This window comes from Coturnix japonica, chromosome 25 (assembly GCF_054131305.1).
Source record: "Coturnix japonica strain WE chromosome 25, WE-NBRP24, whole genome shotgun sequence".
In the NCBI taxonomy this organism is placed as follows: Eukaryota; Metazoa; Chordata; class Aves; order Galliformes; family Phasianidae; genus Coturnix; species Coturnix japonica.
In genome coordinates this window covers 6,842,563-6,910,962 of record NC_140687.1, presented here as the reverse complement: position 1 = coordinate 6,910,962, position 68,400 = coordinate 6,842,563, and the positions used below count along the sequence as shown (strand labels likewise).

General features: G+C 46.2%; 4 protein-coding genes and 1 long non-coding RNA gene across 7 annotated transcripts in view; all 5 read right to left on the bottom strand.

Moving 5' to 3' along the window:
• Positions 1–1,364: 1,364 nt before the first annotated feature.
• LOC146756860 (uncharacterized) lies at positions 1,365–8,393 on the bottom strand. Its single transcript, XM_085523826.1, has 6 exons — positions 7,490–8,393; positions 5,888–5,916; positions 5,723–5,786; positions 5,599–5,634; positions 2,724–2,809; positions 1,365–1,472 (listed from the first exon to the last, which is right to left on the bottom strand). The coding sequence occupies exons 1-6, from the start codon at positions 7,608–7,610 to the stop codon at positions 1,365–1,367; spliced, it is 444 nt and encodes a 147-aa protein (XP_085379952.1). The 5' UTR covers positions 7,611–8,393.
• A 2,355-nt stretch (positions 8,394–10,748) lies between these two features.
• On the bottom strand, positions 10,749–26,427 carry LOC146756859 (uncharacterized). 3 transcript variants are annotated; one of them, XM_085523841.1, is made up of 13 exons: positions 26,022–26,109; positions 25,161–25,565; positions 24,662–24,721; positions 24,493–24,593; positions 23,511–23,604; positions 19,571–19,685; positions 19,136–19,309; positions 18,918–19,024; positions 18,355–18,492; positions 17,462–17,610; positions 14,602–14,652; positions 12,195–12,228; positions 11,983–12,114 (listed from the first exon to the last, which is right to left on the bottom strand). In XM_085523841.1, exons 2-13 carry the CDS (start codon positions 25,193–25,195, stop codon positions 12,012–12,014), a joined length of 1,161 nt encoding a protein of 386 aa, XP_085379967.1. In that variant the 5' UTR covers positions 25,196–25,565; positions 26,022–26,109; the 3' UTR covers positions 11,983–12,011. The 3 variants fall into 3 exon arrangements, with proteins under 3 accessions (XP_085379969.1, XP_085379967.1, XP_085379968.1); XM_085523843.1 differs by lacking the exons at positions 11,983–12,114; positions 14,602–14,652; positions 17,462–17,610; positions 18,355–18,492; positions 25,161–25,565 and adding an exon at positions 10,749–10,811 and having other exon boundaries at positions 26,022–26,427; XM_085523842.1 differs by lacking the exons at positions 14,602–14,652; positions 17,462–17,610; positions 18,355–18,492; positions 25,161–25,565 and having other exon boundaries at positions 12,045–12,114; positions 26,022–26,424.
• Positions 26,428–39,987: 13,560 nt separating this feature from the next.
• LOC146756858 (protein MANBAL-like) lies at positions 39,988–41,234 on the bottom strand. The gene is made up of 2 exons (XM_085523856.1): positions 40,784–41,234; positions 39,988–40,345 (listed from the first exon to the last, which is right to left on the bottom strand). The coding sequence occupies exons 1-2, from the start codon at positions 41,000–41,002 to the stop codon at positions 40,238–40,240; spliced, it is 327 nt and encodes a 108-aa protein (XP_085379982.1). The 5' UTR covers positions 41,003–41,234; the 3' UTR covers positions 39,988–40,237.
• Positions 41,235–42,041: 807 nt separating this feature from the next.
• Positions 42,042–43,659, bottom strand: LOC146756857 (uncharacterized). Its single transcript, XR_014937185.1, has 3 exons — positions 43,598–43,659; positions 42,218–42,316; positions 42,042–42,143 (listed from the first exon to the last, which is right to left on the bottom strand). It is a non-coding gene; the product is annotated as an uncharacterized LOC146756857 (long non-coding RNA).
• A 20,602-nt stretch (positions 43,660–64,261) lies between these two features.
• The window catches only part of LOC146756856 (uncharacterized), a 15,424-nt gene continuing 11,285 nt past the window's right edge, over positions 64,262–68,400 (bottom strand). Inside the window, exon 4 of the mRNA XM_085523825.1 lies at positions 64,262–64,773. Within this exon, the coding sequence (XP_085379951.1) occupies positions 64,262–64,773 (512 nt within the window). The remainder of the gene's footprint in view (positions 64,774–68,400) is intronic.

Sequence of the window (68,400 nt, the reverse complement as noted above, 5' to 3'; positions counted from 1 at the left end):
TACATCCTCTCAGGAGTGGAAGTAGCCTTGGGCTTGCTGAAATCAACCAAGCCCTCATAAAAGGGTTGGGAAAAGTACTTTGTGAAGGAAAATGATGTAGTTCTCAAAACCACCTGCTGCTGATGTTACCTAAAAGTGATGAGGGCTCACATTCCTTGTGTAAGGAAGTGCAAAATGGTGAGGAGTCAACTGGATTTTACACACTTCTCAAATAAACAGGATGGCTTACTTAAACACAGAAACAAATCAACAAAACATCCAAAAAACTCCTGAAAAGAGAGAGTATCTGACAGCACTGCAGCCAAACCAGCCTGTGACGGTCACTTCCACAACCAGACAATGCTGTGCTGGGAATTTTAACTCAACCAGGAAGGCAACTTATCAAATAGTAGCAGCTCAAAACAGAACAATTAAGGCAATAAACAACCACGTGGTTACAACAGCCTTGTTGAGTCCTTGTTAGAGCACTCCATGATACCTGCATTACATCAATGAATACATTCCTCCCTCTCTCTTCAGTAACGCAGACTGCGCTCACTGCCAGGGGACGCTCTCAGCAGCGCGTGCCCTTTGCAGAAGGCACCTGGGCTGTGCTTTACTGACCTGCTGCTGCTCGGCCGTGTTCTCAACGCGTGCTCCAGTCAGCCCACAGGCTGCCAGCTTCTCATCGTCTGTTCCAGAGCCCAGTGCCGGAGCTGCTGCAGATGCTGAACGTGCTCAGGGCCCGCAGCTGTGCGCTCAAGGCATCTGCAGCTGCCGGGACAGACTCAACAAAAGCCTTGCCAGGGGTTTGCACAGCCCCAGCTGAGCCATCAGGCAAGCGCTCAGCAAACAAAAGGTAACGCCATTTCAAGGGTCGCCAGAGGCACGTGTTGCCCGCAGGGTCCCCGAAGGGAAGCTGGGGGCTGCCGGGGAGGAGAAGCAGGGCGAGTGGAAATTCCCTCTTGGAGGCTTCACATTAAGACACTCCAAAGGAGGCTCCGCGGAGTTTAAAGCTTCCATCAATCCACGCGTGCAGAGCTGCAGAGCGAGGCCGTCTCGTGTCTCCCGTGGCCCAGAGGAAGAACTGCAGTCCCAGCTGCGCTGTGTTACAGAGATCCAACCGGGCAGCAGAGCACGCTGACCTCCTCTGCTCCCTTCCTCACTGTCCCAGCTCCCAGCCCGTTCCCGTGCCCCTCGGAGCCCAGCCCGGGCTGCATAAACTGCTGCCCTGGTTGCAGCCCGTCTGGGCCAGCAAACCTGCTGCGCTGAGCGGGAGCTGGAGCCGGGACCAGGGTCCCGCCTGGGGTACGGCAGTGCGGGTTCCGCCTGGGGAAGCTTTAGACTTAACTGCTTGTCAGCACTGTGGGATTCCTCATTTTCTGCTAGGGCTTCCTGATGAGAAATTTCTGATGAGAAATTTCTGCTTTGTCAGTCTGCTTTTCATGTGCTGTATTTTCTATCAAGTTGGTAGTTTCTAAAACATATTTATCCTTAAGTAAGCAGGTAAAGACAGAAAAATTACCAAGAAAAATGAAATTACCGTTAAGCCATATAATTTACATTGCAAACTCATCCCATCATACAACAACAACAAAACAAAGATACCTTATTTATTTTTTCCTCAAAACAGAAGGATCTAGTTTAGAAACATAAACCAATCAAACAGATCAAAACCAATCAGTAACAACAGAAAACACAACTGCCCAAATTTTCCCATACTCCATTACTTTCTACTGACTGTCCCTTTAAACCCCCTGCTGGTTAGCGTTCATAACAAGCGTGAGTGATCATAACAAGCTTTTTTACTAACCACAACAAGGGACTGGCTACATTACAATCACTTATGCTCCTCAGAGTCAGAATTATTAAATTCTATTCCAAGCTCCCAAGACAAATATTTACAAGGAATACCTGTTCATTCCTGCCCTCAGCCCAAAATCAAGAACTGAGACATCTATCCAAACGGTACCATGCCTCAAGCTCACTGACCAGCTCCTCTCTCCAGCCTTCTCACTATCTCTGACTTCACAGTCCCTGCAAAGTTGCCCTTGGTTTGTGTTCCCTTCTGAACAAGGTCTGCAGCCTTGGCATCCCAAGGAACCACAACTATTGTCCTTCTTACTCTGGTTATAGAGGCCCTTTTCTCCTTCCACATCGTAACTCCACAAAAGTCTTTCACAATGGAGAGCATCTCAGTCACCACCTGTCTCAGCCACTTCATTTCCAAGCTCCATTCACTTTGCACATCTGCTACCACCTTCCAATACTTAAGTTCCGCTCTCTACCTGCTGAAATGAATCACATCCCTCTTCCACAGTGCCTTGGATGTATGATGACATTACTTCCTCCACTTCCCTTGAGGTATTACAGAAGACTCCAGACACTCAATGAAGATCCCTATCCAGTCCTGTATGCTCAATACAAACAGGACGCCTAGCCTATATTCCTCTATAATGACCTTCAAAAAATATTTTCGAACACTTACTAACTTGATCAGATAAGGAGATATTTTGCAGAGGCAGAGAAAGCACTGACAGATCATATTTCAGGTTTTTATTTAATCTTTCTAATACACAGAGGAAAATCTGGCGTGTTTTGTCAAAGAAATAATCACATGATATAAAATTTTGCTCCCAAATGAGTATGTATTTTGCATAGGAAAAAACAAAAAACCCACCACATGACTGCACTGTTTCTCAGAATTGCATGCAAGGAAAAACACAATATTTGGTTTCACATACCTGCCTCCCAAAGTTTTCAGTGGCATCCTTGACCATCTCTTTTTTAGCTGATGACGACACATGAACGGTAGATTCTGAGCGCTCACCTACAGTGAAAAAATTACATCTTTATAACGAACATGACTTATTACAAATTAATTATACCTAGAGTACATCCTGAATCATTGCATTTGTGAGAAAATAGCACAAACTAACACAGCCTCTCAAGCGTATGATTATTTACGATTTGAACATAATATTACAAAACAGTTTGAAGATGCCTCTGTGCGAACTAATCCCTCTCAGGGCATTTTCCCTTTCATTCCTAAGGGAAATTTGATGAAAATCAGTCAGAAATACACCTTTAAGAATCTCAAATGGTTTACATGTAGAACTATATTTATACATACATGACACACTGTATGCTAGACAGCAATCGGCTAGATTCCTCTAGCTACTTTCATTTCTCCTTGTTTTGTGCCACAAAGGGTCTTGTTTAACCCTTTTAGAGTTAGAAATACTTGTACCATAGGAATTATAACACTCTGCAGAAGAAATACAGCTTGCTGAAACCCAAACATAGGAGTTTGAGACAAACTTTCACATATATTTCTTAATACCTGATCTTTGAGCAAATACATGGATTATAGAAAAAAAAACAGACTCGAGGAAGGATGAACAGAAAATACATGAAATGATGACATAAAATGAGCTATGAAAAGACTGTTTTTCCTATCTAACTTTGCCACGTCCCACACCATCACTGGACTACATTTCACATGACTACATAAAACAGACAAAACAAGAACTCACAGAATCACAGAAACACAAAGGATGGAAAAGACCTCCAAGATCATGGGTAAATTAGGTTGCTAAGTCACTATCCACCATATTTAAAGAGTTGTGGCAGTCAGGTAAAACCCTTAGTGACAGGAGAAAGGGAAACATCACACTTGTTTTTAAAGAGTTTAAGAAAGGAGGTACTTTCCAAGGCCCAGACAACCTTCTATTATGGAGTGACTAGAGTGGAGGATAAAGAAATAGCAACTGATGTTAGCTACCTAGAGAGCTCATCTCTCTAAATTGGAGAAATATCATGGATGGATTCTTTGGTAGACAGGGAAGTGCTGCCAAGTGGTGTATCTGATATGTTAGTGAAAAGAGATCGCATTCAGACAGATACTGACAGCCTACAGAAGCAGGTCTTATGATGTTCAGCAAGGCCAAGCGCAAGATCCTGCACCTGGGTTGGGAAGTCATCAGCTTCAGCACAGGCTGGACAATGAACAGACTGAGAGCAGTCCTGTGGAAAAGGACTTGGGGATAATGCTGGATGAGGAATTACATATAAGCTGAGAATGCATGCTTGCAGTCCAAAAAGCCAATTGCACCCTGGGCCACAAAAAAAGAAGCACTGCATGGCCAGCAGGCCAAGAGAGGTGGTGTCCCCTTCTACTCCACTCTTTCAAAACCCTACCAGGAGCACCGAGTTCATCTCCGGGGCCCCCAGCACAAAAAATCTCTGGCTAGAGCAGGTCCAGGGAAGGGTCTCAAAAAACAATTTGAGGACTGGAACACTTTTCCTATGAGGAAAGCTGACAGAGTTGGGGAATATAAGAGTTTGCAGAGACCGTATGATGGCCTTTCAATAATTAATGGGGGCTTACACGAAAGACTTTTAACTATGGCCTGTAGTGACAGAGCAAAGGGTAACAGTTTTAAACTAAAAGATCGTTCAGATTAGATATAAGGAATAAATTCTTGATGAGGGTGATGAGGCACTGCAACAGGTTACCCACAGCTGGGAAGTTTCAATTAGGTGATTTTTAAAGGTCCTTTCCAGCCCAATTCTATAATTCAATGATTCTAACCACCTTTTGTGCATCTTACAAAAACAATATCACTGCAGTAGAGAATCTCCTTTTCTTTATGCAAACACACGTACATTTTTTTTCTAGAAAGAAGCTTAACCTCTATTGTCATCAAAAGAAACAGTACCTTTTTTCCCAAGACATGGATTTCAAACAGCTTGAAGCAATTTCTGAACTCTTATCTAATCATCTACTTCATATGCTTGCTTATATAGGTTTTCACCTGATTTGTAATTTTCAGGGCTCGTTGTAGAAATTCTAAGACCTTAATAGGGAACTGTTTTGTATCTCGCTAACAAATACTTAAATTCACATATATCAGAATTAAGAAACTAAGAACCCATTGAGGTTAGATATACTCTCTCCCATGTATAAGAAATGATCTAGCTGCTTCACTTTTATTTATCTTTCCCAACCAAAAGGAATACCTGCCAACATACTTCCACTCACTACCTCCCACCTACACTCTCTTTCCCATGTCCTTCCACTAGCTCTAAACTCAGTGGCCAGTTTAAACAAAACACGAGAGGATGGCTTTGGAAGAGCATATGTAATACATGTTTTCATACAACTGCCAGAGAGGCAAAGAAAAAGCCAGGTAAATAATCAATCATGCTAATGAAGCATAAGCCTGTGAATCACCCATTCTGTCCCACCTGCAGCTCCTGGACAGCTCCACCTGCAGACCCTAGCCAGGAATCAGACACAGGACATGACCCCTATTGCTCCTCTGCAGATTGGTATATTTGGCAATGAGAAGGAAATGAGTAAATGTGGACTGCCTGACAAGGGGTGATGATAGCAGGTATGCTGGAGGAACCTTACACTGTAGAAGGATGTTTAGAAATGTTGAATGGAGCTGTAGTGGAGAAAACACCCAAAGATAGAGCCATATTTCATTAAATCTGCTGCTGAAATAACATCTTGCTAGCAAAACATTAATTTAATATGAAGAATTTACAACTACAATGTATCTGCCCACAAAGGGACATGACAAAAAAAAAACAACAACTATTTATAAATACCTTCAATATCATCTACACTCAATTTCTCCTGTGGATCTGCAAAACAAATGAATCAAATGCTTAATTAAATATGCTTATCAGAAAGATTTTGAAGCTAAAATCAGAATATAAAAGACATCATTACCTGATTTTTGCTTTTCTGTTTTTGAAGATGTTTCATTCATCTCTAAAACTGCAGAAACCTTTAACTATGAAAGACAAACCAATGAAAAATAAACACCCATACATTCAAAGTAACTACATATTCATTAATGAGCAGGACAAGTAGATTTCAATGAAAAGCATTTACCTGCAAATTACTGGGTTTCTCTGAAAAGCCTGGAGATGAAAAATGAAAGCGTTATTTTATTTAATTGAAGATATCTTTTATTCTTTACAACATTAGTAGGCTCTGTAATTGTTTCTTGCACAAATTACTTCATTGAGAGTGAAATAGCTAATATCCAATTATCTTATCACACAGAACTTGTAGTAGTATATAAGAAATACAGAGTAATTCCCATCATCCAACTTTTATTAAAAAAAAAGAATCAAATCACAGAATGACAACAATTCATGTGAAGCATTAAGTCATGTCTATTAAGAGAACAAGATTAAAATATTTTGTTCCTTTTGGAAGCTGAATTCTGCTTTCTGGAAAAATTAATTAGAGCAGATAGCTTTGGCTTCTTAATGACCAATCAAGAAAGAACCCAGCAGAACTATGACTACTTCTATTCTAGCAGTGCATAATGTTGAGGCTACTTTCTCATTAACAGCTTATGGAGAGCAAGGGTACAGACACAGCAACCTCATACAAACATCATTCAATGAGGTAAAAACAATCTGGTTCTCAACTGACCTCTCTGGATCAGTTTGCAAGGAAATAAATGATACAAACATTGCTTGGTTGTAATGCACAACATGTGCGTTATTCCAAATCTTTTTCAAGTTTAGTGTCAAATTTTATTTCCTAACTCACACAACCTACTGCCCTGTGCTGCAGTCATCTTATACTTTACGACTCCATTCATGAAACAAGCATACAAAATGCTTCTACGAATTGTTCCACAAAATAATTTTTAGATTTAAATAAATACTAAAAACAAATCATCAAGACTTGATTTTCGAACACTAGGTGGTCAAGTAACATGGAAATACATTAGAAAGACTACCACAGTCACCTCTTCACCCCTCCCACACTGATTTCAAGCTTAGAAGAATCATATGAAGCAGACATTAAAGACAATTGGTAAGTTGATTTATGGATTCCAGAAGCTTGCTAAGATTTGGTGTCTGCTTACAAAAATAAAATTGGACTTGCCTTTTAGGCTATGTCATTGAATCCATATTATAAGCCACATTGCCAAAGCACTCTCAAAAAGATAAAAGATTTATTCCAATAGCAAAACTTTCCAGCACACTTATGATCAATCAGGATGGTCATAAAGCAAATGCCATGAGCTGCAGGTGGAAACCCGCAGCAACATAACAAGAATTTGCCCACATATTTTAGTTTTAAAGAAAAACAGGAAACTAAAAAAAATTAAATAAACAAACAAAAAGATTAACCAAATGATATTTTTCTTCTGCTGATTATCCAGAAATATCCAAATCCTCAGACAGATAAATCTTAAACCAGATACCACTCTCACCACTTTAAGCAACCACCTAAAGCAAAGAAAAACACCCGAACAAACACATATCCAAAAAGTATACATAATGAACGCAAGAACCGCCTGGACTAATCAAGCAGGCTAGCAAGTTCAGTGTTCACTGCTGTTAATTAACATCAGCCAAGCACTTCATTGCTACAGCACATACTCACTGAACAACAGGACTAACAAGGAAAACAAAAGAAAAAGTTCACTTGTCTATAAACACAGACAAATCCAATCTATGAGATAGTTACCCTTGTTGTGCTCCCCTGAAACACTCTGCAAGCGTACTCCATGTTCAACTGCAGGTGGGAGAAACACAGGAGGAGATGCTTTCCTCGAACCTTCAGAACACGGCTGTATAATACAGTACATACGCGTAAGTATTTGTACAAAACAATTTTTTTAAAATAAAATCTAAGAAAGGCTTTTGCATTTTAAATAAAAGGGCAAAAAAATCCTCACAATTCATCTAAACTATTCCATAATGTTGATTAAGGCTGGCAAATCACAGAGCCACACAAGAAATTAACACAGGAAATCAAGATGTTGATTGTGAACAAGAAGCTGCAGCTCTGTGTTGATTGAACATTGGCATCAAATTTGCACCTGGCATTCAAATATCAGCCTACATTGCTGGGGCACATGTCCCACAATGTTGAGTGAGTGCATCACTACGTTGCAAAAGCAAGATTTGATTTGCTTAAAGGCCAAAAAGGCAAAGCTGATAGCGATTAAGCTATCTAGAAAGTCTTGTATTTTTAAGAAAGGAGTGGGGAATTAGTTTTTTTCCCAACAACAAAGGCTAGAGGGGAAGTAGTTATTCTGTTTCACTACTGTGCTAGAAAATCAACTCAAAAGCCTGCAACCAAAGGGCCGATACAAGAAGCTTAACCTAACTTTGTCCCAGTACTATCTCCACACAGAACCTACACTACAAGTATTTCGTTGACCCTCAGATACAGGACATAGAGCAGCAGCAATATGGGGTAAATAAGCCTCACCAGGGGCAGGGCTCAACGCAAAGGCAAGCTCTCACGTAGTTCTCATCTGGCTCTCCCACAGACCGGGGAGATGCACATATCACAGAAAGTACCTCAGAATCCCAAGGAGAATCAGACTCTTCCTTTTTCTCTGCTCCTACTGTGGGTTGGGCTTCTACAAAAAAAAAGGAGAAATACAGACACTGAGAAATATACTGCACTACACTTTTATACCCCATCAGTCAAATAAAGGATCTGAAAGACGAGCAGTAATTCTACAGCAAAGAACAAACCAAACAGTGAGTCCCACTCAAGGGTAACTTTACATCCAGTCACATCACAGTATTCTCTTCACTCCTCTTCATCTGTTTTCCAGCAGAAGATGCCCAAGCAGGACAGCTGACATGGCTACGTTCACCATGTTTGGACAATGTTCTGTGCAGCATCTGACCAATAGCTACACATGCTCTGAAGAAGTCTACTGCAACAAGCAGTGCTCTGGAGTCAGACAATGGAAATAGTATCTTCTGTTTTCACACCCTGAGGTCTATGCCAAATTACCCAACTCTCTCTGAGCTGGTCATGCTCTCAAGCCCACAAAGGTTTAGCAAAGGAGAGATCTCCTACATTCTACAACTGAACAAGTTGAGGTACTGGAAGAGTCTTCTCTGAGTTTGAATCAGGTCAGCTCTTGGCTGAAGCCCTGAAATACCACAGCTTTTCAATCTGACAGTACCCATTCGAAAGGGAATCAGCAGTGCCACACACAAGACACACTAGACTACCTACTTGTTTTGTTCAGATATAGGAGAATACAGCAACAAAATTAATAAAGAAACTTGCATCATACGTAATCATTAGGAATCCAGCACCACCATTTGTGACCGTTAGGTAAGAACGAAAAAAAACAAAAGCTGCAGACCTTCTCTACCACAGCAGGCTAGGGTTCACAGGTAACAGGAAAGTTTATCATCTTTGAGGATAATCATCATTTTACTTTATTTACTGAACATTAATACTTATAGAGGAGCAATCAGGATCATATTTAAACTCACTTCTCGCATAAGCTGTGTCTTCTGAAACTTTACGGACTTGATGTTTATTACTAGAAACAGAATGTTTCACATCCCCCAAAACTGTTGTTTGCAGCTTCCTTCTAGTATCTTCCTTCTCCTGTTCTTCTTTCCATTTAGGTGACTCCTTCTAAAACAGATTGACGAAAACAGCTGAAAAGCACAGAAATCAATATCTACTTCACCACCCATTAACAACTTGGAAAACGGTTTTCTTGGGTAAGACTTAAATGAAGCAAAGTGCAACATGGTTTCTAAAGGCCTACAATTTTTAGTGGGAATCTGCACAATTAAACTGCAGTGCCTCATGTTGTAAACCTCATCTCTGGCTTTGCAAAACCTCTGAGAAGCACTTCCTTGTGTCAATCTAAATGCAGTTTCATTGATATTTTTCAGAAAGTCTTCTTTCTGCCTACATATCTCACAATTTCACTAGTTTCCTGCCCTCAATTTCATTCAAAACTTCCTTTTGTTTCTTCATTTCCAGTCATTACCTGATGAATTCTACTAAATGGCTACAACTTCTAATGGATTATTATCCATTCCCTCAGTTTTACATAACAGAAAGTGCACAGATTCCAGAAAGAATGAAGTTTCCTGTCTTTCTCCTTCCAAAACTCTCCAATCTCATAATAAACATATTGAAAATAATGTCTGAGTTTGGCTATGAACAAGATGTTTTCAGTATCAAAATACAATGATTGAATACAGATACGTGATTGAGTATTAACAGGAAAATAGTTTACTGTCGCTTACCTGTATTACCCTTAACAAACTCTTCCAATTGAATCATCCCTGTACACTTACTTTTGTGCTTGAGGGAAATGCTGCCCATAGATTTTTCTCATATCTATTTAGGCCCAGGTTTTCACTTTCTTGTTTTAGTGTTTCATGGAATTTATTATGTACCTCTTTGCACTGCCCTTCTTCCTCTTCCACCAATTCATCTTCCTCAAGGTTGCCTGAATCTGAGACATCTTGTTTCAACAACTCTCCACATTCTCCTCTGCTCAGATTTGCACCTGTTGGTTTTTTTTGTTTGAGGCTTTTCTTCTGTGACTTAGGAATTTCAATTCTAGAACTATCACCACCACCTTAAAGCATGAGAAAGGGAAAGAGGAATATGAATCAAATGGGTTATATAAATAGCAGCAGGCATTTTACCCATTAAAAACACAGGAAAGTAGTCATCTGGGACTGTATGGAAAAGAAGCCAGGTAAGGGCAGGATGGGAGAAGGACACATCAGACACAAAGGCTTAGGAGGGGACTCAGTATGGTCATTTCCATTATCTTACTTATTTTATTCTGACATGACCATCTGTTCTGTTCTTATAACACTACTTTCCTCAATTACTACAGCCAAGTGAAAACAACAACAACAAAAACCGAAATGAAATTACTTAGTAAGTTTACTTTTGTATGTCATTGTATTATGAAGTACTTTCCAAATAACTTACCAGTATTTCTGAACTTTTGGGGAACATTCATTAACGATGTCAAGTTTGGCTTCTGTGGCTTCTGCAAATAAAAACACATTTTAAAAGAATTATTTGATCTGTTTTTGTTTGCTTTTTTGTTTTAAAGCAAATCCTTTACTTACATCAAATCTTGAACAGTAAATACAACCAGGCTGTCCCCTTTTGAAAGGACTCAGATACTTGCTAGATCCTTCAACTTTAATTACAAACATTCCTCTCCTCTTGTGTACAAGTCAGTGACTATTCAAAACTATCTGTAAATGCGTAACAATTCTAAAAAGGTATTTTAATCCATTGGTAAAATACAACTACACTCGCGATTACTTACTTGTAAGTATGCACAACTCAAGTATCAATTAAAGTTCCTGAAGCTTGAAGAATAAATTAGTCAATATAACTCCACTTAGTGAAATATCTGTAAATTTCAAAATAATGCTAGAAATTTGAATCACTTCCCCTAAAATCAATGTAAGGAAATAGAAAAAATTTTAAAGTACACATGCTTACATCTCCAGCATTACAGAGTGTGCTGAACTAACAAACTAAAGTTCCTAATCACTGCAGAATCCCAGTGCAACAGACTAAATACTCCAGACGCCATTGAAAAAACTGGTAATCCTTTGGAACATTCATAAAAACAGCAGGATAAGCACATGGAGCTTATAAAGAGAAAAATCCAAATATTCAAAAAATGAAGATAGTCATGCAGTGTGAGATTATATACAAGCACGGAATGTCATCCCACAGAAGGAAAAAAGAAAGAAAAAATAATTATTTGAGCAACTCAAGTATCGAACACTTGAGGAACCTAGCGAGGAAGGAAAGAGAACCAGGTGATGAACAATTTCACTAGATTTTGATAAATAAATGTTCTTTTTCATTATCGTGTTCTTTTTCATTAATCATCCTATCATGTAAATTAGGGGAAACAATTGTGAAGTTTGAAAGAGAACAGAACAGGTTATTTATTAACTTATCAATTCCTAGGGTTGGCAAATCTCACTCAATGAACAACTAATACAATGTGGTAGTTTATCTTAATATCTACTCTTTTGCCTCAAACCACAAATCTACTGCATGTTCTGCCAAAGCAACAATTTTTAGGAAAAACTTACAGCAGAAGAAAGGTTGGCAGATGAGAGACTCTTCTTAAGGAGGAAAAAAAAAAACAAAAAAAAAGAATTGGCTGGAAAAAGAGTTTCCTTCTATCTCATAGGAAATTGCCTTCAAATCACTTATTTTACACAACTATTTTCCCATAAAGGCACCATACCTTGGCTGTAAAATCCAGTTCTTCTTCCTCAGAATTATTCCAGGTGCCATTACTGCCCTCTTTTTCAGAACTTCAAAAACAACGAAAAGTAAGTACTGGTCCTCTCAAATAATTCCTCAAATAAGCATTTGGTATTTTTATAAGACTCACCTTGTTGAGTATCCTTCGAAAAAGTCATCCATTGCTGTTCAAATATAAATCGACATGTTGAGATTAGATTTTGCATACTAAAAATTAACCAATACAGACATTTAACATGAAAACAGCTCATAAGAGTACAGAAGCTGAAGTGGCCAATTCAATAAGAACAGCATGAAGGAAAGTATTTACAAAACAAATGCTTTTTCAAATTATACTGAAAAACAAATCAGACATATCTACAATATCTACCATTTTTTGCTGCCGTACCTTGCTATGGATTATAAATAAATATAAAGTATATTTATAAATACAAAGAAAATCAAAAAGCATACTCAGGAGCTATAGGTTATCCCTAGCTAGAAGAATCACCAGCATTTCTCTACAGTGAATCAAAAAATGATATACTTGAGACAAAAGGAGCATTAGCAGGGCATGCTATACTACACCCCCAAGTTTTTATCAGTTCAGTGAAGGTAGTAACTCACACCTAAGACTATAGGATAGGTCAGGTCAAAAGGGATCTCTGGAAGTCTCTCAACCAACTACTTAAAGCCAGCTCAGCTTTGAGGTCAGGAAAAGTTGGTCAGGGTTTTATTCAGTCTAGTCTTGAACACCTCCAAGAGAAGGTTCACAACTTCTCTATTTTGCCATCCTTATCATGGCAACACTTTTCATCTCCAGCTAGAAACCATCTTGCTTCCATTTATACCTCTTGCCATCTTCGCTTCCTGTCAAGTATCACAGGGAAGCATCTGGCTTTGTCTTCTTATCTGCATTGGACGCTGCAGTTAGGGCCCTTCAAAGCTGCCTCTTCTTCAGGCTGAGTAAGTCCACTTTCTCAGCCCTCTCTCACAGGGCAAATACTCCTTCACAAATATGATGGCTCCCTAGAGAATTAGCTTGCTATTGATCCATCGACCTCTCACGTAGAAGGAACTCAAAATTACAGCCAAGGCACAGTCAAATGAGTGCTAAACAGGGGCTGACAATCGCTTCTCTCAGTCTCCTGGCTTTGCTACTCTTAGCACAGTGCAAGCTGCAGCCCTTAGCTGCCAGAGCACCCTGCTGCCTCATGCTCAGCTTGCCTTCTGACAGGTCTGTGTCCTTTCTCAGCAGAGCTGCTCCCCTGCCGTGCAGTCCCATCATGTTTTGTAGGAAGGGGCTTTTTCACCCCAAATGGGTCTTGGTATTTGCCCCCGATGGATTTCTTAAGATGCCTGCCAGTCTATTGCCCTGGCTCATTGAAGTCCCTCTGAATGCCAGCTCTGTGCTGAAGCATATCCAACAATCGCTCTTACTTCAGATCATTAGCAACCCTGATGAGAGCGCCCTGCAGTAAATCCTTCAGGTCACCGTTCTAATGAAAACTGCAGTCTAGGAACACAATTTTTGAAGCGCTAACACCTCTTAACAACTAAAACATAATAGAAGGACTTTCTGATTCCCAGCACAGAAGGGAAAACAGACATATCTGATCTCCACATAGAAATCATAATTCCTGAAGTTTCTGAACTGTTAAATATTATAACAAAAAGAAGGGTTACTACTAACAACCTACAAATGAGTGTACAAATTTTGCCTTTCCTAAACACAGTATGCGAGAATATTCCCTGATCTGAACACAGCTTTCTGAGATGCAGTACAGTATAAATGTTCAAAGAAATCTCATGGAGAAAAAAGCTAGAGGCTGAAACTTCCCATCTGAGGGCATCTTAAATGGTTCAAATGCTAACAATCTGATTTTTGATGTTTTCCACTACAGAAAACACAGAATATTCTTAAATGCTAATGGAATCCTGCTGTATGTAAAGCTAAATAACTAACTCAGTACTATGACTCTATCTGCTAACTTTCCACGCAGAACAGAAAATTGCTGCTGTGTGGAACAGTTAAACTCTGGACGAACGACTTCAGTTACATCTTCAATGAGTACCACTAGAAGTAAGGAAAACAGCTCATTAAATTACCTACACTTTTGCTTTCAACATATAAACACTGCCAATGATCCTGCTATCCTTTAGAAGGTGAGACAGGAATTTGATGAGATAGCTTTCAGCTAGACCAAAACCACAGCCATGATGCACTGACACAGAAATGAGATCTAGTCTCCAGGGACCCGTTTCCACTTTAACTGAAGCCTATATCACCATTTCTGAGCAAGAGGAGAACAGATTACAAAACAAACAACCCCAAAACCAACACTATCACAAGTGATAAAAGCAAATGCTGAATTCAGTAATAAGGGACTCATGCAAAACATGCAAAGAAACAAAAGCTGCCCCAAATCCACTCTAACTCATAGATCTTAAATCATCAAGATACAGATCTGCAAGATAATAAGCACCTATGATGAATAAGTATTTGTGTATCACAAGACATGTGTGGTATTTAAAATACTGCTGTGCAGAATGAATACCTTCACTCGATTCTCCTGTTCTCAGAGTCTGCTCAGGGGACCGTTGCATTTCTATATCCATTAAGGGAAAGGCATGGAAAGGACAGACAACAATGACATCAGAATAAATGCGGAATCTCACAAGTTTGGAAAATACAAAAAGCACACACACAAAGCTACAGCACTGGGAGAATGCGCTGTGACTATGACATGCATTTGTGTGCATGTGTACATCTGTGTGTCAAAAGAGAAACTGTGGAACACTACCTTGACATCAAATTCTTTCACAATAAATCTGTTACTTTTCTCTGGAGCAGAAGGTTGTCCTACTTACATGGATTTTATCACATACACATGCAGTGCTGTGGAAAAACAGCTACTATCAGAAACATACACTTAAGAGAAAGTTTAAAAGAATCATAGGATGGCTTGGGTTGAAAAGAACCTCAAGATGATTTCTCATCCCTTCTGGCTTTTCTCTGTTTCCTTAAGAGGGAATACAGGAAAAGTTTTATCTGACCTCAGGAGATAAAAATCACACAGAAGTGATAATTTACTTTTGTAAAGAGTTTTACAATGCTGAGACAATTCCTCTAATCATAGAAACACTAAGGTTGGAAAAGATTATCAAGTCCAATTGCAAATGACTCAGGGAAACGCTGAACAATACACTAGTATGTGCTGCAGTGGCCAAACATACTGTCACTGCAAACATACTAGAAACAGAAATAGCACAACTACTGTTTTCCTCAAAAATAAATTGTTACTTAAAATCTAAGAGATCGGTCATTCAATATGTTCTGGAAGCCAATCTGTACGTGATTAATAAAAGGGTTCATGTTCTGACATCCAAATAATCATGAGCAAACTTGTTGAAAAATGCTGACCTGTTCAACATTCTTCAGAATCTCCTCTTCTAATTAGAAAGTACAAAAGTAGCAGAAAGGATAAGGTCAAAATTTTAGATAGCAGAAAAATAAAACAGAAGAGCAAAAGACAATAAAAGAATTCCAAAGTGGGTATTTCTCTGGTCTCTCTCTCAACATCCCGGCTTCTCTAAAGGACACTTTTAAGACTGTTACTGTGGCATATTAAAAGGACTCTCATGATTCAGGGTGTGGATGCAATCAGAGACTGCAGAATTAATTCCAATATTGTTTCTACTACGCTACTGAACTTTCTCTCTGCTCCCTCCTACTCCTCATGCTGGTGTCATCTTTAAGAGACTGAGCACAGGGAGAATCACAGAATGGTTTGAGTTGGAACAGACCTTTAATATCATCTAAATCCAACTCCCTGCTATAGGCAGGGACACCTCCCTCTAGACCAGGTTGCTCAAAGCCCCATGCACCTTTGGCTTTGAATGCTTGCAGGGAGGGAGCATTTACAACCTCTCTGGGCAACCTGTTCCAGTGTCTCATCCCCCTCACAGTAAAGAATTTCTTCCTGATATCTAGTCTAAATGTACCCTCTACTTGGAAGAAGAAACCCTCAAATCACATATTTTAAATTAACCCAGGCCTGTTAGTCCTTACAATGGGGTACCAGAGCAACTATCTATGTGCATGGAAGGTAGCAACTGAGTGGATTTGGATAAAAAAAAGTATTTCAATGATTAAACCAACTGTATCGAGCCCCACTGAAAAACAAGCAAACAAAACTTCAAAACCAAGCTACGAAGAAACTTTTTCAACCACTCTCTAGTTCAAAGTAACTGCTCCTAAGTCAAAGGCAACATCACTTGGGTCTAAAATCTATACTTCCATCTGGGATAAGTCCAGGAAGAAAAAATATGCCATGTATTCTTTGATCATATTTCTCAGTCTTTATAATAAAAAAGTAATGACTTGTGTTTGAACAGTCTGCTGCCCATCTGACACATGATTCTCACAAAACCCTTAAAAATAAGGAACAAATAAAACCTCGTACGTTGGGGCTTGAAACGTAAACTGCAAGGCAATCTCATTCATACTAAAATAGCAACTTTCTAAGATTCATTTAGGGCAATTTGAGCTTATAAACGCTGCCTGGATTTTACAAATTCATTGAAGGAATGTATTTCTTTTATTTACAAGGCAATGAGAAAATGTAACAGTTTTTCTGGATCACAAAGTCTTTCTCAGTTGTTTTTTTTTTTTCTTTTTTAAATAAAAGTAATTGAAAAAAACATTATTTGATTATAAATCAAACCATGTCCAAAAAGATACGGTATATACAAACAATGTACTGTTGTTGCTTATGAAGTTATTTTTCCAAGACAATTTTTGTTACGTCTCCACAACACAAACAAAAGCAATTGTAATTGAAGGTGAGAAATTATGTCTCCCAAAAAAGGAGCTTTATGCAGGTGAAACTATTAAAATTAAAACAAAGTGACAGAAATCCAGTGGTAATCAACAAAAGATGCATCTTCTTGCAATTCATCTGCTGCTTCGCTGCTACAGAAGATAAAACTACTATTTGGGATGAAACTACAGCTTTTGCAATTGGATTTTCTGAACAACAATCTAAATGAGCATCTCTAAGAAAAATTGCACACCCATAAAACAAGGCTACTTTAACCTATTTTGTTTCTTCTCTTCCCTCCTCCCCCATTGCTAAAGGGACAATTTAAATAAATGGGCAACTTGATGTGCTGAAAGTGACAACTGTATGAGCAGATGGATGTAGTGCACACAAATCACAACTGTCCCCACAGCCTGTGGAGATGCAGTGTAAACTAGCAGCAAGCAAACACATTCATAACACTTCTTATTACAGTCCACCTGATGCTTCCACTGAAGTCCACACTGAGCACGGTGAATTTAAAAGATGCAAACCAACCTAAGGAAGGGGCCACCACGATTCTGCCCATTAGCTCTACCACAGTTAAGTATCCTACCTCCTCTGCTCGAAGCAGCTGCACCCAACGTAAAGCCAGCAGCTCTTGCCTGGTGAGGAGTCACTGGCACAGGGATGCCTCCTTTAGCACCTGCAGAAGCTTCCCCTGCGTTCTCATGGTCTGCATATTCTGCCAGTGTTTTACTAAGACTACGGAGAGCAAAAAAGGAAATGCATTTGGGAAAAATAATCCCATAGCTACATAAACACTTAATGGGATAATAAGAGCCTTATACTATCCATCCTAAACATAACCATAGCCAAAACAATTTTCATATTCAGTAAGTGTAACATACTCTACTTTTTGCAAACCGTAACATACTCAAATATAATGGACACATCTATTTTATAGATGCACATCCAGATCTATGAAGTTATTTACTTCTGCTCGGTACCCTTTGCAGTCCAGTTTTTACAAATACAACCACTCTTATGAATGAACACCCATGGGTAAAATACTTATGTGTAGGAGGAGTTAAACTGCTTAGTAATTTAACAAAAGAAATAACAGCTAGATCTCCTCTGAAACAAAACAGGTGGTTCCTGGTCAGTGGAACTGAAGACAGTAATAACAAGGGTTCTGTTTTGAGAAGAATTTACAAACATTTCAGTTTTTCAAGTTGAACTTCTGCGTCGGTGGGCTACAGACATATATTAATAGTGTATAGCAGGCAGACATCAGCTTAGAAACAAACACTTGAAATCTTACAGAGAATTTTGAGCAGAAGCCCTTTTCTCAATTTTCAAATTAACACCAGACACATGAACAGTATACGTGAGAAGATGTCAATGAACACATCTTCAAAATAGCACCGTTAAACTTGGTGCTGTTACCAAAAAGGTTCAAACTCAACACTGATAACTAAAAACCTAGCAATAAATTTAAAAGTTTACCTAGCATTTCCATGAAGAATAGCATAGTCCTCAGCTGTCCATCCATTAACGTCTTTATGGAAAATTTCAGCACCATAGCGAAGAAGCATTTCTACCAACTTAAGCTCCCCACCGGCCGCTGCAGTCATAAGTGGGGTTCTACAGCATCCAAAATACAAGACAAACCATACAATTTAGTCAGACATTGTAATTATTTTAATTCCCATTTGCTCAATCTCAAAGAAAATCACTTTATGAACAGAAAAAAAAGCTTCTATATTAACAACACTTGCATACAAACTTGGCATCAATTTGAAAAACTCTCTCTGGCATAACAGCAATGTTGCTGGCACAATAGCAATTTTCCTGCCACAGCGGCTACCAGAAACAATGTTTTCTTGCAGTTCTCAATGCAGAAAACATGCAATAATGCATGTCACCTGCCAAGCTGAGACCTGCTTTCGCCAGTCACTCAACGGGCTCTTTCTCTGTGTCTTTCTACTTCAATGCTCATTCCCATCCCTCCCATCAGTCCAACCTGAAGACAACTAAGGTGACCTGCAGAGTTTAGACCATCTCCTCACCTTTCACACGGATCTCGAGTGTGAACATCAGCTCCTTTTTTAAGAAGGAGCTCTACCATTTCTTTGTGATTTTCAGAGATAGCAAGAGTAAGAGGAGTACATCCGTCCTGAAAGAACAGAAATAATTCAAGTTAAAAATCAAAAGAAACAAACAAAAAATCTACAATAAAAATATCAATGCAACTTTTTGAACTTCTCTATTGAATCTCGAAATGTACCTTATTCTGAGCATTGATACGGGCACTGTGCTCAATTAACATCCCTGCTAGAAATGTGTTAGGAGTTACAGCAGCCAAGTGAAGGGCAGTGTTGCCACCAGCATCTGCCAGGTTCGGATCAGCACCATGCTCTAGCAGGATCACTGCACATCTTTCTTTCTGGCATTGTACTGCCTGGAAACAACACACACACACACACACACACACAAAAAAAAGGTAAAATTTCCAGCAGTCATATTTCACTGTGTCACTACTACTACAACTTCCCATTCCTGGAATATAAAAGCATCTGCCAAGATTAGCTAGCACATGCCAAAGCCACACTGATTACAGCATGCATGCTTCTACACAGACTTACTTAAAGAATCTGGAAAGACATCATTTAATACATAATCAATAATTCCTACTTGCAGCAACATAGTATGTTCTACTTACCTTCATCAGTGGAGATCTGTTATCACTGTCAAAAAGATTTAGCTTACACTTGTTTTCTACTAGAAACGTAACGACATCCTCACGTCCATTTGCACAAGCAAGATGCAGTGGTGTCCTAAAAGTGAAACGTGTAAATTGAAACAGACAGCTAAATAAATATTTTCACTCTGTGGTACATGAACAGGGCAAATTGCATTTCTTTATCCCAATTACCTCCCAAAATAAACAAAATAAAATAAAAACAAGCTTATTCCATTACCAGCGTGCACCAAACCATGTCCCTTAGTACAACATCTACATGTTTCTTGAACACCTCCAGGGACGGTGACTTTACCACCAACCTGGGCAGCCCATTCCATTGCACAACCACTCTCTGGAGAGGCTTATCCTAGCATCCAACGTGAACCTCCCCTGGTGCAAGCTGAGGCTGTTCCCTCTTGTCCTAACAGCTCCCATCACGGGCAGGCTGATGAGTACCCTCCATAAGACCAGCTTCCTCCAAGGCAGAGAAGATGAGGACGAAATAACAGGCAGAACGTCAAATAACTCATCATGCCTTGTCACAGACATGGAACAACTCGAGGGTGACTGTCCCCACTGAGAAATTCCCAAATAAGTATACAAGATCCTTCACCTCCGAATAGAAGCCTGACAATATTGATCTGAGCACTGTATTTATTATTTATTTAGCACAGTGTACCGCAAAGAGCTCGAATGAGTAATTTAACTGTAACAAACACAACTTTGTGCAGGAGCCCCTCCTCACCCAAAAGCAGCCGTTACCAAGCACTGGGGAATATGACAACCTAAAGGAACCACCATCAGCTTCGCAAGCAATAAAGCCTTCATGAAGCCAGCAGCCTTATCGCTGCCTTTTCTCACCAGCCCCCAACAGAGCTCCCAGCTCGGAGGAATGCCGAGCAGCCCTACGAGGGATCCAGGCCGGGAGGGCACATCGGAGCGGCCTCTACCGGCCGTCCCAGCCACGCGCGGCCCCCGTTAACAGCAGCCCTCTGTGCCCAGGTCATGCAGCGGGGATCCCGGCCCGGCCCGCCGCCCTTACCGCTGCGCCTTGTCGCGCTCGTCGATGTCGTGCTTCTTCAGTCCTTGCTGCACCAGGGCCAGGTCTCCGGCGGCGGCCCCTCGGTGCAGCTTGGTCAGCTCCTTCCGGCAGATCTCGTACGCACCGGCGGAGCACGCCGAGGCGGCGCTGCCGGGCGGCGGATCCCGTTTTTTCTTCTTTACGAAGCTGAGCATCTTCTTCATATTGTCTCAAAACTCTGCCAGGCCGAGCCCCGAGCAGGACGCGGAAACACGGCGCACGCTCAGGAAGCCGCGGCCCAACCCACAGGCTGCAGGGCAGCCTCAGGCTCCCAGCCGGAGCCGGGAGCCCCACGTATGCGTTATACGTGCGATATTAAGCGATGCTAAGCGATACTAAGCGATAGTAAGCGATATCAAGAGGATACACACCTGCGGAGAGCAGGAGTGTGCGCGTCTGTAGGCTCGGCTGCCTCAGAAAGCGGTTGGCAACGGTGTGTCCTGGGGCCGTTGCCTTTGGAATAGTCACGGGGATAACCGTCTGCAGGGTTATTTCTTGCCCTACTTGTGGGTATTATTTAATAGGGATCTCAAAGCACGCGTTTTTAACCTGTTACTAAACCAGTTGTCAGCTTTCTGTCTTCAGTTTTCCCATCTTCCCCTCCCCCCCTCCACCTTTGTTCATACTGTTTATTAAATCTTTAATATGGGTGATTTTGAATAATATTTTAAATTCATTCCTGTTAAAAACAAATAGTTCCATTTAATTTTTATTTTTCTTCAGAAATTGGTATTTCCTGTCACAGTTCCTCATATTCTCAGTGTGTTCTCTTTGATAATCTGGAGCTTTCTCTAAGAACCATTGAGCAATTGCTATTCCTGTTGCTGTCTGCATGAGGTGATTCCTCTTCTCTTACCCAGTACTAGATCCACGTAGCACAGTAAGATTTTCAAGTAAGGGCTTAAGTGTGGCTTAAGTGTTGCGTAAGCATTGGCATTTGGGTTAGTCTGCTAAAGACTCACCTTTCCTTTGACATAACAATACGGCTGGATAATTTAGCTCACAATCCTTGCAGCTCTGAGGTACAAAATGGCAGTCTGAAGCTCTCTTTTTGCAGTCTTTATTTTTCCCCTATTAAATCACTGTGTGTATTTTGCTTATTGAAGAGTAACAATGGCAGTAAAGGCTTGTGTGCTGCGTGTTGTCTGGTCATAGAATCTTTTAATCATAGAATGGAATGGCCTGGATTGAAAAGGCCCACAATGACCATCTAGTTTCAACCCCCCTGGATATAGCCACATCCAGCCTGGCCTTGAATGTCTCCAGGGATGGGGCATCCTCAACCCCCTTGGGCAACCTGTTTCAGTGAGTTACCACCCTCTGTGTGAAAAACTTCCTCCTAATATCTAACCTAAACCTCCCCTGCCTTAGTTTCAAACCATTCCCCTTGTCCTATCAGTATCCACAGGTGATTTACTACGCCTGATTTGCAGCTGATGTGTTTACAAGCTGGGAAATCTGGCTGGGCAGATAGCATGTTTCTGCATTGCTTGCTCCAGGGCTTTGAAGAGAACTGGGCAGTTGCAGGTAGAGACTATAGCAGCTCCAGCTCTGTCTAGGTTGGAGAGCTGGAGCTGAGGTGGTGCTTTTGATGTTACACTCTTGCTTCCCTATGCAGCCAATGTGTATGCTTAAATACAGTTTTGCTTGTTCCTGGTCCAGTCTGAAGCTCTCACACTGTATCTCATGCACATGGTCTGTTAATCCTCAGCTGGATTAACAGCTAGTTTCTATTGATAATGCTGAAAGAATTCCTTTTGGCTTACTCTAAATGAAAAAGATGCAGCTATGCTTCCCATTTTAACAATGAAAATTAAGAATAGGTTTCAAGATTGAAAAAAAAAATATATCATTTATTTGCTTTCTTTATGACTCCATTTTCAGTTGACATAAATACATGACTTGCAGATTTTCAAATGGAATATATGGAGTTGCAACTAAAAGTTTGATCATGTCTCTCTACCAGACCTCTACAAGTCTCATTTTACCAGAGAGAAATATCCTCCTTCTTACTTGTGTCACCGCTTCTGGCAGTAAATACATTTGTGAGTGACTGTTTTTCAAGGCTGAAGCACAGGAAGAGTAAAATTTCATCAAAACTGTGATCAAAACCTGGAGTTCTCACTGAGAATGGCAATCACTGCCATTAAAGCAGCCTCATGTGGTTGTTTCACAGAAACAAGATCACATATCCCACTAGTTTTGTGGGTTTTTTGGTCTCTTTTTTACATGCTTTAATAATAAAGACTAAAAATTAAGTTTTGTTATTTTGTATATGCAGTGTTTCTTCCTGAAGTTCACACCTTATTGCCACTCTTGCCAGTATCAGTACAGCACAGGGCCTGCAGTCACCTCCCTACCTCCCCAGACCAAATCCATGAATCATTTGCTTCTCATAGGCCTCGGATGAAAATACTATTTTATAACAACTCTAACCACATTAAGGACAGTGAGACACTTTAAGTCAGTGCTGTGCAGTTCTACAAACTTGGCAAATACCTCTAATGCAGGAGGAATGTCTAACGTGCAGCCTGAGGTCTTCGATACCACAACTAAAGCAGATCTAAACCTGAAAATACTTACACCAGCATGTTAGTGTAAACCCTTACCTTCTCTAGTGTTAACTACGGCTTGCCATAGCATCGTGGCAAGTCTCAAAACCACAAACGTGGGGAAATAACGAATGGCAGGATTTTCAGAGTAGCCTATGGTCAGCACAGCTTGGGAATTCAGCTCTCCTAGGCCCTCCAGGAAAATGTCATCATGCATTTTCCTCACAGAATTACTTAACTAGTCTCAGGAGCTTGCAAAACCCACAGAGGTTTTTAACTAGCTTACTGAAGCAAAGGCTTGAAGGTTGTCCTGAGGGGCTTCATTCGTTTTGCTTTGTTGCTGAGCTGTGGTTTCCAGTCTGTCACTTCCAGCCTTGAGCCTGAAAGAGAGACAGGCCTTGCTGTGGACATTCACAAGAGCACAACTTCTGAAAGAGCAGTCTTTATGGAGGGAAACTGACAACTTCTACTTTCAAAAACTCACGTTACTTAATTGCATTCCCTTCTATTAGAATTCAAAAAATAGCTTTTTGAAAGGAACATGCACACAATTCTCCCAGCATGGAAAAAGCAACTTCTTGATTGGCAGCCCTCCTAATTACAGGTTAGTAAAACAAGGCAACCAACTTTCATATCACTGAATCTACCCTGCTGAAACGATGCTCAGTCTGCTACAGCAACCTGAGCTCATGCCCCCACTGTAACCTTAAGCTGCTCATAGGAGCAGACACGGAATGCAGCAGCCCCATTCCTTCCCAGTCACTGTCATAGCTGAGTGCACGCTGAAGCATCCTGAGCTACAGAAATGTCCCAGAGAAGGAATCAGCTCTCCACTCTGGGTTGTTACAGCAAAGACCTGAGCACCACTCTCTGGGAACTACGTGGAAACTTAGGACGGACATGGAGAAACCTCAGAGTCCAGAGCTTTGATGTGAGTATATGGCTTGTGTTGTCGTGTAATTTGGTGCCTGTTTACATTAAACATCCCCAATATGGCTGCAGTCTTTCATGTGGCACAAGCTTAGCAAAAGGGCCAATTCACAGTTGGGCATCGAAGGCAGGAGCTTGGGCTCCTCCTAGAATCAGGGATGGGGAGAATTCAGAAATACCCATTGCTCATCCACTGTTAGGTTCATGTCAGCTTCAGTGCAGAAACCTGCAGGGAGAGCAAAGTGTTTCTGTGTATCCACTAGAAGGCTGTTTCTAACACACTGCTTTGCCCCTCCAGCTTGTGAAAAGCACCCAGGCCTGCTAGCAGCATTATGTACCTTGAACAGCTGGCCTAGAGCTTAAGTATTTCAAGGTCTCATTGTTCAGAAGCATAAGGCAGAGGCAGCAGCAGAGGGAGGTGGGTCCAGAGGTGACAAGCCTAGAAGTAAGCAAGCCAAGAAGTAAGCAAGCCAACAGGGGTCCCTGCACATCCTTCAGAGAAAGTACCTCAGAGTACTGGGGAGATTCAGTCTTCCTCTTGCTCTGCTCCTGCTGCGGGCAGGGCACCTATGAAGAATGGACAAAGTGAGACACATTCAGTCTCTTGCAGTGAGTTTTCCTAAGTCTGTTAAGCCCTGTCATCAAAGCTTTGCCATGCTCTCTGTGGGGAAGTGCAGCTGCAAGCTTTGTTAAAAATTGGTGTTATCTAGCTTTACAACGTGAGTTTTCCAGTTATCATGTTCTGTGTTTTTTTTCAAGATTGTAATAGGGCCCTCTGTCAAAAGAAGCCCAACTCTATGCAGAGAGATGTGCATAATCAGGCAGAGCTTTCTAAAGAACAGCACCTGTTGCAGAACGGCGGGAGAAAAGCAAACGATCACACCTGTCATTGACATATGATCAGCTAATCTCGTTTATTCCTTGGCTGCGTGTACATTTATAATACGGATAATTAGCTCATACATATTGCAAAAGTGGAGCTCATCATTGGTTCCCAATTACATACCATCCCCAAGTATCTTTGCAGCTTCTTGTTATCATCCTGAAAGCTACTCCCTTGCTGAGTTCCCAGAACCATGGCTAGTTTCTCACCATCCCAGGGCATCCTGTTGTTCTCACTGTCCTTGCAGGTGTTATGGCTGCTTGATTAACTGCACCGTGTTTACGACCCTTCTCAGCTAACTAGCTGTAAAAAACACTTTCTACATTTCCCCCGTTTTCTTTTAGGCTGAAAAGGCTCAGTTTACCGACCGACTAACCATATTTAACAAGCAATTCAGTTCATTTGTTCAATTAGTTCTCATGTAGTTTTATCCTGCTCCGTAGCTGCTGCTCTGTGAACTCCTTATCTTGATCCATGGCTGCTGCTCCATAAAATTCTTCTTGTATTACAACAATTTCAAGATACTGCCTATAGAATAACAACACTACTTATATTAATAACATAACTATGATAACCCAATCAGGGCCTTGATTGACAATACTCTAAAAGTGAAAAAAGAGACAAGTCAAATACAACATAACAACATTACTGTTAAACCCACTAAAAAGAACAAATATGTTTGTACTGCAACCTAAGTTTCTGCAACCTGAAAAAAAATCTGTGAGGGTCCCATTGTGTTAATCTGTAACTGATTTGGAAAAGGCTTCAATTTTCATATACTCTGATACATTGATTTTTTAATGACCACTAAAATTTGTGCAATAAATGCTTTTAAGATGCTCATAACCATGCTCTACTGACTGAGTTATCCGGGCTAATAATTGATTAATGATCGCGCAATTTAATGGAATAGCATGTCAAATAGAACCAATGTTAGAGGAAAAATGTACTAGAGTATCACTAGGGGCATTATTACTTACTGACCCTTGAGAAACAGCAAGCCATGTTGGTGTTGGATGTAACAGGTAGTGCCAGCAGGGCGTCCCCTGCTTCAAGGTGCACATTTCCTCTCTCACCCATCACAGATTCTCTCCTGCATTCAGGGTCTGAAGGATTTCTTCCAGTTGTACACCACATCCGCATGGCCAGTGCGTGATATAGAGCCCAAGTGGAACACCTGCTTGGAAAACAGAATAAACTATCAAATTTAGTTCTATTAGCGTGCACTTTCCTCTAAAATGATGCATGGTTATATTTTCAGATCCCAATTAGTTGGATGTAAGAGAGGTATCTATTCTATGATACAGGGTCATCTCTTTGTCTGGGATTCCTATCCAGGTTTTGTCTTTGCAAATTAAGAAAAGCTAATTAATAGGATAATAACATCGTAACCAAACAGTACTAAAACACTGAAAGAGCTGTTCCTGTACATTCTAGCATGGATTACATCAAATCCTGTTTAATACACATCTGATCTATTACTAAAATAGAAGAAGCACACAACATCCTAGCTAATGCCTAAAACTCTAAATCTTGAGACTGCATTGGTAAAACAGAAAATCACACACTATGTCAAACTATTACTAATATTATCTATAACAAAGAGTTACATATAACTCTTTGTTATATATATATATAACTCTTTGTTATATATATACTATAACTCTATACAAAGAGGCTGTTAAGATGTGTAGAGGGAAAATCAGAGAGGCAAAAGCCCAGTTTGAATCTAAGCTGGCCACTGGGGTAAAAACAAACAAGAAACCCTTTTACAAGTACATCAGCTGTAAGAGGAGGACAAAGGGGAATCTCCATTCTTTACTGGACGAGGCTGGGAATGTGATTACAGAGGGTAAGGAAAAGGCAGAGGTTCTGAATGCCTTCTTTACGTCTGTCTTTAAAAGTCGTCTCGGTCCTTCCCAGGGCTCCCCACGCTCTGACCTGGTAGTCTCGTCTGGGGAGCAGACTGAACCCCCTGTGATTCTTGAAGAAGCGGTCAGGGAATTACTACTCCAACTGGACTGCCACAAGTCCATGGGTCTGGATGAGATTCACCCGAGAGTGCTGAAGGAACTGGCGGAGGTGATCGCTGAGCCGCTTTCTGTTATCTTTCAGCGCTCCCTATTAACGGGTGAGGTGCCGGAAGACTGGAGGCTTGCCAACGTGACTCCCATTTACAAGAAAGGTTGTAAGGAGGATCCGGGGAACTACAGGCCTGTTAGCCTGACCTCGGTGCCAGGGAAGGGAATGGAACGAATTGTCTTGAGGGAGATCACAAGGCAGGTGTGGGATGACCAGGAGATCAAACCTAGCCAGCATGGGTTCATGACGGGCAGGTCCTGCTTGACCAATCTGATCTCCTTCTATGATCCTGTGACCCGTCTAATAGATGAAGGAAAGGCTGTTAATGTGGTCTACTTAGACCTCAGCAAAGCCTTTGACACTGTCTCCCATGCTGTTCTCCTACAAAAGCTGGCAGCCCGTGGCTTGGATGAGTACACTCTTGGCTGGGTAAGGAGCTGGCTGGAGGGCTGGGCCCAGAGAGTGGTGGTAAATGGAGTTAAATCCAGTTGGAGACCAGTCATGAGTGGTGTTCCCCAGGGGTCAGTGCTGGGACCTGTCCTCTTCAACATCTTTATTGATGACTTGGATGAGGGCATTGAATGCACCCTCAGTAAGATCGTGAATGACACCAAATTGGCAGGGAGTGTCAATCTGCCTGAGGGTAGCGAGGCCCTGCAGAGGGATCTGGATAGTCTGGAGAGCTGGGCGAAAGCCAACAGGATGAGGTTCAACAAGACCGAATGCCGAGTTCTGCACTTTGGCCACAACAACCCTGGGCAGCACTATAGGCTTGGGGCAGAATGGCTAGAGGATTGTGTTGAGGAAACGGACCTGGGGGTACTGATTGATGCTCGGCTGAACATGAGCCGACAGTGTGCCCGGGTGGCCAAGAAGGCCAACGGCACCCTGGCTTGCATCAAAAACAGTGTTACTAGCAGGAACAGAGAGGTAATTGTCCCCCTGTACTCAGCATTGGTGCGGCCGCACCTTGAGTACTGTGTTCAGTTTTGGGCCCCACACTGCAAGAAAGACATTGTGGCCCTGGAACGCGTTCAGAGGAGGGCTACAAAGCTGGTGAGGGGTCTGGAGCACAGGCCGTATGAGGAGCAGCTGAGGGAGCTGGGATTGTTCATCCTGGAGAAGAGGAGGCTCAGGGGAGACCTTATAGCTCTCTATAACTTCCTGAAGGGGGGTTGTAGTGAGCTGGGGGTTGGCCTCTTCTCTTGTGTAATCAGTGATAGAACTAGAGGGAATGGTTTTAAGCTGCGTCAGGGGAGATTCAGGCTGGACATTAGGAAGTATTACTTTTCGGAAAGAGTAGTCAGGCATTGGAATGCACTGCCCAGGGACGTGGTGGAGTCACCAACCATGGGAGTGTTCAAGAAACGCTTGGATGTGGTGCTGAGGAATATGATTTAGCCAGGAAGTATTGGTAATGGTTGGACTAGATGATCTTCTAGGTCTTTTCCAACCTTGATAATTCTGTGATTCTGTGATTCTACAACACAGCAAGTTTCAAAGCAATACCACTAAGTAAGAAACACACAATTACAATTACTATGAAGGCTGGATGCTATTTTCTGCCTTCAGATGAGACTGAACATATCATGCTGGAACCCACGTAGGGCCAGTCCCTGTGGAAATACGAGCATATTCATGACCCCAAGTTGTCAGTGGTAGGGGACTGTCCCAAAGTCCCCTAGGCAAACGTCCCCAGTCTTGTTGAACTAAGTGTACCTTATGGGACAGGAAACGTGTTCTGCTGCAGGAAAGGGCTGTACCTGCTATGGTGGTTCTGTTAGAGTTTTAGGCATTCAGAAGTTACGTTGATGAAAAGCAAGATGAAAAGGGGTAGTGAAAGATGCAGCATTTTCCAAATTGCATTATGTTTCCCCAAAATATTTTGCAGAGATCAGTGCTGAGAGCTTGAGCAGCAATGGTGCAGCCTGTTAATTCTTTCTATATGATGGATCACTTCTTTTTGCTACTGTTACCCCTATACAAGGATTGTCAGGTGTTAGAAAGAAAGGGAAAGAGAAAGTCTTGTAGCATAATTTGGTTATAATTGTTCCTGGCCATTTGTTTTTCCTGTACTTCTGGGCTTTCAGAGTTCATCTCTGTTATGGCTGCGTTTGAGCAGTTGAAGGTCTTCGGGGAAACAAATACAGCCCTGCCACCCTACACAAAGGATGTTCATCTGAGACATGAATTGTCTGCATCCCAAGGAGATGAATGGATTTTTATTGAGTATCACTGCTGAGGAATGCAAGGCTTGATCTATTCTCTTGGAAGGTTTCTGCAGTAGTTTGGCTGCAGTCCATTTGTTGGAAGGAGATGATATGGCTCTCTGGGATGGAAAGGCTTTTCCAGGTTATAAATAGCAGTACTGTAACAGAGAGCAACTGATGCTCTTTGGAGAGTGATGTTTCTAAAACCCTGAAGACCTCATTCAGCCACACAGCTTCTCTGCTTGGTTTGACTGAGTACTGCTGGGGGGCTGCTGCTGTTAGTAATATGGTCTCTCTGGGGCAAGGTAGAAATATTCTGGAGCTCCAGTCCTGGAAAGAAGCAACATAGGTTTTCAGGTACGTGTCTCTTGGCTGCAGGAGGACTTCTTTTTCATGTAGACTATGGAAAGGCACTTTAAAAGAGTAAGTGGAGGACCAGCATGGCATTTTTCACAGGAAAACATACTCAGAGCTGGCACATCTCCTTGTTGTAGTCCCAGGCCCATGAGCAGCTCTGCAGCTCCATGCCTTCTGTGTGCACAATTCAGGCACCACGGTGTAAACGTGTGTGTTGTGCTGAGGGCTGGTGCAGTCTGAGGTGTAAGAATCAAAATTCCTTTTAGGTGAAGTATTTGAACTATGTGAAGAATTTGGGGATTGTTTTCTTCAGTAGTTATTTAAACATTGTCTGCAGGGGGGGTGTGGGTGTAGGAAGCAAGTCTTTGGGGAGCAAGTGGAGTAATCAGGCACTTTGTAGCTGCTACTCAAAAAACGCCTTCACTTTTCTCTCTGTGGCTTCTTGTTCTAATGGTCTAATCTCCCTGCGATTGCTTCTTGTGTTCAGGAGTGTTTGAAGGCTCAGGACTCAGTGTCATGGTATGTCATGCACATCCTTATGTACATGGTGAGGCTTGAGGTCTGTGATACGGTGTGGGTAAGGGGCTGGTCTTTCAACACTCTGTGCCTTAAATGTAACACCTGCAATCCTAATCTCATTTCTTGCAATGAACTCTGAAATCCCTGCTGGTAGATAAAGCTTCACCTTTGTTTTAGCCCTGTTTTGTTTGTGGTGGGAGTCCAAGACAAGGAAGTCAGTGGCTTTTTTTGCTACTGCTGCACTGTGTAGGCCCTGGAAGCTGCTGATTTGTTTACAGTACTCAGAGGTCATTCATGGTGTTAATGAAAATAGGGCTAAAACTCATCTTGGTGCTGGGCATTGAAAGTTTAGCCAACAACTCTTCCTTACATCCTGTGTGTTATCTCTAACTCCAGCCACAGGGTTTCTTTCACTACATATGAATCATGCAAACCCATGTTGGCTGGTGGCCATTTAGTTTCTAGTTGAATGTCCACAGGGAATTAGGCATTGTGATTATGTGGCTGCTGTGGTTCTATCCATTCCTGCAGGAACTTACCTGCTCGTTAGCTCATTTCAGGTAAGCTGGAGAGAACAGCAGTGGCATTGGATCTACTTGATTTCCATCAGTATCATGTTAGTGCAGAAGGATTCCTTTACTGCTGCTTCATTGTAGAGAAGTCTGTACTGTGAGCTTAACCATTTGCAGACCTCAGAGAAGCCACCATAGGAAGCCATGCCAAAGACTTAGGTTTCTAGGCATAAAAATAGCTTTGATTCTGTTTTTATCGATACACAGTAAAAGCAATTTGTTCAACAAATCCATTCATCAAATTATCACCAAAATCTACATGTTAGCAGCTTTTTGAAGGACCTTAGTTGGACTCAGATATTGGTTTTGGAGTGCTATTGGGTCCATGGTTCCAAGGAGGATGCTGTGTGTTAAAAGGCGTGGGCTGTAAAAAAGGGGGATTTTCAAGAGGAAGGTAGATAGAATTTCTTTTCAGTGTAGTTGTAACACAGCAATAAGGTTTGTGCTGTTGACTGTAAGGGCTAATAGGTGTGTTTCACTTTGAGACAAACCCAGAGCACCTCTGGATGTCTGAGAGGTGCAGGACTGAGTGCTGTGGTTGGACAGGCCTCAGCCCAGATGACTGCTCTCTTCCTCATCTGGATGGAGAAAGGTCCCTTTCAACACACACCGTTCTGTGATGATTTCAGGCCTTGGTATGCTGTGTTCAAGAGCCCTTGTGATGCTCTTCAGGCTCACATCATGTGGAAATCCACTGTTCTAACACTGAAGCTGTCAGCAGGGTCTGAGTACCTAAGAATCCCAAAGTGCATTGGTGACTGGCAATGTCAAAATACTAAATGTAGAATCTATGTAGCAACAATGTAGAAGGTGATCCAGTAATGGAAATTTTTATCAGTACCAGAAACACTTTCATATTAACAACGTGCAATGACATACAAATTAATGACTTTTCCTCTCTTCTAGAAAAACATCTTTGCAGCATTCCTCCTGTCTCTGTGTTATTGGGGACAAAAGCCCTGCAAAATTAAAGCAAATGATTGTCTTCTGGTAAAATGAGTTTGCTAACTCAAGACTCTCTCTGCGAGCGAGTTTCGTAAAAGATAAATGGTTTGTTCAAGTAAAAAAAAAAAAAAAAAAGTGGGAATTTTAATATATCCTTTCTGAACTGGGTGCAGTGCTAAAATAATTTATGCTGTGGGGGTACAGAATGAACTTGGGGTTTGTTTTTTGGGGTGGTGAGTGGGCTGAATAACCCTACAGTTTTGTACTTAGTATATTGGCTGATCCTTTTGATGATGCTAATTTAAGTGTGGCTTGATCTCTAAAAGAGCCTGGTTAAGAACTGGAAGTTGGCCTGTGCTACACTTATGTGGATGCACAGTGATCTCGATAGCCAACACCAGGACTGCTTGTATTTTGCTTGAGATTGGCTGTATAGTTTTTTCTTTGTGTCCTTGTCATTTTATTTTATTTACATACCTAAGGCCTTTGTTAATTTAGTCATTTTCTGTCCCTTGGCAGGTATGTGGCTGCTTTTGGAAACATGCCTAATCGTGCTGCTCTAAGTAGTTTAGATGATTTTTGGTCAGGTTGATTTAGAGTTATAGAATCATACAGATAGGAAAAGACCTCTAAGATCACAAAGTCCATCCCAGCCCCACCATGCTCACTGAACCATGTCCCTCAGTGTCACATTTTCACAGTTTTTGAACACCTCTGGGGATGGTGACTCCACATCCCTCGACTACTTGTTCTGGTGCCTTACCAATGCATCATTTGGTAGGATAGTGTGAGATTTCTTGTGTCCTTGAGAGTTTGCATCTCACTAATGGCCCAGACAGGCAAGAGTCCAGTCCTGCCCATCTGTAAGGCAGTTTTGCTTACCTTCCAAGGGTTATCTAGGGTGTGTGGAAATCGATCTCCACTGATCTTGCTGATTAAATCTGCTAGTGAAGAAATTCCCATATACAAGAAGGGTCATAAGGAGAACCTGGGGGACTACAGATCTGAGGGAGCTGGGTCTCTTTAGGTTGGAGAATCATAGAATCATAGAATCACCCAGGTTGAAAAAGACCTTGAAGATCATCAAGTCCAACCACAGCCTAACCAGCACCCTAACTCTAACAACCCTCTGCTAACTCATATCCCTGAGCACCACATCCAAATGGCTCTTAAACACATCCAGGGACTGCAACTCAACCGTCTCCCTGGGGAGCCTATTCCAGTACTTAACTACCTTTTCTGTAAACAAGTGTTTCCTAACATCCAACCTAAACTTACCTTGGTGCAACTTGAGGCCGTTTCCCCTTGTCCTGTCACTTCTCACCAGTGAGAAGAGACCAGCCCCACTCTCACTGTAAGCACCCTTCAGATACTGGAAGAGAGCGATAAGGTCTCTCCTCAGCCTCCTTTTCCTCAGACTAAACAGCCCCAGCTCCCTCAGTCTCTCCTCATAGGGTTGATTTTCTAAGCCCTTCATGAGCCTCATTGCCCTTCTCTGGATCTGCACCAGCACCTCCATGTCTTTCCTGTGCTGAGGTGCCCATAACTGAACATGGTACTTGGGATGAGGCCTCACCAATGCCGAGTACAGGGGCAGGATGACTTCCCTAGTCCTGCTCACCACGTCATTCCTGATACAAGCCAGGATGCCATTGGCCTTCTTTGCCACCTGTGCACAGGGAAGGAGAGACTGAGGGGTGACCTCATTAGTATTTATAAATATGTTAAGGGTGAGTGTCAGGAGGATGAGCCAGGCTCTTCTCGGTGACGTCCAATGATAGCACAAGGGGCAGTGGGTACAAGCTGGAACACAGGAGAAAAACTTCATCACAGTAAGGGTAACAGAACACTGGAACAGGCTGCCCAGAGAGGTTGTGGGATCTCCTTCTCTGGAGACATTCAAACCCTGCCCAGACACTCCTGTGTGACCTGGTCCAGGTGTTCCTGCTCCTGCAGGGGAATTAGACTAAATGATCTTTTGAGGTCCCTTCCAATCCCTGACATTCTGTGATTCTGTGTTTGTATTGGTTCCGTTACCCCTATGATGGGTGAGGTCCCTCTTCAATAAGCAGCAGAATCAGGTACCATTCAGACCTCCTGCTCAGAGACCCCCTGTGTGATTGTTTTATTTTCATTTGCTTACAGATAGTTTCTGTTTGTGGTTGTGCTGTTATGATAGTATCAACATGTGTTATATTACCTCAAGGGTTTAAAATGGGCTTTTACTCCAGCAAGTAAATATAAAAACGAACATGACACTGGAGACTTTTACTGCTGTATCATTCTGTGGGTTGGGGTGGCCTACATTCTGTGGCTACAATGTGTGGGCTCAGCTGTGATCCTGTATTGTTTTCTCCAATGTGCTGATATTAAGGTTGCTCTGTGGCAGATGCTACTTCTGGCACTGACTTTGCATATTTGCTGTTTTTTTGCAAAGGCTTTAGACTTGCATGTAGTACAGCTGGGCTGATAGGTGGTAACTTGAGCTGCTGTAGCTGGAGGAGGGGGGGGGAGAGAAAGGAGGGTGGAATGAGGGACATAGAAATTTCATTCAATGAATTGAAATATCATAGAGCAAATGAGAGCCACAACCCTTAGATCTGCTGAGGTCAGCTACCTCATTAGTGAGTAGTGCTGCCTTTGAAAACTTTCTGGCATGAAATATTTCCCCATACTTCTCTCACAGTGCAGAAATAATTGGTAGGAGGATAAAAAATAAGTGGAGGTACTGGTTGACAGGCATGGACCTGCTTGTTTATCTTGCAGAAGGGAATTAATGCAGCATGAAATAACACCAGCTTTTGTCTGTGAATGGAGGTGACAGGGGACAGGTGCATCTGACTATGCAGTGGTTCTTCAGTTACTTAGGTTAAGGGTAAACCCAGAAGGAGTATACAGTTGGTTTGTCCGCGTTCATGAGGTTTGCCAGCAGATAAGTGTAGCAGGTGCATTTGCTGTTAGTACCTTGGGAAGTGTGTGGTCCAAGTATTGGTGCCTGCTGAATGCCTTTTAAAGCCCTTCTCGGCTCTGTCAGTGTTGTGGATTAGTACAGAGGGGCAGCTCTGTGTCTGTTGGCCAAAGGGGCCTGAGCTACAAAATGATTGATAAAGAGGGAGACTGACTAAATCCGTGAGCCCCTGGGACTTGTTAGCCCATTTTCTTGTGTTTTCTGGAGGAGAAAAGAGCTGCCTCCATCCCAGCCCTACATCATTGGCTTTATGGTGGCACTGACAAATGTGGAGAGAGCCTGATGCTTTTTGCGCAGACATTTGGCATGGTGTTGTTGAGGTGAGAGTTTGGTTTAGACCCTTCTCTGCTCTTGAAGGGGTGGCTGTCAAGGGACAGGAACTTTCCATTTAGGGTTTTTTTTTTTTTTGCATAGGTAACAATGGGCCTGGTTTGCACTGTAGAAAAGCTGTCATGTAAATGGTGCCTGGCTCCATTGTCAACCATGTCTGGCTGTGTTCCAGCAGCTATGGTTTGCACAGTTCAGGTGTGCAGTGTGTGGAAGGCACACTTGTCCCAAGAGAATGTGGTGGGGAGAGGCAGGGAAATGTCCAATGCTGTATTTAAATAGAAATTGAGTACATGGGAAATGGGCACACGGAGAGAGAGAGACATGCCCTCCCATGTTGCTCCCCACGTGAATCATACTTGGCCATCTTTGGGGAGCATCCAGACCCTTGAAGCTCAGGCATGCAGAAAGCTCTCTGCAGTCTGAGTGCTCTGGTGGAGACTGTTTTGTTCTCTCTCTGGCTTGTTCATGCTACTGCTTCGGTGATAAATCATTATTGATATTTCTAATGAGGCTTTTAGAACTGCTCTGGAAACTTTAAAACCCTCAGCAGAAAGGTAGAGATAGGTAAAACTCCTTGGAGGCTTGATTTTCCTTCAAGGCAGGAAGGGTCAGGTACTTTTTTTTGTTTGTAACTTGTTTTCTGACTTTACTTGAAAGCCATAATGTTTCCTCTCTCTTTTTTCCTCTTGTTCTGAGTTTATTGCAGGTTTCAAAGTATCACATTCAAGCACACTGAATAAGTTTATCAAGAGTAATTCATAGTTGTACAACATAGCTGTACAGGTCTTACCGTAGAGCATAAATATCAATAGCATTTTGCAGATGGAGAAACCGAGTCTCAGACTGTGGGATTTGATTTCATTTAACTGTATGAAAGGCACCTTCATCTCACCCAAGCTGTTCCTTTGGACTTGTAGGAATGCAATCTGACCGGCGACGGCAGGTGACGGTGTTGTGGTTGTCCGAGCGGCAGTTCTGGCACCACACACCGACAGCTTGGCAATTCCGTCGCAAATGTCCCTTAACGCCGCACCGGAAACATTTAACAGAGGTGCTTGGGCCTGCACTGGTTACCGCAGATGCTTGTAAGGGTGCAAGAGCTGCTGACACTTGATTCTGAGAAGCCTCAGTCCGTGCCTTTAATCCTGCCCCTAGCTCTTTAATAGCCTCAACTATGAAAGCCTGAGCCCCTGTGGGAACACTCGATAATCTGTGTAACGCCTCCTCTATTGTCCAGTTACTCCTCAAAGTACTTAGAATGCCACGAGCTGTAGCATTACAATTCTGAAGTGCACAATGTTTTAGCATTATTTCCCTCATGTACTCTGGTACTCCAGCCTTCTCTATGGCTCCGGCTACCTTATCTAGAAACGCTCCAAAATCCTCATTTCTTCCCTGCTGGATTCCCATATAAGACATCAGCCCACCTGGTGCCTTGATCTTATCCATAGCCTGCCTGGCCAGATACATTGACTCCCTACATTTAACTGGTCCTAATAAAGCCTGGGCCTCCATCCGGATGAAAGGACCCACCCCTAAAAGTTCTTCAACGGTGACATTATACAACGGATCTCCGGGCTGCCTAACTATCACAACGCTCTGTTGGCACATCTCTTCCCAATAAGCATTAAATAGCAGTTGTTGGTGCTGCGAAAAAATCAACCTAGCTATAGCCCGACAATCAGATGGCAACAAAACCTGAGTACTCCAGATATAATCCAGTATCTGTCTCGCTGGCTCACTTTTTACTCCAAACTGACTGACCGTAGACCGCAATAGTGACAACAACTTCCAGTCTAAAGCACTGATAGCAGCCTGTGTCCCGCCTGCAGGATCAGGCGAATACCGCCCCGGCAGCACCATCTGTGACACCGCTTCCAACCCCTCACCGCCTCCCGCCTCTAAACAAGCCCGCGCCAGCGCAGCCCAAGCCCCCCCCCGCTCCCGCGCGACGGCCTCCGCCAGGTCACTCTGTGCCCCAGGGAGCAGCTCATTGCAAAGGGGGGTCGAGGGGGCCGGCTGTAGCGCCATGGTCGATGCAGGCGGCTCGTCTGATACGGACGTGCAGGGAGACGGAGACGGGGCACTCGGCTCCGCAGCCACCGGCAACGCAGGCTCGGCGGCCGGCGGCAACTTTACGGTGGACACAGCAGGGGGCACCGGGCAATCTGACCATTCATTATAATTCTTATTCCTCCCCTGCACAGCACTAGCTTGCTCTGCCGCTTCCTTTTCTGCCAGATATTGCAGCAATCATTATAAACCACACGCACAGTTCCCACAATTTTTAGCCATTTTCTCCCCATCTATCATTCCCTGAAAAATTGCATCTCCAAATTTACGCCATTCAGCAAGATCATGCACTAAATGCAGATTCTGAAATAACCCTTTAGCATACCCATACGCTAATAACTTGGGGAGTTCCTTTTGCAAGTCTGTCCCCTTAACCTGACTCTTTTTTTCAAAAAGCAAGAAAATACCTGACGCTTTTTTTAAAAAAAGCAAGAAAATGTTTAATAAACCGCTTGCCTTCCCATACCTATTTGTCAGCGTGCTGTTGCAGTCTTAAGGACGTTGGCGGCCCATATCGACTAGGTCCTTCTATAAGGTCACCTAGAGCACCTGCACCTTCTTTTCCTGGCTCATGCTATCCCCGCTGCTTAAGGATCCGAACACCTTCGCCGCTGCGATCCTTCCTGGTAGGCCACGTCAAGGGTCACCATTTGTTGTAGAACGGCGGGAGAAAAGCAAACGACCACACCTGTCATTGACATATGATCAGCTATTCTCGTTTATTCCTTGTGTCACGGTTTGAACGAAAAATCCACCTGCGTCCGTGACAGGGGGCCGTGGGCCCCGGAGGGGCCCTAGGCCGAAAGGAAAAAGTTAATTAGGAAAAGAAAACAGCGGCAACAATCTAAGGAGGCACACTTATTTACTAAATACTATATCAAAATACCGGATAACACAATATAATACAAAATAATTGAAAATTGAAAATTGAGCTAACGAATCAAGCAAAATAGGAGAGAGAATGAGTCCCGTAACCGAGAGGCCTACTGTGAATCTAGGCGAATGGCTGAAGGCTCCCACGCACTCCCCTGAACGCCAGAACTTGGAAGACCTCAGTCTAGTCTGCAACAGAGTTAATATAGAGTCCAGGTCCCGTGACCTATCGTGTTGCTCTCTGGGAGATGTAGTCTTCTTCTGTAAGTTGCAGATTCAGTAAAATTATTCATGCTTTATATGATGTTATGATGTGGAATACTGATAGCAAAATTACAAAATTATTAAACCATGACACCTTGGCTGCGTGTACATTCATAATACGGATAATTAGCTCATACATATTGCAAAAGCGGAGCTCATCATTGGTTCCCAATTACATACCATCCCCAAGTATCTTAACAACTTGTTATCATCCTGAAAGTAACTCCCTTGCTGAGTTCACAAAATCATGGCCAGTTTCTCACCATCACAGGTCATCCTGTTGTTCTTGCTGTTCTTGCAGGTGGTATGGCTGTTTGTTTAACTGCACCATGTTTACGACCCTTCTCAGCTAACCAGCTGTAAATAAAACTCTCTACAGGAAATAAAGTCTAGTTATCTGGTAAAGACACGAGGGAACAGTGCCAGTCTCATTGGAGAAAGCGCACACACACAGATTGCCTCCTTTCATTAAATGCATTTGAGTCTAAATATTGCTTTAGCATCTTGGGTTCTAGCAGTCAGAGCTTGCCAACTGGAAAAGGACACACAGAAAATGGCAGAGCAAGATGTGCTAGCTTCAAGCTTCCAACACAGAGCACCAGATAATAGAGGGGCAGACACGCATCTGACAGTATCCTTTAATCAAAGAGTCCTGTTCAATCATCTCTAAAGTCAATGGGCTATTACGGTTCACATCTGTGTGGCTTTCCAAGGAAAGTGAGTTGGCTGCCTTTCCAAAGGCTGTAATCAGTGCACGGGGAGCTGCGAGGCTCTGCAGAAACAGAGCAACAACTCAGGTTGTAGATTGGTGCTGCTGAGAAGTGAACACTGCTTCCTTCCGCTGTTCGAACCAAGGTAGTCTCCAAAGCCTGAAGCCTCTAAAACGAAGCTCATCTGTACCTGAACCTAAGCATCATTCCTAAGAAATGGAGATTGTCTCTTTTGTTTATTGTCATGTGAATTCATCACATGCACAGGGAATCATGGGGACAGTGCATATACAGAGAAAATAAGAAATAGAGCATACAAACAACCTGAACACAAACAAGTTTGTCAGTTCCATCGCATTAATTGGAGGAATGAGGGCCAGAAACCCCACATCAAACAAAGCGGTCATCATTCCCAAAGAACAAGCACAAGATATACAGTATCTCAACTAAATTCATTGAGGGAAATGATGGGTAGTGATGGCTGCAAAGAGAACAGAGGAGTAACGGAGAATCAGCACCAGCAATTGCAGGCTCTGCCTCACTGTAGACCACATCACTGAGGTCCAATTTTAACTAAAGGGAAGGTGGCATCATAGTCTCCTGTCTCACATGAAAACTTCACCTAAAGCTTCAGCTGTAGAACCTCAAAGAGCAAGTGTGGAAGCCAGTACTGGAAACAGCCAGTAAACACAAAACCCTCCGAGTCCAACATGCAGCTGGGCTTCCCAGTACAAACAGCAACAGACAGTGCATCAGAACCCAGAAAAAGCCAAAGGGCTTGAGACAAACTCAAGGCGCAGGGACACCTTTCTTCCTTCCACGCTGCTTTTGTTTCTCTCAGCCCTCACAGAGCAGGGGATGCTCACAGTCCGTCGCCAGCAGTTCCAGATGGGCTGAAAGGCCACCAGTTGGGAACACCAAAACGGAAACATGGGACAAGCAGCTCCATTTCCAGGAGGGATGTGAAGCCAACCAGTTCATGACCCTGCGATTACCAGCCCGAGCCAGGCATGTTTTGAGCAGCTATTGAAAGAGGCAGCACCACTATTCAAATGTTTGTTTCGCTTTTATTTGCAACAAAGAGAAGCTAAATGCATCCAAAATACATTTCAATATGAAATCAAATAGGAGGGATACTGGTAATGACTAAAACTTCCTTAGTTCCGCTCCGCAGTCCACGAAAGGGAAAGCATGGCCAGGCCTGAAAACCAGACCACGCAGTGTGTGTCCTTTGGTGCACCTCTGAGGATGCAATCCAGGCAATTCTGCTGTCCTTTGTGCCTTCCTGCTCAAGCCCTTATCGTTTCTTTTTGCTTTCCTTCTTGGCTTTCTTGCTCAGCTGAGCAGCACTTGCCTTGGGTTTCTTCACTGTCTCCCAAGTCTGAGACTCAAAACCCTCCGAGTCCTGCAAGAAGCAATTGGGAAACAGTCAGGGAGCTTTCTTACAACTGGCTGACAGCTGCTTTGGGAGAAAAAGTCACCTGACCGAGCAGCTTTGGGGGCCAGCACTGAAAACCGCCTTCCTGACCTCAAAACACATTAGAAACTCCACCTCTGTCTAGTTCCCAAAAATCCCATGCAAACCAGAGCCTAAAGTCCTCTCTAGCAAGGCGGTCTGTGCTGGGAGGGTGGACCCTCTGCCTGGCAGCTCATAGGGCGCATCAGCTGCTGCAGGATAGGATGAGCTGGCAGCTCAAGGCTGCTGGCGTGCGGAAGGAAGGACAGAACCAAGTGCGGCACTCTCAGCAGTGCCGGGGCACACTGCCATAGGCAACAGCTACAGACGGTTCCCTCCCAGCCGACTGCCTGAGCATTCCTATCAATCTCACACAGCGCTACTTACTGCCTTTGGGGACTTGGAAACTGGCAGGATGATGGCCAGCACACACAGGAGCTGGAAAAGGGCTCCAAACAAGAGTCCGTAGCGCAGCATGTTCTCCAATATCGTGGGCTCAGGGATCTCAGGTGGTGAGAAATGCAGTTCAACAGCCATAGCACAGACAGCTGCTGCTCCACTGCTCTCACAGAGGCTGACTGCAGTGAGTGGGGAAAAAGGCATCATTAGTCTCAGGCAATGTGATGGGGTTACTTCCTGCTAGCAAACATTTCCAGGCTGATTAAGAGAGGTGCTGGGAAGATATCCAGGGCCTACTGATGTGAGAACAAAGAGGGACAGCAAACTTGCATTTCAGTTGCCTTTGCCCGCCTGCCTACGAAAAGAGCCCTCAGCCTTCAGTACTGCTGCACTTGCAGGTGGGGGGGAGTGAGGGTGACGGAGCACTGGAACAGGCTGCCCAGGGAGGTGGTGGAGTCTCCTTCTCTGGAGATATTCAAGACCCGCCTGGACGCCGAGCTGTGTGATGTGGTATATGGAGCCTGCTTTGGCAGAGGGGTTGGACTCGATGATCTCTAGAGGTCCCTTCTAGCCCCTACAATTCTGTGATTCTGTGATTCTGGGAGGGACGTGAAGCCGACCACTTCATGGCCCTGCAATTGCCAGCCCGAGCCAGGCACTGTATTGAGCAGCTACTGAAAGAGGCAGCACCACTTATCAAATGTTTGTTTCGCTTTTATTTACAACAAAGAGAAGCCAAATGCATCCAAAATACATTTCAATATGAAACCAAAAAGGCGGGATACTGGTAATGATTAAAGACACAGCTTCCTTAGTTCCCCTCTGGAGTCCATGAAAGGGAAAGCATGGCCAGGCCTGAAAACCGTACCACACAGTGTGTGTCCTTTGGTGCACCTGTGAGGACGCAATCCAGGCGATTCTGCTGTCCTTTGTGCCTTCCTGCTCAAGCCCTTATCGTTTCTTTTTGCTTTCCTTCTTGGCTTTCTTGCTCAGCTGAGCAGCACTTGCCTTGGGTTTCTTCACTGTCTCCCAAGTCTGAGACTCAAAACCCTCCGAGTCCTGCAAGAATCAATTGGGAAACAGTCAGGGAGCTTTCAAACAACCGAAAGGGAAGAGAAACAAGAGAGGATGGGTGGGTGTCAATAAGGGAAAAGCTTAACAGGCAAGAATAAACCTATCCATGAGCTCCAGCACACACGCGTGACCACTGCCTTGATACTAACAGGAACGTTATTCTAGCCATTAAAGTTACCCATGTTCACGTACCTGGTTGTAGACGTGTTCGTGGCCTTGCTGCTGCTGTGCTCTACAACGCCAGCCACAGAAATAAAGAGTGCAGAAAGCTGATCTGTTGAAGACAGAGGAGTGAGCTGTGCTTAACCAACACTGCTTCAGCACACGCTTACAGTAAGGCACACCTACCTTACAACGGCCACGCAGGAAGCTCCAGACACAGCTCCGGACTGTTTCCATGAAGCCCAATTGCATTTCACAGCCACTCACGCTCTGCTCCTCGACAATCTGCAACAGAGAAGTCACAAGATGCAAATCCCATCCCTCTGAGATGTCACAGACCTCTGCACTCATGAAGCAGCACTCATGTCATTGGGTGAGAAAGCAGACGTGTGCTTACCGAGTGAGCGCTGTTTGCTGCCATCTGCTGGTAGGACCCCACCTAACTCTAAGTACGAACAGTAACCTATGTCTAACTCTAAAACAGGAACAGAAACCTACACCTAACACTAAAACATGAACAGTAACCTACAACTAGCTCTAAAACAGGAACAATCATCTACTAACACTAAAACGTGAACAATAACCTACTCCTAACTAAAAAACGCAAACAATAACCTACTCCTAAAACTACAACTAAACTTAACACTAAAATCCACAATAGAAATAGGGTTAGGACGGAACCGGGGGCCCGCAGAGGTCTCAAAGGAGGAGCTGATGTTAAATGAAGCCACCCGGCTAATGCCGGGGGCGGGGGCCGTGCAGGCGGTAAGGAGCCCAGCGCCTGGACCAGTGATGGCGGAGCTGAGATGGTAAGGATGTGGGGCCTGGCACGGTGGTGTGGTGCCAGGCCAGCTGTGCCACGGGCGGATCCACCTCCATGGGCTCATCTGGAGGTGGATCCACCTCCATGGGCTCCACGGAGGTGGTCATGCAGCTGGTCCAGGCACGATGGGAACGGGCTCGCTTGCCTGTCTGCCACCTGATGGTCATGGCGGGCCCCCTCCTCCTCCTCTTTGACCCTGCGGTCCCCGGCTCCATCTTCCCACCTAAATCATGGGAATCCTCCAGCCTTGCTCTCTTGGCTTCTGGCATGGCTGTCAACGTCCAGAGCTCTCAGAGGCGAGTGCGTTGCGTGGGGCAACGGTGACCAAGGTGACCAAGGTGACATGGCCGGGGTTCTAACATGGCGGCCGCACTGCTGGCACTGCTGGCACTGGCGTGGGACACACCAGCTCTGCTCTCCATGCTCCAATCCTGAGCCTCTCCTTGTAACACCTCTGACTCCATTTGCATCCACTCACTCTCATTACATCCCACATCCGCACACCGTGCTGGAACACACACGGGGCCACGCTGCCTCACCGACCCTCAGTGGGGACCCACAGCCGTACAGCACCATCAGCACAGCAGAACCGGGCCGTGCTCCTGATGCTGCCGCTTGTCCAACCTCCCTCTCGCTGCCCCCATTCTGCTCAGGCAGCCGGTCCCAGCAACAAACACCAGCACAGAACTGCAGCCCCGACTCGTCCTGCTCACTGACAGCCAGAGCAAGGACATGTTACACACCTTCCTTCAGCTCCGATCACCTTCCCGGCGCCACCATGCCGCCATGGCCTGGAACTGCTCCCGCCAGCACCAAGCACTTCCTGCCCCTCCATCCCCCGCTCCTCCTTTCCCTTCACTTTCCATCCGCACTCAGGACACAGATCTCAATGGAGGTGGCTGCAGAACATCATCAGTGCAGGCAATCAATGGCTCGTGCTGCGCTTCACTGCCTTGTGCTCCTCACTGACTGCTCTGTTGTGCCCTTTCCTAACCCTGCAGGATCAGGATGGCCCGGCTGGCTTTACTGCAGAGCCTCATCATCTGAGTCTGAAGCCTTGGGGGAAAAGCTCAGCAGCTGCCGAGGGAAGATTTCATGCCATGTCCTGCACACAGCCCAGCCCTCCCTGCTCTGCGCTCCTGGCATCCCCTGCAGCCCCTGTGCTGTGACCAACACGATTTGTGCTCGGACCCAACGCCCTCCCTGCTGCCGGCCCTCCCCCATGCCCATGTGCTGCACCCACAGCGGCTGCCCCAGCCCCACAGCCCCGCAGCCTCCTGCAGGCAGCACAGCCCCGGGCACCGGGCTCGGCCCCAGCCCCGAGATGCTGCTGCACGGGCTGAGCCCAGACCCACAGCTGAGATGCAATGACCACTCATCAATCTTTGGCTTCCCTCCTTCACATCCAGGTCCTTTGCTGCACACAGCCCAACAATCCTCTCTTTCACCTCCGGCAGTGCTGCTTGCTGCCATGCAGGCAGCAGGAGGCAGTGCCTTGTAGCTCATTGTACCGAGTCCACTGTGCAGGCTGGTGGAAGAAGGAAGACGCCAAGGCGCCAATTGAAAATGGCCACCAGACACTCCTGGCATCCAGCCTCTCCTCTTTGGGCTCTGGCTCAGCAACGTGCCCTCGCAGCACCCTGGCACTAAACACGCAGCGCTGCCCATCGCGTGCTTGAAGCCATTGGAGCTGAAGCAGCGCCGTGCGGCTCAGGACCCTCCCGGCTCACGGCTCAGCTCTGTGCCTGAGGCGCGTTCACCTGCAGCCCTCCAGCTGCCCTGTCCTCCTCCACGCGTGCAGCTGGGCTTCCTGGGGCAAACAGCAACACACGGTGCATCAGAAGGCTGAAAGAGCCAGCCGGGAAGACAGACAAGCTCAAGAGGCTGAGTGCAGGGACACCCTTCTTCCTCCCGCCCTGCTTCCTCTCCCTTGCTTTCCTCTCAGCCCTCGCAGAGCAAGGGGATGCTCACAGTCTGTTGCTAGCAGTTCCAGTTGGGCTGAAAGGCCACAGGTGCAGAACACCAACAGGGAAACGGGGGAAAAGCAGCTGCATTTCCATGGAGGGACCTGAAGCCGACCGCTTCATTGCCCTACGATGGCCAGCCCAAGCCAGGCACATTTTGAGCAGCTACTGAAAGAGACAGCACCAGTTTTAAAAAGTTTGGTTGGCTTTTATTTGAAATGAAGAGATGCAAAATGCAACTAAAATACATTTCAACACAAAATTAAGTAGGTAAGATACTAACAATGACTAAAGACATGCTATAAGGTCAGCTAATAATCAATACGTTGAAACAGGGATCGAGCTGAAGCACCCTGAAGGAATGCAGCGTCTCCAGCTCTTGCCATACATCAAGTCCTGCACAGGTGAAGCCCTCTTCTAATGCAGCACAAGCCCTTCCCTTCCAGCTTCCTTCCTTCCTCTCCATTGTCCACAAAAGGGAAACACGGCCGTGCCTGCAATCCGGACCATACTGACCGTTGACTTTGGTGCCACCTCCAAGGAAGCGTTGCAGGTGGTTCTGCTGTCCTTTGTGGCTTCTTGCTCAAGCCCTCATCGTTGCTTTCTGCTTTCCATCTCAGCCTTCTTCCCCAGCTGAGCAGTGCTTCCCTTGCCTCAGCTTTCTTCACTCTCTCCTAAGTCTCAGTCCCCAAACTCTCTGAGTCCTGTGCCCTGTGCCCTTTCCTGTGCCCTGGCTTGTGTCTCTGAACATTGGGAGAGGACTCCTAAGCTCTGTCCCTACGCTGGATCAACTCCAGCTCTTCCTCCAGCCAGCCCATAACCCTTCCACGCCTCATTTTTCTTTCACTTGCAGGGAGTCTGGATTCCCACCATGGGAATGAATGGAAGAAAGTACGCTTGAGGAGCAGAAGTTTGTGTTTGGCTGTGCTCAGATCTTCCTCCCAAGAGATGCTCTTCACGTCTTTCTTGTTTCCTTTCTGCTAGAAGCTGAAGCAAACAGGCTTGTAGTGAAGCATGGCCTTGCAGGAAAGCAGGACACTGGTGTGGAGTGTGGCCCAGCTGTGAAGAGAGCTATAGACACACAGCAGGCATCTGGGTTCTGGGTCCTGTCTTTCTAGTCAGGCTTGCTGTCTGTCCTTTCTTGCGACTGTTGTCATTGCATGTTGCTTGAGGTCTTGCAGTTGGAGGGGTTGACAGTGACCTTTCCTGTCCAGGATTGGAAAATCAAGCCCACAGTTCACCCAAGAGCCTAAGATCCATTGCAGTCAACACTGGAGATGAGATTTCTCCGTATCGTGGCCCAGTTGGGCCTTTGGTCTTGATGAGGGGGGTTGGTCTCGATGATCTCTGGATGTCCCTTCCAACACCTCTAATTCTGTGATTCTGTGCCAGTTTGCAGACTGAAGGTAGTGCTGGACTCATTAAATCTTGCAGCTTCCCCTTTCTTGGTTCTAACAGGGAGAGGTGCTGAGCCAAATGGCAAGATCTATGTGAAAGCTGCTCTCCAGGCTGGAGGGCTTCCTGGAACAGCAGGTCCCAGGACAGGGGGACGACCTTCCCCTGCAGTTGACAACCACTCCTTCTGCAGGACGGTGGCTGCAAGAAAGCGCAAGGGAGTGGAGGAAGAGGAGCAAAAAGCAGAGCTGTGGCCTGCCAAAAAACACGCGAAGGTGGAGCGCAGTGTGGCAAAGGCCCAGAGCCCACATCAGAGCAGAGGCAGTGTGCCAGCTCCAGAAGTACATCCTGGGCTAGAAGTAAGAAGATGCTGTTGTAGCTGCCTTGGTGAAGCACTTCCCTTATCAAGTGCATGGAGTTTGCTTGGGGTTTGCTTTGCTTTTTCCTTCTCTGGACAGAGAAGGGAAAAGAGTTGAAGGCTACCCAGTCCATGTCCTTGACCATGACCATGCCACAGTGCGTGACCCCCTCTTTTCCCTTTAACCCCACGTCCCACTAGAAGTGTCTAGTGTCATATGAGTATCCTCAGTGAAAATCCATTGAATGATTTGCTAAGAAGCTTCAGATCGTTTCCCATAGTCAGTCACAGTCTTACCAGCCTGCTGTAACAATTTCCAATGATGCACTTCCCACCGAGCAGCTCCCTGCTGATCGTCTATCAGCGGGCAAGCGAGCTGAAACACAGCTTGACACGGTCCCTCCAATATCATGCCTCTAATGACTCCAGACCAACGCAAAGGTGGAGGATCGCTACGTGTGGGGGGGAATCGCATAGACAGGGGCTGTAAAGACATCGGTGAAACGCTCGAAGAGACTGATGCCTCCTTCGTACGCAGTTCTAAGTCCTGCAGCTCCTCAGTTAATGTTTTATTATGTTCCTCCAACGCTTTCTCATTCCCACCATTATCCGAGTCGCTTTCACTCTCAGGAGCTTCTTGCTGCTCTGCACACCCCTCAGCCCCCCCCCACCGCACCTTCCTCACCAGCCAAAACCGGATCTGCCAGAGACGTTGAAGAGGTCGAGGACGGGGGATTATTCGGGGCTTCTGCGGCAGCCCTGACTTGTGAGGCTGATGAGCAAACGGAGTAAGAAACTCCTGGTAACAGGGAGTCAAGTTCTGACCTTGACTGAGCACTAGGTCCGGATAGAGCTTGTACCACAGCAGCAGCAATCTGCCGCTCGGCTTGCATATTCTTCATTGTATTTATTTTGTATTCCTTATTTTTGGAGATAACAAAGTCCCACATATGGTCGACTATTTCTCAACATTCGGCTACAGTGAACATCAGTGCCACCTCCTGAAGGTGTCCATTCATATGAGCCCATTTTACCAGCTCGGATATGCATTTAGGAGATACCTGCTCCCCTGTCTTAGAGAGAATACATTCCAGCAGTTCCTCCACAGCTTCCCACAACATCGTGGATGGCAGAGAACGGGATGGTACCCCGATGAGAGGTGAGTGCCATCCCCCCCCCCCCCCAGTTCTTTATTGCCCCCACCTCATTATTTGTGGTTCCTATCCCTTTATTTTGTTCTCTCCCCCATATTTGTGCCCTCACTCTGTGTTTATTTTGCTCACCCCCCCTCCGCCCCCGCAATTTTTTCAAACCAGCTTCGTCTGCACCAGCAAGCACCTGCGTGACCCTGAAGCTGGTGGGGGACGTGGGGACCCCCCTGAGAGGGGAGAGCGCGACAGCCGCTTGGACTGGGAGCAGGAGCCGGAGCCTGAGGAGCGGGGGAGGCGAGAGGAGGATGGGCAGAGGGGCAGGGGGCGTGGGCAAAGCTGTGGGTGAGTCAGTGATGTATGGGTGCATCTGTTGTGGGGTGGTGCTGAATGGGGTGGAAGCTGTGCTGACCTCACCCCCACACAGCTGTGCCTTTGTCACCTACAAGAAGATGGAATCAGCTGACCAGGCTGTGGGGATCCCTGGGTGAGCTGGGGGGCACTGGGGGGGCACAGGGACGGTGTGGGGGTGCCAGCAGTGCTGAGTCCCTGCCCCCATCCTGTGCCCCAACAGTCGTAAAGAACAGTGCCAAGGGCTCACACCGCGACAAGCGGGCGCAGGTGGTGTACAATGAGGACCTCTTCGGGGGGCAATAAAGGTTTAGTGCACACAGCAGTGGTGTGGCAGGGTGACAATGGGACAGCGGGAGAACGGGGATGGGGGAACTGTGGGACACGGGGAGCTGCAATGGGGGAGGCTGAGTGGTGACCAGCTGCACACACACCTGTAACTGAACTGCCAGCCTCACCTGGCTGTGGTGCTGAGCATGCTGGGCTGCCTGGCCCTGCTCTCAGCAGCACTGTGTCCTCCCTCCCAGCCCCCACAATTCCACTGATACAGTTATGTCTGTTAGAGAGATTCACACTGCATGGAATGTGCCACGGCCAATAGCAACTGAAGGCTTCAGAACCAAATAAGTGTGAGGAGGCAGTGCTGGAGCTCATCTCTTCCATGGAGCTCATAACAGCAGCACAGCAGTAACCCTGGTGGCAGCAGCACCAGGATGTTGCTGGAGCAGCACTCCTGGCTCCCCTCCTGCTCCCTCCAAGAGCTGCAGGCAGACGTACAGCACTGCTGTCCTGTGCCAGGTTTATTTAAAAACACAGCTGAGAGCCACTGGCATAAACAGAGGAGCCTGACTACGTTCATACAATATCTTAAATAGAAGGCAAATACAAAAGGAAAAGATAAAATATTTACAGTAACAGTGGCAGACACGACATGGGCACAGTCCCACCCAGAGGCAGCAGAAAACCACTCAATACCCTGCTGAAGCACAGAGTCACCACGGCGTCCTCCAGCAGGGCCAGGGCTGCACTGTGCCCACAGCAGGGCTGGGATGGCTGCACTCTGAACTGAGACAAGCGAAGCGCACACGTGTTGGCTTCCAGAAATCATCAGCACAGCATCAAGCTCTGCCAGCAAACAGCACTGGAAATCCAGAAAAAGGGAAAGGGGGGAATAACGCAGCAGTGGCGTGCAGCTCCCACTTCTCACACTGCTGCTGCATCACTGCTGATAACTGGAAGGCAGGGAGCACCCCCCGCCTTGGTGGCACATTTGGTCCAAAACAAAAGAATAATTCTGCTCCCTCCCACCCCCACATTGTCATTAAGTTGCCTTAAAGGATTCGAGTCATAAACAAAAGCATACACCAAAAAAACTCAAGAGCTGGCAGAACTCCAGGCTAGACATGGGGACTGCCCGAGAAATGGGAGCACCGAAGAAGCTTCCAGCTGCACCCAACGCTGAGCATGGCCAAGGGAGGAGGAAGGAAGGAGCTTGAGGTTGAAGCCTTCAGAGCGTCACTGAATCAGGAGATCAATTGCCAGGCACTGCAGCACACAGATGGACGTCCTTCTGGGCTGTCACAGAACTGCTTTGTCCTCTTGCTGCTGAAAGGAGCCAACCAGGATCAGGGAATGGATGCACAGGGCCTCAACTCTGACCAGCAGGAAAACTCAGGACAATGGAATGCAGTCTGCCAATCTTTTACCAGTTCAGCTGTGCTTTAAGACTCGTTATTGTGAAGCCTCCTTTAGTAAAGTATCACCCTGGGGTATCCAACCAAAAAGAAAAGGTTTTTATTAAATTAAAGGGGTTTTTTTTGTTGTTGTTGTTTTGTTGTTTTTTTGGTTTTTTGTTTGTTTGTTTGTGTTTTTTGTTTTTTTTTTAACATACTATAATAACTACTACGCAGTTCAACAGTCAGTCATCTCAGAAAGTTCACGAAGGAAATCATCCTCATCCTTCTCCAGGTCCAAGTCAATTTCTGCTTCCATTTCCCCTCCTGAGATTTCCGAGATGAACTTTTCAGTGTCATCTTCTACAGCCTTGGTGAGCAGGCTGACCACCGGCAGGGCTGGAGCAGCAGTCTGGGAAGAAGGAAGACAAAGTCAAAGAAAGGAAGACAAAGTCAGAGAAAGACAAAGATTGCTCAGGAGATCCTTCCTCTGCCGTGCTTCTCCTTCAGCACTGCTGATCCTGTACCCAACACGGGGGCTATGGGGCTCCTGAAGGATGTTAACAACCACGTGAAGGCTGCAGAGCACCTCAGGTCTTTTTAACAATGCAGCATTAATGGACAAATTCCTTCACACCACAAAGGAATCACAGGGCTGCAGAGCATTGTGCGCACACTGCCATTCATCCAGCATCCTGCACAAAGCGACTGCTTTGAAAGGAAACCTGCAGAACATTTCAGTTCTCCACACTTTCTGCAGCAGTTGTATCTCAGTATCAGCCTGACCAGGACAGCACTGACACTTCTTCCCCTCCTTACCAAAGCTGCTTTTTTAGCTGGAGGCTCCTCTTCTTCAGTGCTCGTTTAAATCAGCACAGTGCTAGAGCTGTTACACACCACATTCTATTTGAGCAACAGAAAGTCATTCCTGTTCCCCTACACAACATCCACCCACAGTCTGATTTCATTGAACACGAAGCCATCGTGACCTTTTTGTATCCAGTGCTCCCACGTTAACCTCACAAGTTGTACCTGGTGCCAGCAGGGTTACTGCCTCACTGCCAAATACAATCAGATCAATTCTGAGTTTGAGGAGTGCAAAGCTGTCTGGGAAAGCCATTGAAAGTACCAGGATTGTGAAACATGGCTGCAGCTCTTCACCAAAGGCAGGAAGGTAGGAATGCACTCATGATGGTGGCACATGGTGAGCAGTGAGACATGAGAACATGTGAAGAAATTGTGTCACTGTGTCCATCTACAGAAGGGACTCACCTCTGCGGGTGCAGAGACAGCTTTGGGAGCAGCCCTGCTCCATTCCACAGTCTTTTCCTCTTCTCTTCCAGGTGCTTTAAAACAAGGAAAAAGAAAATCACTTGGTCAACAGCAAGCATAGAAAGAAACCTGAGTGCCAGTGTTTCCTCCATGTGCTTATTTCCTCACATTCAATAACAAAGAACACGAGAGAGGCGACATCTCGCAGTCCATACAGTATCCAAGCTCTTCCCTCCTTCACATGCTGTCTCTTCACAAAGCCTCTCTCACCTCCCCAATGAATAACTCACCCCCCTGACCTTTCTGACAGAGGTTGGCCCCCATGTTAAAAACTCAATCCATGCTTTACAAACACATTTACATATTAAAACAAGCAACACGCCAAAGATGAAGATAACCTTGGCGTCAACACACAGAACATGCCACACCAAAAACATGGCAGAAAGAAAGTACAGGAGAAACTGAATTACAAAACCTCACAGCGAATGAATTTTCCAGAATGAAGCAGGCAGACACCACGGATTCAATGGAAAAACACATGGATGGACATCCTGGCACTTCCTGCCTTTGCATTTGGTAAGAAACAGCCCAGGCAATTCTAAGCAAATTCCATTTGCTTGACAGGGGAAGCACTTTGGCAGAGCAGACAGTGAAACACCTCGTTACCTGCTGGCTTTGCGATCTGCTGCATCCGCAGGGCTTTCTCCTGCTTGATTTCTTCTAAGCTTTTAATATGCATTTCTTCCAATCGCTTGATTTTACGCGGTGGCTCTTCCAGTTTCACGTTACCAGGCTCAGGTGGAGGGAAAATTCTCTTCTTGCGCTTATCCTTAGATCTCTTCTCAGTAAGAACCTCTTCTACTTTTTGCTTCTCTTCTTCCAGTCGTCTCTTCTTCCAGATCTCCCCTGCTGGCTTGGCACCCTTCTCTGTCATCATCAAGAAAGGAGAAGCATAAGGATTACAAGAAATTCCAACGAGAGCTCAAGTTTCCAGATTTGTCATAATATTACAGAATATACGTGTTCCCAACAACAACGCTCCTGAGAAAGAATAAGCAGAAAGCCTAGAGAATCTGTGCAGCAAACACCGATGACCATTTACCTCTCCTTGGTGCTCTGTCAACCTCGATCTTCTTCCCCAGCCTTTCTACGAGGCTGCGCTTCAGCGGAAGGCCACTGACATCAGCTACAGAGAGAAAACAACAACATTCCTAAGATAATTCCTTTGGAGAAAGATTTTTACAAGTCAACCACAAACTTTGGTTTCTCCAAGTGTATGTTCTCAAATTCACCTTTCAGCTGCTACACTTGTGTGCCACTTGGAGTCATCACAGACCCACGACACACTTTCCTCCCTCCTGCTTCAGCAGTGCCCTCCCATTTACGTGGAGGCAGCCAAACAGCAGCTCACAAGCAGCCCTTACCTACAGAGGATTTCCGTTTTCCAGGTTTATCAGCAGTATTCAGTTGAATCACAGGCACCTCCCCTAAAACAAAGAAAAACAAAGTACTTATTTGACAGAAACCAACAGAATTACTGTCTTGTGAGCCCATTTCCCACCCAAAACAAATACAACCAAAAGACACCACTTTGACAGCCCTGACACAAAATAATATTGCAACTGTAATGCACTCAGGGTAAGTCCCAATTGTAATTTCTCCATTCCACTTAGGAGCCACCAAATGGAAGCAAAGGTACTCATCATTACCCTGCTTTGCAGGCAGCATCACAGTGCTGACGAGTGTCCGCACATTCTCCTTCTTAGGCACACGAACAATCTGAGATTTGAGCCGATGAGCAGGAGCTCCTGAAGGTCCTTCTGATCCAAGTGATTTTATTCCAGCATTCAAACTGTCATCTGGGAACACAGAGCAGTAAATGAGACTGAGGGACAGAGGCACACGCTGAGGACCACAGCTCTGCAAACTGCCTCCTGCTCAGAAGCATGCAGAAGAAACCCTGTCAGCTCTCCCCACAGCTAAGAGCACCATGGACCTGATGTCTGTCTGCTGCCCTCCTTTCATCCTTCTGGATATTAAAAGTAGGCTTTATCCCTTACTTTATCCCATCCATATGACATTAGATTCCTCTATCAGCAAATGTGGCTTTCACCACTGGTTGAAAAGATGCACATACAGGCACTTAAACTCCATGCTGTGGCCTCGTCTTGCTCTAATGATGTAAACAAAGGAGTTTACCTTCCTAATCTGAAAGGCACATGAAGTTACAAGGTAGGAACAAGATCATGGAAATAGCTGAATCCATTCAGCAACCCTATGTTCTGTTGTGTTTGTACAATGAATTTCTTTGGAGTTAATTGGCAAGTGCTTCTGATTAATCCTGGAATACCTTGTTTTGTATCAGCATCAGATTTTGTAGTGGAAATTATCTGCAATCCAAGATGGTTTTCTTCAGCTGGTTGCTGGACAGGTGTTTTTGTTTCTTCTCCCTCCTTAGAAAGCTGGTCTGTACAAGCAAAGAAAAAATCAGTCTCTTCAGTTATGCGGTAGGAATTCAATCAGATTATCCACTGCACAAAGATGGCAGGCAAGGCTGAAAACCCACACAGATAAATGCTGAGTCTCCACTTGCCCATCCAAATGGCTTCTCTGTGAACAAAGAAATCCCCCCCTACACAACATTCATCTCCCTGACACCCAGAAAAAGCTTAAATGCAGGAGAACAACCTGCAAGGCAAAGGCCACAGGAGCAGAGAGAAGCTGAGCATGCAAGATAAAACTGAGGTATCAGAAGCGCACAAAGTTCAGCTCTGAACCTATCTATCAGCTCACAAGTGAACGTTACCTGGCGTTCTTTATGACACTATACCCACCTGTGAGTAATAGAGTTAATCTTTCGTACCTAAAAAAGACAAACTCACTTTGGCTTGGTGGAAAGAAAACCCCATTGAGGTAACGTCCCTTGGTGTGATGGAAGGCACAGTTGGATTTCTGGCAGCCTCCTGGCTGGTTCTCCCAGTAGCAGGAAATCATGCTGCGTTTTTTCTGAAGACAGAAAGGAAGAAGAGCTGATGGTAACGTGGACCTAAGATCTGCAAAGGGAGACTGAGCTCCAGATGGTGCCAGTGAGCAGACTGCCACAAAGCAGCACTCAAACACCACTCTGAAGCGTGCGCAGGCTGGGAGCACCAGGCTCACTGAGCTTTCCTAGCATTCTGTGGGTGAGGACACCAGTGTAGAAGGGGTTAAACTAACACACCTTGCAGAATGCTTGTCTGATTGATGTGGTTCTTTAGCAACTGTTGATAGAACACTGTTGGTATCAACTACAAGAATATTCTGCTATGATATACCAATGCCATTGAGCTCTCTTCCCTCTGCTTCCTCCCAGCCCCCTCTTAACAATAGGAACCATCATCATTTCAAAGCAAATGAACCTAATCTGCAAAAGCACATTCAGCCCACCTAAAGAAATGAGAAGTGGGTTTGGTGATAAACTCTGAGGAGCCAACACTCACAGTGATCTCCATGTGCCTGAACCTGCAGACATTCCTGAAGCAGCGGCCCTCCTTCCACAGCGTGCAGATGGTTTCATTGCCCAAAGCGGCTTCACAGTGCCTGAAGGGACAGTTGTCTCCCTGTAACCCAATGGAAACCAAGAGAGGAAAATGAAATAGTACAGCCTGAGAACTGGCCGTGCTTTGAGCTCATTTTTAGCGAGTTGCTCTATTGTACAATGCAATTAGTTATGAAGTTTGCTGAAGACCAGTAATACTTCTACTTATTCTACCCATTCCTCTTAACTTCAGAACTGAAAGAAAGAAAAAATGAAGGAAAAAAACCCAAGCAGACCTTTTTACAAGTGGAATAGAAGTAGAAATAGCAATCATTTCCTTTAATCGACATGCTGGACGAGCGCACAGAAGCAGTTCTGGTCTCGGGGATCTCTGTGCAGCTCTTCCTGTGCTTCTCAAAGAGCTGGCTCGTGCTTCCTTGGACTGAAAGTCTTCTACTGTCTTGATCAGTGAAATCTTCTTTTGAAAAGGAACCCTAAGCAAAACACCAAAAAGCAGAAAAGAATGAGGAATGCCCACCCATCTTCCCAGCTTTGTTCTCTTCATTCAATCAGTCTCTCAGGAGCAGTTGTTTCAAAACATTGCCCTCCTCAACACTGGTCAAACTCTAGTAACATCACCCTGACTCAGCACGGAGCCCCTGGGCTGCACGGCTGCAAGCCCTCCAATGGAGCCCCTCCTTCAACACCACGAGTGACAGCAGTGAGTAACCCCAACACATTTGTCTGACCGCTGCAGGTCTTCAAGCTCAACCACCTGGACAACCTCAGCAAATACAGTGATCTTCAAAGCTTTGCAGTTCACTTCTCCTGTAGGCTGAACCAACACTGAATCCGTGAATTAATTAATTATAACAGGTTAGGAAGAATTTTCCTCCTCACTTTGCCTATGTCAAATTCTGTAAGTTGGAATTTCTGGTCTTCAAGGATTCTTCACCTTTGAAGAATCCACAAAAACCATCCTCCGTCTTTATTACCTGTACAGCTAAAGCATGACAGTGCGTATCAATACACAAATCCACACACATGTGCCTGTATACTGTAACTCAGCACTGCATGGAGCTGCAGCACGTTCTGCTCAGCCACAACAAGGGTTTGGGTTGGTTCATTTTTTTTTTTTTCTTTTCTGATGTAAAAATCAAATATTTTGGTATTTTAGATTTGTTTTGTTGCTTTTTTTTTTAAGGTACCAAATGCAGTAAAACCTGCAACCAGGCCAGACAGAAGATCAAATTCAAGTGATTCAGAACTCTTTCATTAAAGCGCTGCACATTTCTGAGCTAAGCATTTCCGATAGTCAATAAAGTTTGGAACCTTTTACTCACACAGACACTAGTGAATTTTTGAGGAATTTTTTTTTTTTTTTTTTTCCAGGGAATTTCCCCAAATCTAAACTAAAGAGAGGAGAAGTCGAGTTCTCAAGTTAGTTGCTGGATTGACTGCATGACAAAGGGAACAAAAACAGCACTTAAGGACAAAGTTTCCTTCCCTCCTCCAATACTGATAGAAATGCTGCCTTTTACCTTTAGTACCTTCACATCAGATTCCTCTCTGGCAGATTCCTATGCTTCTAACAACCTCGGTGCTGCCCCGCACAGACGCCGGGCACCAACTGTCTCTGGATTCTGCACCGTGGAACACGCACACAGCTCAGCACTTCTGTTTCCTCACAATTGGAAGGGTTCTGGAATCGGGAGCATGAAGCGGACTAGAAATACCTCACATCCCTCTGCTCCTTACGAGCCCTTCCATTTTAAAACATGATAAGCCCAGACACATCTGTTAGCACAGCAGCCCAAATGCTAACCAGAACACACAGTGTGTAACGCTGAAAGTACCAGTTTAATGCCGCGCCGCAAACCCTATATAGTGGTACAGGTGACCACCCCTATCAGATACCCATGACCTCCATGACTCCAGCCCTGGTGCACGCAGGCACCACCTGCCCAATACCCAACATCTCCCCCCTCTTTATCATCTCCAGCCCCTGTAAAGGTTCCCCTGCATACTCCCTGTTACCCCAAAGGTGATTTGCACATTTAAGGCTATTCCGCAAATGAATCAATCATTAAACATATGCGAAAAACAATGAAACTGTCATAATAACATACCAAAGAGATGCAGCTGCAGTGACTACAAACCTGAAAGCACACAACAGCAATCTGCCTAAAAATTGTGAAATGCTGTATGGCAACACTTAGTCAACTTGTAGAGAACAGTGCATTCAAGTTCAAGATAACAGCACAGTACACAATGGAGTTACAACTTCTCCAAGTTCAATGTAACACTATTGTACAGAATCTTCGTGGCAATCCAGTTCTGTCCAGTGTGCATTATAATGTCACACTCCATAACCAAATAAGAAGACAAAAACATATTGGCTGTGCAGAATCGTTCTGAATGTCCACCACTGGGGGACTATCCAGGAACAAGGTCTCCCCCGCTCACGAACTATCAGTCCGGCATGAAGGCTGGATTCCCAGTTCGGACCTTCAGGCACACTGGGAGCAACGCAGTCTCATGTGCTGTTACCAGCAGCCGCTGCCCAGTGCTGACGTCAAATCACTGGCTGCACTGGAGACATTAACCAAGGAGTTGTTGACCAAAACTGGTGCTGAGATGTTCGGATCCTCACGGTGCACAGGATGGCTCGTCGTTTGGTGCCGGCTTAACCCAACGTGCCGGCAGCCAGCAGGGCCCACTTGGGGTCCCGACACAGACGTGTTTCCTGCCCTTGACGAGAAGTGGCATAGGGTCTGGGAGCCATGGCCCTCCGTCGGGTCTGATCAGGACCTGACCTATTGGTGTCCATTTGGTCAGCTGATGGTCTCCCATCCGATTCTCTTACGCAGGAGGAGAGTGTGTGGGCACAGCTCAGGCCCCTGCAGCCCTCCCCCCTCTTTAAGCGCACAAAGACGCCCCTTCAAGGTCTGATGTGCACACTCCATAATAGCCTGGCAGGTGCTGCTGCCGGGAATGCTGAAGATATGCTTAATGCCCCAAGCTGTGCACCAGCGTCCAAAACATGCACTTCTATGTCCTGGGCCATTGTCAGTCTTTAACTCATGAGGTGCACCCATGACAGCGATGGCCATGCACAACGCTTTTATGTAATGCATGGCGGTCTGTCCAGATTGTGCCACAGCCCAGAGAAAACCACTGCATGTGTCAGTTGTGACATGCAAGTGACGGAAACACCCAAACTCTGGGAAGTCTGTGACATTCATCTGCCAAACCTCATTTGGTCTCAAACCTCGGGTTCACCCCTGCAGGAAACAGGTTAGCCATAACTCCCGCTCCTCCTTGGCCAATTCAGTTAATTTTCTATGAGCACCAAGGGTGGGTAGCAGCTTCTGCGCCTCTTCGTCCCCTGCAAAAGCTCACAGAACTCCATGCTGGCTTTCTCTAATGCTGACCGACTCACACAGTGAGAAGCTCCATCAGCCAGACCTCTCCGCATCATCCACATAATAAGCAGATTGAGGTCCTCATCACACACTCTGTGTCATTTCTTGTCAGCATGTCCTGTCGCATCCCTGGCTCTCCAGCAGGACTGTAATGCTGGGGTGAGCAACACTGGGCACTGTCAGTGTGTTTTTCTTGCAAGCATCTTCCAGGGAAACACATGCAGGCGTTCCCCACTCTTGGCTGTATCTCTGCAGTGCTGGGTCCTCTGTGAGCAGAGCTCTCTGCCCCAGAAGCCAAGTCACTGCTGTGCAGAGCTCAGCCTCGGGGTGAATGTGCTCCTGAGTTTGTCCCAGTGCAAGGACAACCTTCTCATTGCCCTTTAGGAGCACCTCTGGTGCTGATGGGTGCTCTGCTCTCAGCAACCACTGGATACACGGCTCCAGGCGCGTGTGTGCTTTGTCGCCTTGAGCTGTTTGCTCTGATCGCATCTCACCCTGGGGAGCCGGGATTTCCCTTTGGTCTCGGTGTCACTTCGAGACCAGTAGCAACACTAGGGGTCAGAGGAGAGCTGCTGAATGTGTGAGCAAAGCTGCTAATTGAGAAGGAGATCGCACGCGGGTGACTTCGAAACCCGAATTAATGAGCTTACCTTCACCCTCCTGACTAATGCAGACCTCATGCAGCCCTGGGCCTGCCCTTCTCCAGCCTCCTGCCTTGTTTTGCCTACTCATAGGAAAAGATTTAGCACAGCTCAGAGCCCCAGGCAGTGCTTGGAATGCCAGCAGGAAAGAGCTGCTGGTGTCCACATAGCTCAGGACTGCAGCAGTGGGGCTGCTGGACCTCAGTGTTCTGAACACTCTGATGTGGAAGTGATTGGCAGATGCTGTGGCCGGAGGGATGAGGTGCCTGCAGGGCGTCCTTTGGAAGAAGGTTTGGTGAGGATGGATCCTCTGAGCCAGCATCGGGGACAGGGTGCTGGGTGCAAATGCCAGTGCTGCCCCCTGTCATCCTTTTGGTTTTAAAAGGAGTACAGCTCCGTTTCCAAACTTTGCCAACCGCAGGCTGGCTGGCAGCTTGAAGGAACTGCCATGAAATTGGTCTAATGAAGCGTTCCTGGCAGAGCTTCAGGATGGAGAAAGTGCAGTTTGTCCTCAACTGAGCTGAGGTCCAATGAGCTGAGTTTCCTGGCTCAGAGCAGAGGCCGTGAGCATCATGTCTCACAGTCTGTGTCACCTGGGCAGAGCCGTTAGGCAGGGGCTGCTAGTGGGGAGATGCCAAAATTTCCATGAAGATGATTGCTCAGATATGCCTGAGTTCAGATGGAGGGGCCCATTGCCCTACCAGGAAGTGGAAGATGCTTGGGGGTGAGGCAGCTCGTGCTTTCCCATGCCTGTAGGACCTTACAGTGCTGTGCCTTTCCCTCAAGGGTCACCCAAATAATGTCATTTCCATCAAGTACTGCAGCCACACGGGGTTGGTGTTCACCGTGTCCACGTCGTACATCAAAGTGTGGGACATCCAGGACTAAGCGTGCTGCATCCGCACCCTGATGTATGTAGTGGGAAGAGTGGCTATGGGGGACTGTGGGCAGCTCTGGCTTTGCAGAGGATGGTGTGAGAAACTTCTGGGGTCCCACAGGCTGGAAAAGAGCCCAGCTGTTTTAGGATCAGTGCCTACAGCTGTAGGAAGAAGGGAGGCTTAGGGAGATCTTGGAATGGAATCTGTGGGGACCCTCTGCAGCAAATGCTCAAAGGAAAGCACTGCTCTGGAAGGTGGAGGTTTTGCTGGTCCCATGGCGGCCAGACAGCTGCAGGACCATTCCCAGTGTGGGACCAGCTGAGAGGCAACAGCTTCTTTGGGTTCCTCGGTGGGGCCTCGCAGGCTCTGAGCTGGTCTCTGATCATCCTTTCTCCTCCCATCCTCCCTCCTCTAGGTCTTCTGGCCAGGTGATCTCTGGGGATGCATGTGCTGGGACAACCACCCGCCCTGTGACCAGTGTGCAGGGGGAGCACCAGATCAACCAGATTGCTCTCAACCCCACTGGCACCACCCTCTATGCTGCCACTGGGAACTCCGTCCGCATCTGGGAGCTGAGCAGGTGAGGGGCAGCACAGAGGCAGGCAGGACAACTGACTGATTCTGTGTGGACGGTGTCCATCTGAAAAGACTCCCCTTAGGAAAGGGAAAACCTTTGTAGCTGTGGAAGCTGCCTCAAATGAGGGCTTACAGAACTCTTTCATATGCCTTTTCAAGCCCCTGTTTTGGACCTGATGGGTGATGAGCAGCAATGGGACTACTTGAGGCGTGGCTTCCATCTGTGAGAAGAGGGAAGAAATGGGAGATGAGCAGCAGCTTCCCCAGGCTGTGCCACTGACCCTGAGCCCTCACTGCAGCCTGGGCTCTGCAGATGGCTGTCGGTGTGCCCCAGAGCTGCCTTCATCCCTCAGCATCACTGTGAAGCAGGGTACCCCTGATGGCGATGCCCGTGTTTGGGGACCTTTCTATGTCAGGAGTGCTTGAGGGCAGTGGGCTTTGTGCTGGGGGAGGGCCCTGGAGGAGCTGTGCTGTTGGGAAGGGGCTGACTGACCCTTGTCACTGGTTGTAGGCTGCAGCCCGTTGGGAAGCTGAGTGGCCACACTGGGCCCGTGATGTGTCTCGCAGTAAGCCAGACAGCAAGCAACCGTGACCTGGTGGTGACGGGCTCCAAAGATCACTATGTCAAGGTAGTCTCCTGTGGCTGCTGGGCAGAGCACCCCTCTGAGACCTCTTCTCTCCCCCTTGCCCACATTTCTGGTTTCCCCTGTTCTGCATGTGGCTTTTTGTGCATCTTCTCACCCCAAATATTGCCCACATCTGTGGCAGCCGTGTTCTGCACTCACCCTTGCAAGGACAGTGGGGGGGGGAGTCGGCAGCCCACCATGGGCTGGGGGTGGGCGCTGCTTCTGCTGGCGGTGCCTGTCTGAAGCATGCAAAGCTCCTGACTCATTCCGTCATTCTCTTTTGTTTCTGAAGCAGCCAGTGCTGCACAGCTGGCTCACCCTGAGCTTCCCTGCAGAGATCTCTGAATCCCAGCTGCAAATTCTGCTGACCCTCTGCTCTTCCCTGGGTACCCACTTTGCTCTGCAGTGGGGTGGGGAAGGGCTGCAGATGGGTGAGGATGGAGATGGTTGTGCCAGGAGCGGAGTGCGGACGGGTTGGACCCTGATCCTGCACGACTCCCCCCACGGCTGCATGCCTGAAGGACAATCCTACAGAGAACGATGGTGCATGGCTGGAGCCCTTCAGAAGGCTGAAGGCTCAGCCCAGGAGTGTCAATGAGGACGCAGCCTCTCCAGCTGCCCTGCTCACGTTTCTCTGCTCAGGGGGCCGACGAGGCCCTGGTCTCACACTGGAGCTTTCTTCTACCTCTCCTGTGGTCCCTTGGAGCATCCCCTGCTCCATCGTGCCCTGCCCCACGCTGGGCTCGTAGGGGAACGTGGGAATACCGGAAAAGCTGTTCAGAGCAGCAGCTGTGGAGCCAGATCAACAGCATGAGAACCAAGGACACCTCTGGAAGGAGAAGAAGGGACTCACGGCTCTGATTGGATATGTGCCTGCATGGACAGTTGAAGAGTTTTTGTAGAATGCTCTGTTGACATGTAAAGGTGGTTGGGAAAGTTGTAAGGGCGGATGCGAAAGCACAGACCAATTTCCTTCTGCTTTCTGCAGCCCCGTTATTTTGTGCCACCAGCCCTCGTTCAAACCACTGCAGGGTGGGAATTTCTGCACACCTTGAAACAGGAGCATCTCTATTTACTTGATGGAGTCTGTCTTTTATCATTCTGGGAATGGGGGGGAGGGGAAGAAGAAAATGCAGTTTCCATGGCCTGGTGGAGGGCACGATGGCATGCGCAGGGTCACCCTGCCATGGACAGGATGGTGGCTGCTCCTGGGTCACAGCTGAGCCCTGTGCTGTGGGGCTGGGCAGGATGGATCACAGGCCCCATGGTTGCCCTGTGACGCACAGCACTGGGAGGTGGGGGCAACGCTGCCCTCTCAGCCTGTTCTTTTCCACTGGGATGTGTATGTCTGCGTTCGTGTGGCTATAGCTGGGTGTACCATAGGTACTGGTGTCTCAGTACCTGTGTGGGTCGGTATCTCCCATGTGGAAGAGTGGGGGGGTGTTGATCTGGGGAGATGGAGGGTGTGTGTTGATTTGGTGTAGCTACCTCACGGTTCAAGCTGGGTGCTGTTGTCATTGATTTCATTTTGGGGGTGGGCTGGGGAGCTCAAGGGTTTCTGGTGTTGTAACAGCCTCTGCCTGAGGTCGAGGCAATCTGAGTTAAACTGAATCTCGTAATGCTGTTAAGAGTTGTTGTCCCCAAAATGCAGTTCAATCTAGATCCTGTCCCAGGCACTGAACATGATGAGGACAGCCCCAGGAAGCTGGCACAGAGCTCTGCCCTGCTCCCCATCACAGGGGGCTGTGGGGGGGCAGCTCTGAGCCATGCTGTCAGGTTTGGGGGGGCAGGTCCCCCAAATGCTAAAGCACAAAGTCCCAACTCAGCTGCAGTCCAGTGAGCGTGGCTTCTTGGCCTCTGCTTCTTCAGATCCTTCCCTTGCTGCCCTGCCTCTGCCTGTGGGCAGGCAGCAGGAGGCCCTGGGGCTGCACTTGCCTGTTTTGCCATCTGTTCCATGCCCCAGAGCACGGTGCCTGCAGGCCCCGTGCTGGGGCTGAGGGCTTTGGCCACAGAGGGTGAAGGTTCAGGGCTGGGCTGCAGATGGGCTCCGTCCTTTCGCACTGTGCTGGGTGCTCCTTTAGGGCTCAGGACTTGCACTGCTTTCTTGTGGTCTCTGAGCCTCTGTGCACCTAATTTTGCTTCTCCCTCGGTGCCTTTGGTGGTGTCAAGCATGGAGATAATAACTGCTGTCCAGGGAGGGAGCTCCTTCCTTTGCTGAGAGCTGGGGGACTTCTTCTTCCTGGCTTCTGCCTCTTGCTCCTGGATCTCCTCCTCCCAGCACACAGGAGCCAGCTTCATGCTCTGCTAAGGGCACTGCACTGCCTGGAGCTGAGCTTTGCACACAAGGGCTGGAGTTGACCCAGAAGTCCAAATGTTTGGGCCCCCAAACCAACCACTGTGAGCCCCTCCAGGGAGCTGCAGCTCTCCCGGCACAAAAGACAAGGCTGTAGGGCTGTCCCCAGCCTGGCCAGCTGCAAGAAGCACAAGGATGCGTTGTTCCTCCCCAGCGCCTCCAAAAGCACAGCTGCTTTGGGCTCCCTGCCTGGGCAGTCTGCTCCCAGGGATGCCCTCCCATCCCACACTGGATGGGCTCCAGGTACGATCCCACAGAGCACCTGTCACTTGTCCCCTTGCCTTGCAGCGTGCTCACCCCTGCTTTGCTCCATCCTGCAGGCAGCATCACCCTCCCCAGGGCTCCCACCAGCTGCCCCTCTCTCCCCGTGCTGCTCCCACCCCAACTGTGAGGGATCCCAGCACAGTCCCACTCCCCCCCCAGGCCTTTCCAGCAAAGCGTTGCCCTTCACCTTCCTGCCACCCCGGGCCTTTGTCCCCATTCCCAGTGGAGCAGCTCTGCCCCTTTAGCTGCTCACTGCTCTGCATCCCACCACCACCCTGCACTCTGCTCCCTGCTCTGCAGTGCTGCACTGCCTGCTCCATCAGCCCATCCCACACAGCAGCAGGTGCCTTTTCTTGCTCAGAGCTGTTGTACAGAGCCCAACTCCTGTTGGTGAAGGCTTTTTTTCTCTGCTGGGTGGTGCAGCCCAGCACTGCGCTCTGGGTTTGTCAAGGTGTGTACAAATATTTGATCCCTCGATGTGTTCCTGTAAATAGTGTAACTTATTTCGCTCTCATGATGTACGTTGGTTTGAATTGTTTCCCGATGGATGTGTTTGTTCCTCGCCTCTTTGTCTTCACAAATAAAGTGTTACTGAAAGGAAGAGACAAAGCAGTGCTGACTGTTATGGGGAAGAACAGAGCTGGGAGCCGCCCGTCCTGATGTGCATCCTGTCCTTCTGTGCCGTGGGTGCTGTGAGGAAGTGAGCACATGGGAACAGGGTCCTCAGGGACTGCAGGGATGTCCCCGTGGCTCTGGGATGTACCTGAGCAGCTGCCTGGGCTCAGTGAGCCAGCTCAGGGAGCAAAGTGCATTTTGGGGCACTCCACCCTACAAAAAGGTCCTTGAAAGCATCGCAAGGAGGCGACAAAGCTGGTAAGGGCTACGAGGTTCATCCTGAGGACCCCCGGCTCGTCCGAGCTGCAGGAGATGGGGCTGAGAATCCGTCCCGTTGCTCGTTGTGGCTTCCTAAGCAGGGGAATGGCACAGAGCTGCCCGTAACTGATGAAGGAAGCGGGGGAGGGCTGAGAAACGCGTCTTTGCCGTGGGGGTGGTCCAACGCAGGCACGGGCCCTTCTGGGGGGTGGTGGATGCCCCGAGCCCGTCACTGACCGAGTGGCGTTTGGACAATGCCCCGAATGTGGTGCTTAACTTCAGGGCAGCCCTGAAGCGCTCAGGACCCGCTCGGTCCCTTCCGGCTCCTCCATCCAATTTAATTGCCCCCGCATTTGTCCCATCCTGGGGGCGGCCCGGCTGCTGGAACCCCCGGCAGCGCTGCGGGGACAGCCGCCAGGTGGCAGCGCGGGCTGCGGTGCGGGGACGGCGGGCAGTGGGCGGTGTTGGCACCGGGGCCGTTTGCGGGATGTTGTGAGGTTCCTCCCTCCCTCCCAACTCCTTTCTGCCCCGCCCCGCCCCCGAGCCGCGCTGACTGCGCTGCAGTGCCCGCAGAGATGATGATGCTGGCACCGCGTTGTGCCCCACTCCGGGGTGATGGCGTCAGTGGGTCATACCTCGCACACTGGTTTGAAGGGAGCAGCAGGGAGAACCCGCTGGGCTCCCCCCTCATCCCAGCACCACACGTGCCAGGGGCAGCACCAGGCAGGTGGGTGCCAGGCTGGAGGCTTGGGCACATCCCAGGGCACAGATCCCCACTGCTTTCTTCTCTTGCTGCTGAAAGGAGCCAACCAGGATCAGGGACAGGACCTCAACTCTGACCAGCAGGAAAACTCAGGACAATGGAATGCAGTCTGCCAATCTTTTACCAGTTCAGCTGTGCTTTATGACTCATTATTGCAAAGACTCTTTTAGTAAAGTACCACCCTGGGGTATCCAACCAAAAAGAAAAGGTTTTTATTAAATTAAAGGGGTTTTTTTTGTTTTTTTTGTTTTTTGTTTTTTTAAACATACTATAATAACTACTATGCAGTTCAACTGTCAATCATCTCAGAAAGTTCACGAAGGAGATCATCATCATCCTTCTCCAGGTCCAAGTCAATTTCTGCTACCATTTCCCCTCCTGAGATTTCCAAGATGAACTTTTCAGTGTCATCTTCTACAGCCTTGGTGAGCAGGCTGACCTCCGGCAGGGCTGGAGCAGCAGTCTGGGAAGAAGGAAGACAAAGTCAATGATTGCTCAGGAGATCCTTCCTCTGCAGTGCTTCTCCTTCAGCACTGCTGAGCCTTAACCCAACACGCGGGCTAAGGGGCTTCTGAAGGATGTTAACAACCACGGGAAGTCTGCAGAGCACCTCAGGTCTTTTTAACAATGCAGCATTAATGGACAAATTCCTTCACACTACAGAGGAATCACAGGGCTGCAGAGCATTGTGCACACACTGTCATTCATCCAGCATCCTGCACAAAGCGACTGCTTTGAAAGGAAACCTGCAGAACATTTCAGTTCTCCACACTTTCTGCAGCAGTTGTATCTCAGTATCAGCCTGACCAGGACAGCACTGACACTTCTTCCCCTCCTTACCAAAGCTGCTTTTTTAGCTGGAGGCTCCTCTTCTTCAGTGCTCGTTTAAATCAGCACAGTGCTAGAGCTGTTACACACCACATTCTATTTGAGCAACAGAAAGTCATTCCTGTTCCCCTACACAACATCCACCCACAGTCTGATTTCATTGAACACGAAGCCATCGTGACCTTTTTGTATCCAGTGCTCCCACGTTAACCTCACAAGTTGTACCTGGTGCCAGCAGGGTTACTGCCTCACTGCCAAATACAATCAGATCAATTCTGAGTTTGAGGAGTGCAAAGCTGTCTGGGAAAGCCATTGAAAGTACCAGGATTGTGAAACATGGCTGCAGCTCTTCACCAAAGGCAGGAAGGTAGGAATGCACTCATGATGGTGGCACATGGTGAGCAGTGAGACATGAGAACATGTGAAGAAATTGTGTCACTGTGTCCATCTACAGAAGGGACTCACCTCTGCGGGTGCAGAGACAGCTTTGGGAGCAGCCCTGCTCCATTCCACAGTCTTTTCCTCTTCTCTTCCAGGTGCTTTAAAACAAGGAAAAAGAAAATCACTTGGTCAACAGCAAGCATAGAAAGAAACCTGAGTGCCAGTGTTTCCTCCATGTGCTTATTTCCTCACATTCAATAACAAAGAACACGAGAGGCGACATCTCGCAGTCCATACAGTATCCAAGCTCTTCCCTCCTTCACATGCTGTCTCTTCACGAAGCCTCTCTCACCTGCCCAATGAATAACACACCCCCCTGACCTTTCTGACAGAGGTTGGCCCCCATGTTAAAAACTCAATCCATGCTTTACAAACACATTTACATATTAAAACAAGCAACACACCAAAGATGAAGATAACCTTGGCGTCAACACACAGGACATGCCACACCAAAACCATGGCAGAAAGAAGTACAGGAGAAACTGAATTACAAAACCTCACAGCGAATGAATTTTCCAGAATGAAGCAGGCAGACACCACGGATTCAATGGAAAAACACATGGATGGACATCCTGGCACTTGTTGCCTTTGCATTTGGTAAGAAACAGCCCAGGCAATTCTAAGCAAACTCCATTTGCTTGACAGGGGAAGCACTTCAGCAGAGCAGACAGTGAAACACCTCGTTACCTGCTGGCTTTGCGATCTGCTGCATCCGCAGGGCTTTCTCCTGCTTGATTTCTTCCAAGGTTTTAATATGCATTTCTTCCAATCGCTTGATTTTACGCGGTGGCTCTTCCAGTTTCTCGTTACCAGGCTCAGGTGGAGGGAAAATTCTCTTCTTCTTGCGCTTATCCTTAGATCTCTTCTCAGTAAGAACCTCTTCTACTTTTTGCTTCTCTTCTTCCAGTCGTCTCTTCTTCCAGATCTCCCCTGCTGGCTTGGCACCCTTCTCTGTCATCATCAAGAAAGGAGAAGCATAAGGATTACAAGAAATTACAACGAGAGCTCAAGTTTCCAGATTTGTCATAATATTACAGAATATACGTGTTCCCAACAACAACGCTCCTGAGAAAGAATAAGCAGAAAGCCTAGAGAATCTGTGCAGCAAACACCGATGACCATTTACCTCTCCTTGGTGCTCTGTCAACCTCGATTTTCTTCCCCAGCCTTTCTACGAGGCTGCGCTTCAGCGGAAGGCCACTGACATCAGCTACAGAGAGAAAACAACAACATTCCTAAGATAATTCCTTTGGAGAAAGATTTTTACAAGTCAACCACAAACTTTGGTTTCTCCAAGTGTATGTTCTCAAATTCACCTTTCAGCTGCTATACTTGTGTGCCACTTGGAGTCATCACAGACCCACGACACAATTTCCTCCCTCCTGCTTCAGCAGTGCCCCCCCATTTACGTGGAGGCAGCCAAACAGCAGCTCACAAGCAGCCCTTACCTACAGAGGATTTCCGTTTTCCAGGTTTATCAGCAGTATTCGGTTGAATCACAGGCACCTCCCCTAAAACAAAGAAAAACAAAGTGCTTATTTGACAGAAACCAACAGAATTACTGTCTTGTGAGCCCATTTCCCACCCAAAACAAATACAACCAAAAGACACCACTTTGACAGCCCTGACACAAAATAATATTGCAACTGTAATGCACTCAGGGTAAGTCCCAATTGTAATTTCTCCATTCCACTTAGGAGCCACCAAATGGAAGCAAAGGTACTCATCATTACCCTGCTTTGCAGGCAGCATCACAGTGCTGACGAGTGTCCGCACATTCTCCTTCTTAGGCACACGAACAATCTGAGATTTGAGCCGATGAGCAGGAGCTCCTGAAGGTCCTTCTGATCCAAGTGATTTTATTCCAGCATTCAAACTGTCATCTGGGAACACAGAGCAGTAAATGAGACTGAGGGACAGAGGCACACGCTGAGGACCACAGCTCTGCAAACTGCCTCCTGCTCAGAAGCATGCAGAAGAAACCCTGTCAGCTCTCCCCACAGCTAAGAGCACCATGGACCTGATGTCTGTCTGCTGCCCTCCTTTCATCCTTCTGGATATTAAAAGTAGGCTTTATCCCTTACTTTATCCCATCCATATGACATTAGATTCCTCTATCAGCAAATGTGGCTTTCACCACTGGTTGAAAAGATGCACATACAGGCACTTAAACTCCATGCTGTGGCCTCGTCTTGCTCTA

Bases quoted from the DNA above. Each gene is read 5' to 3' on its own strand.
- LOC146756860 (XM_085523826.1), bottom strand. From the start codon at position 7,610: ATGTACTGTATTATACAGCCGTGTTCTGAAGGTTCGAGGAAAGCATCT. The intron at 5,917-7,489 runs GTAACTATCTCA...TTTCATCTCCAG, and splicing joins TTCAGGGGAGCACAACAAGG to GCTTTTCAGAGAAACCCAGT. The intron at 2,810-5,598 runs GTATTTATAAAT...TTTTCACTGTAG, and splicing joins GAGTGTAGATGATATTGAAG to GTGAGCGCTCAGAATCTACC.
- LOC146756859 (XM_085523841.1), bottom strand. From the start codon at position 25,195: ATGATAACAAGAAGCTGCAAAGATACTTGGGGATG. The intron at 19,686-23,510 runs GTAAGCTAGTTA...TTTCACTTTTAG, and splicing joins ACCTTCAAGCCTTTGCTTCA to GACACCACTGCATCTTGCTT. The intron at 14,653-17,461 runs GTAGGATACTTA...TAATGGATATAG, and splicing joins AGCTGCTTCGAGCAGAGGAG to AAATGCAACGGTCCCCTGAG.
- LOC146756858 (XM_085523856.1), bottom strand. From the start codon at position 41,002: ATGATGCCTTTTTCCCCACTCACTGCAGTCAGCCTCTGTGAGAGCAGT. The intron at 40,346-40,783 runs GTAAGTAGCGCT...TGCTTCTTGCAG, and splicing joins TTTCCAAGTCCCCAAAGGCA to GACTCGGAGGGTTTTGAGTC.